At 43.0% G+C, this 68,161-nt stretch overlaps 1 protein-coding gene and 1 long non-coding RNA gene across 4 annotated transcripts in view; both read left to right on the top strand.

Annotated features, from left to right (window-relative positions):
• Positions 1–544, top strand: part of LOC142772295 (uncharacterized) — an 11,243-nt gene extending 10,699 nt beyond the window's left edge. Inside the window, exon 4 of the mRNA XM_075874493.1 lies at positions 1–544. This exon is cut by the window's left edge and continues 1,420 nt beyond it. The gene's annotated coding sequence lies outside the window, so the exon portion shown is untranslated.
• Positions 545–30,359: 29,815 nt separating this feature from the next.
• Positions 30,360–60,072, top strand: LOC142771877 (uncharacterized). Of its 3 annotated transcripts, none has more exons than XR_012886197.1 (3): positions 30,360–36,186; positions 41,120–55,863; positions 59,794–60,072. It is a non-coding gene; the product is annotated as an uncharacterized LOC142771877 (long non-coding RNA). The 3 variants fall into 3 exon arrangements; XR_012886195.1 differs by having other exon boundaries at positions 30,360–32,051; positions 36,130–55,863; XR_012886196.1 differs by having other exon boundaries at positions 30,360–30,820; positions 31,725–55,863.
• The last annotated feature ends 8,089 nt before the right edge of the window (positions 60,073–68,161 follow it).

The raw sequence follows: 68,161 nt of genomic DNA on the forward strand, positions 1-68,161 counted from the left end.
AGTCACAAATGCGCATTAATCATTCATAATGCAGTGTCGCTGCAGTTCGTCACTTAATCATGTTGCTTTCTGTTGCATCTTCCATTAACGATGTTTTCCAGGATGTAGACAACTAGCAGCTTTCTGTATGACGTTGTGTTGTTAATAGAAAAGAATAGAAGAATAACTTGCCAAGTCTGTAGACATAGCAGTATCTGAACGAATCTTATCATCCCCGTACTACTACATAGCAAGCAGATGTTTCATTTACTGCTTCCACAGAATGCCACTGAGTTTATTGAGAGCAGATTAGTTTCTAAGATAATGCAGTATTGTTATTTGTGTACTTATAAAAAATTATGTGCACATGTTTTCATGCTCCCGTAGCTTTTCGAATCGTGAAGGTAAAATAAATGCAGGAGGCAGGCTTTACCAACAATAGACTCCCTGTCGTCATCTACTCCAGGGGTCTCAAACATGTGCATCATTCTGTAGCGGCTTGTGGCTCCCGCATGACTGTCTTCATCTTATATTCTTTTTGCTTAATAAATATGTTCATGAGGTACACTTGCACGGCTGGCTTTTTCTTTCTCTTTTTGGTGCAGAGCACTTTGTAAGGTCCGGCTGTCATATGCTATCGTCATCAATTGGCGTAGTGCAAAGAAACCATATACTATAGCATTGGTGGGGGAAGCACATCAAGCATGCTTGCTCCAACAAGAAGTCTTCTTGTTTACTAGCACCATGATGAGGATATAAAGTGCGGACATTACTACTGGGCCCAGGTTAACACGGCAATACAAACCACGTATAAATATTGAAAGGGGAAGCAAGCAAGAAATGAAATTAGAGAGAAAGAAGAAAAAAAACGGGAAGAAGAGTAGAAATAAAGAGCAAAAAAAACTGGAAAATGTCAAGAAAGACAAAGAAAAGAAGAAAGAGAAAATCGATGAGAAACAAATAAGGCTGCCCAGCTCCTCACTTCCTCCAGATTTGGCACCACCAGGACAAAGCTGCCTTTATTGCTTTGTTGAGGTGCCCTATGCAGACACCAAGTTACAAGATTGCTATGTTTTAGTCCCGATCTTAGCGATTGTGCGGGAGCAAACACCCTACCTCACTCGTCAGGCGGGCTTTATGTATAATATATATATATATATATATATATATATCAGCTTTTCGATGGCTGCATTTTCGATGGAGGCGAAAATACTGTAGGCCCGTTGCTCAGAAAAAACACCAGGTGGTCGACATTTCCGGAGCCTCCGACTACGGTGTCTCTCATAATCATATGGTGGTTTTGGGACATTAAACCCGACATATTGTTACGAGTAACTTACAAGTAACTGCGGTGACTATTCTTTATCAATATGAATCAATCAACTCACGACCATTTAGTCAGCATGCGTGTACACTAACCATTACACCACACTACACTACAAAAACGTCTAAACTGAAACAGGCTTGTACGCACCGATCAGTTGCTTGCACACGGCATGAATTCATTCTAACTGTTACCCCGAAAAACGGGTGCTTTACTCCACAAGGAATAAAGTGCCCCTCCTTGGGGTTCCGTGTGCTATCTTTTCCGCACATTTTGTCTTTTGGGGGGAGCAAGTAGCCCTTTTCGTGGTAATTGCGCAGTTACTCTGGCTAACTTTTTAGAGTGTATGTGCGCATGTACATCTCTGTACATCCTTGCTGAGATAGAGAGAACTAACCAGCGCTGCATGTGTGTGCTTCTTATCCGTCAAAGTTGTATTTTGAGCTGTAAAAGACAATTCAAATTGAATGAAAGCTAACTAGTCTGACTCCTAATTAGGCCTGCATCGTGCAAAAAACCACGGTCTTTCACCTTCTCCATAGTCCGGGTGGTCAAGTTGCGGGTGAGCTTAAAATCTCAGCTTACCACTGTACTCGAGTCCACTGCTTTCTTCTTCGCCACTTTGAAAACTGCTTTCATCGCTCCTAGTTACCGTAAGCAAGGCTGATTAGGTTTATTAGTGACTAAAGTACAAACCTTTTTGTGGCGCTTCTAGTACGGCAGAACTAAAGCATTTAAAAATATTCATCAGATTCATTGGATCCCAGCAGCTTCGATAAAGCAGCAATGACGCTATTCATTTTTGATTAAAGAAAACACTTTTCCAGAAGCAGAAAACGCTCTGACTGGTCTATAAAACGATTGCTTGTTCCCATCCATACAAAGCAAGTACAAGACGCTTTCGCACCTTGTACTGTAGCCCGCTTTGCAATGCTACAGTATACAAGGCGCGAAAGAGTTGCATATAGGTGGCCCCCACTGCAAGGAACATTCAAGGACAATCGTCCCAGCACAAATTTAGGAAAAACTTTACTTAATAAAACATTCCCTGCTAACCTTTTCATTTCCTCGCAACAATATAATATAGTGATTACTGTGACGAAAGAAAATTACGCCTTAATTGTTGGTTTCCCAAGTGTGCAGTTGACAGTAACCACTTTCAAAAGTGGGGGGGGGGGGCTCCTACCCCCTTGCCCCCCACCTGATACGCCTATTACTACAAGTTATGTTCAGAAATGACCCCTACAATATAAAACAGCAAAAAGGCCGTTTTCAATTATGTAAGTTGACGTGCCGTACAAACTACAGCTGCCCTCCCCATCTCGCTATTCCCGCTTCTGAGGCACTCTATCCTGGGACAGCCACCCTCTAGCTGAAGTGAGTTTGAGACCCTTGACTTGCAACTTCTTGACAGTAACATCTTTTGTGAGAGTTGCTTCAACTTTTTTATATGCGGAGCATGTTATACTAGGGGCTAGTCATGCGCCGTCGTCGTCCGCAGCCTCCCCTCCTCCTCCGCCAGCCAACTGTGCATCCATTCCTCCTCTCAACACAGCGCTCGCTGCTCTCGCTTCTCCCCTCCGCGCGACTTTTAGTTTTACTTGCGCCAGCTGTATGCTAACGCGTAGCGAGTGTCGGGGCGCGCCGCCCTTCGTGGGTTGGTTTGTGCGGCCGCTCCACGTCCGATGTCGCTGGTGAAAATGTACGCTAACGAATTCGCAAACACACTTACTGACGTCCCTTCCAACAGCTGGCGGAACCACAAGCAATTCCGAAGACACTTCGTCCGTGGACAAGGCCGCGCTGAGAAGAGCTCGCCATGCGGAACGCAAACGTCGCGTTAAGCGGAAGATCCCCAGCTCCGGAAACGCGAAGCAGCTGCGATACGTCAACGTCGAGCGGAAGATTCCCAGCTTCGAGAACGAGAAGCCGCTGCGAGGCGTAAGCATCGGCAAGAGAATCCGGACGGTGAAGCCGCGTGCAAGCGTCGACGCCGCGAGGCCGATCTCGATGCCGCCCGCGAGCGCGCCGCGATAGCGGCGTGGCGAGCCAAGCAGTACGCCACGCCCAACGCTCGCTTCAAGCGCGACTTCCTCGACCGGAGCTTCGGCCACAGCTGCAAGGTGTGTGATCCACTTTGGTTCGACAACAACTTGACACGGATCGGCAACATTCAGAATGAACTGCATCGTTCCAAAGCGTTGTCGGTCCTTTGCGATGCGTTTGGAAGCGACGCCGACGAATTTGCCGACTACGTCGCGTGTGCCACGCGTAAGCAGTCGTCCATTGCCGGTAGAATTCCATCGCTTAGCGGCTACCGCTACCCGCCCGCGTGTTTGACAACCGTATGCTGGAGAACGCGCGCGAGAGAGGAGACGCCCATGTCGTGGTGGTGGTAGTGGTTAGCAGATGAGAAAAGGCACCTAATTGCTGCAACCCGGTCGGGAGCACGGCGCAGTGCCTCATGTCGTCTGCTACGGCGCTCATTGGCAGTGGCAATCACAAACGTCATTTCCGCGTTCAGTTAAATTTTTTTTTAATGTTTTTTGCGGTCGCCGCGCCAACGGGCTCGGCTGTGGTAGCGGTGTTCCTTGGTAGCGCTGGTACTGAGAGCAGCTGTGTGTTTTGTGAATCGGATTGCTTTTGGGTTGTTTCCAAACTACTGAAACCTTAAGTAAACAGCATCGGGCAAACTGCGTAGGGGGTGTACTGAGAGCAGCTGTGTGGTGTGTTTTGTGAATCAGATTGCTTTTGGGTCGTTTCCGAACTACTAATACCGTACGTAAACAGTCTCGGGCAAATTGCGTGGACAGACTGCCCACAAGACGTATTTGTTTGCCGCAGCGTCGCTAGCACCAGGGCTCGCTTTTTCCCGTAGATCCCGCAGCATCTTCGTCACGGCCCTTAAACGCATGTCAAGTTTTCATCCGGTCGGCTTATTACGCTGTTGCAGGTACGGCCGTACGTCACTGTTCATGTTTTGACCAATTGCGAGTCTACCGATGGTATTGCCTACACGATCGATGCATATCGTTAGTAATTGCGAGTTTAAACTATCATGCGCTCATAATACGCCCCAGTCGGTTTTTACCTGCAGCGAGAGCGGCACAAAAACGTAAAACAGTTGTTCAATAACTGAGTATGTCCTGTTTTAAAATAAACTGCCTAGCTACTTGGCATTGCAGTGTCGGTTCGTGATGCCTGCCGTACATTTGCGGACTTTGAGCAGCAGTCATTCTCCAAAATAATGCTCGTGTATAACTTGCAGGAGACCGTGGGTAATATTTGAAGCAAAATCAGAGGTATGAGGTAGTTGCAGTGCAAAACAAAAATCGGATTTGACAACACGTGCGTGGCTCCCAACTGTATATCACTGTGATGGTACTGAGCAGCTTAATACTATGGCAAAAAAAAATATACATCGAAGGCAGGTGGAGCAAAAGGAAACTGAATGACGGTTAAGGGTGGTTTTAGTTTTCAATACATTTCTGCAACAGTATGTTCGTTTATGCCAGATGTTCTATTTGTATTACTTCCAAGGCACGAGGGCGCCGCAGGAGGGAGTAAAAATTCAATCCACACAAATAAAGTAAGCATTAGTAGTTTCTAACTTTACAGTGTTACCTATATGGTTGCGTGCGTCAGGGAGGATCAGATGTTTTATTATAAGTAAGCAAGAACTAATGGACAGAGAAAGTGAAAATTCCGTGAATAGTGTCACCAGGTTCCTTCTGTCTCAGCAATTCTTTTTATTTTTCATGGCACCTAACTAATTTATTATTTCTACGCTTCCACATTTAGCCTTCACTGCGAGTCACTCTTGCTGCCTTCATGTGGATGGCTTCATACAGGCAACATTCATATTCACAATAGGCTCCCAGCAGTTCTTCTGAACTCTGGGACCTGCTAATGTGATATTTTTGCAGTATAGCTCTTCCAAAACTGTGCTAATAAACTTGACTTATATTGACTTGAACACGCTGCGCTCAAGTGTAAACAGTGTTTTCTGAAGCAGAATGAAAAAAGTTCACCTACATTAGTGAACTGAACTTTTCCGGTTGGTTTGTACACTATAAAATGCGGTATTTAGACAAGTCGTACCGATCTGTTTAAAACTCGCAAGTAAAAGAAAGCACTGGAGACTGCTCAAAACATGAACGGCAGCGTACGGCCGTTAGAATGGGGATTCAAACTACAACTCTGGGTGGTTAAAACTTAGGCATGAGCTAAACACGCGTGGCGAAAAACTAGCTCCCCACGCTATGGAACCCCGCGGCCACGGCCGTACGTCTCTCTCCAACGCGTACATCTTGTCCGTCTACTACTCGTCGTAATGCCACGAGTGTGCAGATGCCGCCCGTCCATGCAGTCAGCCCCGATATTGTTCACTTATGGCTTCAGTAGTTCGGAAACAACCCCAAAGTCAGTCGGATCACTGGCGTGTTGGCAGAACACAGCACCGCGGTACCCGCCCCGACCGGAGCATCTACCCGAGTTGAACGCTGTCGAAAAACAGCTCATCGCTCCTCGACTCCCGTTTATGAGTATACGACGCTTGACTCACGCATGTCACAAATTACAAGCCACATTTATCGCAGTTCAACATATATGCTCCGCATGCTAACCTGTGTTCCCACTCGGGGAAACTGCGGTCATTTTTTTAGTGTACATTTACGATGAGGTGTCAAGGATGTTCTTGGGATGTATGCTAACGTGATGTAGGAAAGTTTAAAAGTCTACTGGTGTTATGCCAGGGTGCAGCTGCAGGTTTAATGTATTTTTGTATGCTATATTTTTTGTTTTCACTTTGAGCATGATTTTAAAGACAAGGTAGCAATCTTCTATAAAGGTTTTTCAGTAGTGACCTGCCATACGGTGGTGCTTCACCTAGAAAATTAATTAATTTTCTGTGTGGATCAGTAAAAACCTCTGAAGATAAGTAAAAATCTTAAGTTATGAAAATGATGGTCAAGTGGTAGGGTCTCCATCTCCATTCTGAGAGGTGCTCTATTTATGTACTCTGCAACTTGTGCTTCTTCCTGCTGCTAAACTCCCTTACCAGTCTGACATTGGAAACAAGTTCACAATTTCTTTATTGCATGGAGAGTAATATATTGTTTTAGAGCAATACATTGACATCTAAAGGAGGAACATCTGAACAAAACAAGCAAGGCCGTTTTCCTCAGTTACATCACACTCTTCGATTGATGGGCCGAGCGAACTACAGTCACGAAATCTCTCTGTTTGATTTCTTTGAAGGCAGATGTGCTTAGGTATGTTTGAAAGGCACAGTTCTTTGAGTAGTGCGAAAAACCCTGCATGAACAAAGAACTGGGAGGAACAGTGCAATTGATAATGTTCTGTGTTTATTAAATGTAAGATGTGTCTAATTTACAATAACTTCAATTCATGACATGTCTAACTTGTGTGGGCAGTGCACATTAAACGAACACAACATTATGCCCGCAGTGCTTCGGTACCTCGAGATAGCGTGGCACCATGCTGTGCATGGCACTGCACACACATACGCATAGCCCCACCAAAAACTAATGCTAAAACTATTCCAGTTAAACTTGGGCCCAAGTGTACTAAATTGGATCAAAGCATTTCTAACTAACCGTTCTCAGTTTGTGCATGTCAATAACAAATCTGCTTACCTCAAAGTAACATCAGGTGTACCTCAAGGTTCAGTTCTTGCCCCCCCCCCCCCTGTTTCTGATATATAGTATTAACGACTTACCCCTCAGCGTATCCTGCAAAATCCACATGTTTGCAGATGACTGTGTAATCTATCGAACAGTAACTAACACTCACGACCAAAATCTCCTCCAGAACGATCTTAACCACATCCAAGAATGGTGCGATAATTGGCTTCTGTCTCTTAACCTTAACAAATGCAAACTTGTTACGTTTTCCCGCCATAAGAATCCTTTCACTTTTTCATATCATATCGCCAACGTCCCTGTACAATCACAACCATCCTACAAGTATCTAGGTGTCACATTGTATCGCGATCTCACTTGTAATGCGCATATTACTAACGTCATTTCATCGGCAAATAAAACTCTGGGCTTCTTGAAGCGTCACCTACGTCATGCACCAAAACATGTGAAGTTGCTGGCATATCAGTCCCTCATCAGATCGAAACTCGAATATGCCTCCCCCATATGCAACCCGCCCCAAACATACCTCATTAACAACCTCGAATCTGTCCAAAATCGCGCCGTTCGATTCATTCACTCCCAGTACTCATACGACATCAGCATTTCATCCTTGAAAGCACAATCCGGTTTATCACCTTTCTCTGTTCGCCGCCGTATCGCCATCGCTTTCCTTCTTTCATAAATTTTTGCATTCTTCCCTCAATGCAGCTCCTTACATTCTCCCCCCGACATACATTTCACACCGCACAAGCCATCCACTTCAAGCATCCCGTTATCGCAACAGAACTGCCACTTTTTCCACTTCTTTCTTTCCCCGCGCCGTCAAGGGTTGGAACGACCTTCTCTGCTCCATTGTTTCAACCACCTGCTTATCATCCTTCGCGACAAATGTTACAAATCACCTGTGCTGCCAAAATTAATGTGTTCAAATGTACTCTTTTCTTGTGTATCCATCCCTTATGTAATACCCCCCAGTGGGGTCCTTAAAAAAATAAAAATGAAATGAAATTTGTAACAGAAAGAAAAGGTTGGCTACTCGGGTCAGCCCAGTGCGAGTTAGGCTCTTTATATCTGCTCGTTGTATTTATTTATTTCAGCATACTGTTGGCCCTTAGGCCATTAAAGTGGTGGGTTACAGTTGTTGATTATAGTTTCTATATTTAGTTGACTTTTTTACAGAAGGAAAAAGAATTTTAGGGTGGTCAGTTTTCGATGATCTGCTAGAGTGGAAATTTCTATATCTACCATTTCTGTTACTGATTCTATTACACAGTATTTTGAAATGAATCTAGAGGCTCTTTTTTGCAATCTTTTCAACATTTTTATTCACCCAACTGTGGTGGGGTCCTGCATGGTATTCACATATTCCAGAGTATTTGGCTTGCTATAACGGATAATTCACTCTATTAGAGTACGTCATTACGAGGTTCAACTGCACTAGCACCTAAACTTAGGCGGCTAGATAGAAGATAGTTGCAGGCAGTCAAGTTGCCTGCAGCTCGCTATGAAATGTATCGCGAAATGAAGTCCAACAGATGCTATGCCTTGCTGGAGCTTAGTGAGACGATAGCCTCACTTGGCAGCACTGCACAAATTCATCGAGTTTTCCATGAACATGGTGAAGAGGTGTGTAGGCATTCTGCGAGTCTTTAAACTGTAATGGTTGCACTATGCTCATAGCCTTCTAGATTTATAACTAAAAGAGGAAACGAAAAATTCCCCCCATCTCCTCGAAGGGAATTGTGAGGGAATGTGAATGCGTTGCGTAACGTCCATAATGGCGTTTCGCACGTGAAAACCCTGTGTTAGAAGAAGAAGAATGGTTTTTTTTTTTAGTGCACCATGCAGCCAATAGCGTTGTTCAGGGCACGTGGTGTTTTTCTGTCGAAGGGAACGTAGTATGAATTTGCAGCTCTAATAGCTAGCGTGCACGTTAAAAAATACCATGAAGTGAACAAAACAAACAGCTTCTTGGCGTTGGCGTTTCACATAGGCGTCTCGAGCACACATTTCCGGATGTTCTTAAGAGGCACCCAGTCAGCGAACGGTCGAGAGAGGCGCGAGTAAACGGGAAAGTGGGGCGCAAGGTGGAGAGAGAGCGAACGGCGAGAGAAGGAGCGGCGAAGCACTGCACCTACCCTCTCCTACACTTTCTTGCACCACATGCTCCGTTTGCTAGGGGCGAGGATAAGCGCACGCGCCGCAGCTGTTGCTATGGGAGAGGGCAGTGGATGGATCCCGATGGACGCCTGACATAGTCCGAATAAGAAATGCCTTCGCATTTAATTGGTGCCGCTACACGGTGGTAGTGCGAAGACTGAGGTACCATCGAGCTATCGGTCTTTCTTTCCTCCTCTTTCTCACTTCTCTTTCCTACCTCTTGTTATACCCTACAATGCACGGGTATGCTCTACCCTTTCCACCCTCACGCACAATCTTCCTCTCCCACCCCTTGCTATATCCTGTGATGATTTTCCGTATTCCTTCTTTTCTTGCCATACTATACTATTTAGGGCTCTGTTATGCATTACTCTCTCACCTCGCCCTTACTTTTGCCCACTTCTTACTATATATGCATGGTTATGCTTTCTCCTCCTTTAATCGATCATCACCTTCACATCACTGCTCTTCACACTAACTATAATCATACCCGTCCTTTTCAAAAGTGGCTATGCATCACCAGAATTACCCTCTGTCCTCGCTCTCGCTTTTTGTCCTCTCTCTCCTCAACCTCACTTCTTTTGCACATCCCCTTTCTCTGCTATACATGGTTAGGCTTTGCTTTACAATTTCTTTCTCCTCGTTTTACTCTCACTTTCCTTTGTGCTAGATATGCTTCCACACTCGCTGAGCTACAGTGCACTAGCTGAGCTTAGAGCAGAGAAGGTTAGAGCGGGTGCCGCGGCCTCAGAGCTGCGCAGTTAAAACTATCAATTTTGTGTTCTTGTGTTAACAAAAAAACACGAAGTACTTCGTGTGAGTTGTGGCAGCGTTGCGGAGTATGGACAGTGTTTAGAAGTTTAGCCGTTTTGTGTCATAAATTAGTGAATAGTGAAATTGAGGGGTTCAAATATTGCACACTTTTGGGCTGAGAGCCACCTCGCAGAACACTTACCTGACCACCTGTATTGCACCTCCACCAGCTCCATCATTATCAGCAGCAACAATGATAAGTTGGGCAGGCATGGAGGGAAACGAGTAGCAGTTTGAAAAATGGGTGCATTCTATTCGTCTGAAGAATTACCTGGCATTGCAGTGCAGTCTTTGCTAACGGTTATCACGTGCGAGTGTTTATTTCACGTGCATACAGTCGGCGGGACAGCCTTCAATTGTTTTTGCTATCTGGCCAAGCTTCACGAGGGTGAAAAGAAGTGATAACTTGAAGACTGTGACCGAACTTTTGCTACGCAGTCGTGTGCTCAGCTTTCTTTCATGAAGGAAACGAAAACAACTCCTCGAATGGTTGATGGCATGCTGAATAAGCTTGTGCTGATTGCCTGCAGCTTTGGAGTTGTCCTGTGTGTTGTGACCTGACAGAGCGCTTACTGTATTGTGTGCTGTCGTTTCCATTTGCATGTTGATTCTGATTTAGTGCATCGCATTTAGTTGCACTGCGTAAGAACTGTCCATTCTCGCGACTGCTGCGTTTCACAATAGTTCATGTTTGGTTCCGTTTTGCGAAGCGACTCTACCGCTGTCGTCGGGTGTGCGTGCAGACTGCTATCTGAGAAGATGCTGTGCGCGCGTTGGTTGTGCCAGTGTCAGACGGGGGATTTCAATCGTGATTTGACTCTCAGAGCGCGATTTAGACTAAGCATCGGCCATTGTTGATCGCGATGATCCAATAATAGTTGGGGCAGAGGCGGTGCCAAGATTTCTTCAGAAGGCAGGGTGAGAGTTCGTCGTTGTGGCCACGAGTTTGGGAACGGGTGCGTTGTGCTTTGACAATGGCTGCACTTAGGGGAGCTAAATGAGAAAATTTAGAATGGGCTAGAATCCCCCTCAACATGAAGAACTGAGGACGGAGAGGTAAAACGAGGCCTGATCTCACAACTAAGTTCTAAGAAAAAGGTACTCCATTGTAAGACTGATCAATAGATACACTGTGCTGAGATAGTTTTGGCAGCTGCATTTGATTTAGGCCCCACAAATTCTGCCTGCTTCATCGTTCCTGTGATTTGTATGTGTTGAAAGGATGAAGATATTTCTTACTAAGCAAGTTTCTGTAATTCTTCCCACAATCGAGGCAGGGAAACTCTGCATTCACCATCTTTTTTTGTTTATTCACAAAGACATTGCATGTCAGCATGTGACTAATGTGATTAGTACATCTCCAGTAAGCAAAGGCAGTAGATAAAGCTAAAAATCTGGGATTCCCTTCACATGTACGTGATTCGCAAGCATCTTTCAGTTTTCATCCTGTGGGATAGATGGCCAGACATGAACTCTAGATCTTGTGATAAGCAGTCATTGCAGGTTTATCAGTTTGAAGAGAGCTTTAATGATGTGCTTTACATTTTATTGCATAAAGAATGATTTATAATGCGTGTTCTCCACTTTTCCATTGAAGTTTTATTCAGCTGAAATATTTATACCGCACCCTCTCTCATTAATGACAGATGCCTCGGCCATTCTGCTGGCCAGTTCATGGAAGAAAGCATCAAGGGAGCAGAGTCAACAAATGCTGAAAACATTAGATCCTGATATGTTACTGAACAAGTCTACTAACATTGCTAAACTGCAGTTCCTCCCGCAGCCTCGTTACACATTTTTACTTAGATGCTGTTATGCACGTTGAGCTAGTTTGGGAATTGTAGGCGTCGTGTTGGAGACAAATATGTTCACGAGTATAGATGCCTCACAGAGAACATCAACACAGAAAATTGCCGTATTGCAGCTCTCTACAAAAACTTTAATAGTTTCCCACTTTTATGGTGCTGATTTGGAAAAAGGCCTCTAACATAGAAATCGTACAGTTCAGCTGGAATGCCATGCACACCTACTTTTGCAATTTATGAAATACAGATGGCAGTAAAGTTTTGTCAGTTTGTAAATCATGGCATGCTTTTGTAACACCTTATGTTATATGTACCCATTCCTTGAATGTGGACATTTAGATATGCTGCTACGGCGTGGCTTACATTACATACAGAATGTGTTTGATAACAAGCATGAGGGGCAACATGCAATGTTCTAGCACAATGATGCAGTTAGGCAAGTACTGGGTTGTACAGGATCTGTCTCTGCCTATTTAACTGTATCATGCTGTACAAATAGTAGTATTAACCTTGCCGGGCAACTAATGTGGTTTTTGTTTCTCATTTTTTCAGGCAATTGTTTTATTCAAAGACCAAACATGTCAGAACACACCATTAGACGTTTGAACGAGCAATTGTTTAGTCACTGCTTCTAATTATGAGTTGCCTGTTTGAACATTGTGCAGCATGACTTGTGCTATTTCTTTACTGTTAATTTGCAGTGTGGTGGTCTAAATGTCTCTGAATACCAGGCCACAGTGGCAGCAGGACTTAATTTCTAGTCCAAATCTCTTGCATGACACAAATTTCTCTTGGTTTCTACAGTCTGAAGTGGACTTGTGTAACAGATCCTTTCTGAGAATGCCATGTATGATGAGTGCTGAATTGATAAGTGAAACCCTTGTGTAATAGAAAGGGAGGGGGTAGTTTCTTAATAGTCTGCCACATCACGAACAGGCAAAATCATGGAATGGATATTTCAGGCTTTGTTTTATCATGCCATTAGTTTTTTTTTTTTTTATGGCCCTCTTGTGACCGTTCTTTTTTCGTGTTTGTGAGGATCTGGATTACACTGAGCTTTATTTGATGTAACACTGTCGACAAAATAATAACCTGTGAATTGTGCATGAGGAAAAGTTGGCAACTTTTCTACAAGATGTCTTGTTTTAAGTCGATATCTCATTCTCTTTGCGCTCACCAACAAGTGTTGTATTTCATTTACTCCATCAGAAAAATTCTCGTGAGTTCTTTGTAAGCACTCTAGCAGGACTTGAACTTGTATAGCGCATTACGGGGAAGAAGAAATGGCCGAGCAGACCGACACAAGAGGACAGAGCGCTAACTTCCAACTGAGATACCAGTTCAAGTACGACGAACCAACTCGCCCAATCTTCAACACTCTAGCAGGCAAGATGAAGCGGTATTGTATGCAGAGTACGCCTCTAGACTAGCGTGTGGATGCTCATGTTTTTGGTGCATACCAGCACTTTTGTGGCAAACGTACAGCCGAATGCCTTGCAGTATCATTCCAGGAATGTTAATCATACCAAATGTTTTATAATTGAGCCCACCAGAAGACTCCATGTGAGGCATTTATACAATGTTTTGAATGCCCACCTTCTGTTCGTACATTGCCATCATAGGTTTCATGTGTGCTTTTCGTTAAAAGTCTTAGTTTGATGTCAAGTTATTGTCTCTCTTGTTCAATTTTGTTGCTCTAGACTTTTCTGCATATTATCATTTTTCACTGTGGCCACATGCTCAACCCAGTGCTCAGTAATCGTACTTCCTAGCTCACCTACTTTGTCCGCCAAAATTAACTCTGTCATTTTGTTTAAAATGCATTGTTCTGATATTTGCAGACTTGGTGCGCCGTCGCTTGGTCAAGCCAGCTCGTATGCGCCCTCAGAGGGTATAACGCTTGTGGAAGTGTCACGAGTGTGTCTGTACTACAAGTTGCCACCCTCATATTTCAACTCACCAAATGATACATGCAAATGATACATAGAAAACCAAAACCCTTACAATAAAAGAAGCCACAACTGCATTCAAAGCCTTTAAGAACGAAGACTAGGCAAATCCATGTACTACCCATCATTCCCATGGTCGCTGAACGAATGCAGCACCAGAGTCCCCTGTATTCATTTTAAGACTAAGTCAACTTGGACTGCTGCTTTTGTTATTTCCTGCTATAACGTTAAGATTATCATGTGCTTATGCATTGATAAAATTATATTTCTGAGGCTTCTTAACGTACCCTCATAGCATACATTTTAATGTGAAGAACAAAATTGCTCCTAAGTTTATCGGAAAAGGTTATGCAATGAAGTCAGTGCACCTATTTTATTATGACACTGTGCTTGCTTTCTGTTTTCATCGCGTGTCTTATGCATGTCTTCTGATGTGCGTTCTTCATCATTCATCATTACAAGTCTGCTCCTAGCCCCGTTTGTCTACTTGAAGAGGAACGCACATAGGGCATTCACCTAATTTCAGCTAGTTGGCAAGAAGTGTGGGAGTAATACATCATCACAAAAGTGACCACAACGAGTCAGGTGTCGAAGTGGAGGTTGGTATAACAAATTATCCCTGAGTGCTACCTTCTTGACCTTTCAGAAAACCCCTTGCTCCACTACCTCAAATAACTGGAAAAATTCTATGAGGTATACAAGCTTATTATTTTGCTTTGTTTAATGGGCTGTGATATTTTACAACTCATCAGAACTTGGCTTCACGAACTGTACAGATATTAAGAATGTATCAATTGTCAAATTAACATTGTTACAAACAATGTTCAGGAGTCATTCAGTGGTTTTCACTACTCTTTTTTGCCATGGCAATGTCTTTTTCTAGTGGTCTACTCGAAACCTTTAACAAACTGTTCACGATGTATGGAAATGACATTTTTTTGTTTAATATATTAGCAAATATGACAGGAAGATACACAGACAAATATTAGTAAGGCTTTTTTTCTGTGTATTGACATGCTCTATCACTTGTTTCTCAGTGTTGTTTAAGTTAGAAAATGCTGAATGGACAGCCGGTGACAAGACACGGTGGTGTGACATGGGACGAAACAAAAGACATGGGTTTACCTTCGTATTATTTTTGTGTTGTGTGAGAGTCATTGTGCTTTATATTTCTTTGCAATTGGTTCACTTGACAGTGCATCTCAAGTGCTCACATTTTTCTGTCATTGTTGGATGAATATGCCATTCCCCTGCTGCACCTTAAACACTTCACAATGTGAGCTGCAGTACTAGTAAACAGACTTTCGCTAAAAAGCTACATTATAGCATTTTCTAGCTTTAAGATCGCAAACAAAGAAAAGGGTTCTTATGCTGATGCCTGTGCAGCCTGAAGATTATTCACAAGGGATCCCTCACATTGTTCAGTCAACACTGCCTGCATTTTAATTGTGTATTTTTTTACTGCCCTAAAGGTCACAGAGTAGGCACGTATAAGCAGCAGATAAGAGCCTCATGCCATACCTATAAAAATCTGGAAGGGGAAGACGGAAGCTTGCAATGAAAAAAATCCGTAAGCAGGGTTTGTGTGCAAAAGCCAATGTTTGAATCAGTGGACTTGTAGAAACCTTGGCTTGATCACACAACTGCTCTTAACAGATTTTTTTTATCATCACATAACTGCAGCTTAATACCTTGGGTTGTCGTGCCAACTCTCATTTGCTGATATGATCTCTTTCTGAGTGGTTATTGAGAAGCATGAAATAAAGGTGAGACCTGGTCTACACACTGTATAGCTGCCAAAACAGTAGCATGCCAAGACAAAATGTTAATTGTAATGAATACTTTCAAATTGACTCCATCAATGAAATGATTTTGGTGCACTTGTTAAAACGCACGTAACTAAGGAAATTTGGGTGCACCCCCAGTGTTTTTTCTCAAGTGTAGACGGCAACACAGCTAATGAGAGTTGTGTTTTTTCAAGCAGTTATGTTAATTTTCTTGTCATAATTCTATATTTTCTCACTTTTTGCTGTCACTATCTTTTAACCCCAGTGCAGAGTAGTTGTTCTAGCTAGCCTTCCTTCAGTAACGGGTTTGTCCTTTGCTAAATATTCACTGTTTTTCATCACGCAGACGTGGCTGCTGTACGCCGTCGCCCTGGCTGGCCACCTCGTGTGGGATCTCCCACAGAAGAGCGTGCGTTGAAGTGTCAAGTGTGCGGCTATACTACAAGGAACAGGCGTGATGTACAGAGGCACCAAATTATTCATACAGGCGAGCGTCCGTTCAGATGCGACTACTGTGGCAAGACCTTCAATCAGAAGTGCAACCTGGTCAGGCACACATGCTTACACACTGGCGAGAGGCCTTACCAGTGCCACCTCTGTCCCTGGAATTTCGCCAAAAGGGTAGCGCTTACACGCCACCTGAAAACTCACAAGAGGAGACAAGTGCCTGGGGGTGCTCGTATCTGAGCCACGAATCAAGAGGCTGAAGACTAATGTGGTGTGTACGTCTTGTTCTGTAACTTCAAGCGCTTTGCTAAAGTCAAGACCACTTTGGTCATGCCCCAGGGAAATTTACAACTGTGCTATTTCAATGCCCTACGGAACACACATAACTCCAAGACAAGTACAAGCAGTACAAAATATTATTAGATGCTATAATTGTTGAAAGCTTGCTTCTGAAAGCAGACATTCGAATGAGTGTGTGGCATGTGCAAATGATTATGTACCCTCATCTGTGTGTGGTGGGTGTTGAGCTAGGGTCCAAACTGTAGCCAGGGGGCTGAATCGATTGACAGGCAGACCAACATTTTTGGGTCGAAGTGTTCCAAGAAAAGACTAATGGTCCTTGAAAGAAAAAGAGGGGTGATGAGACACAGAATTGCAATATGGGACTACGTAGCAGGCATCATATTGCCTGTGTTTGTATTGCGTTGTGTTTGAATCATTGTGCTTCATGCTTCTTTGCAAATTGAGTTTCCACTGCGTCTGAAGTACTCAGATCTCTCCCTTTTGTTAGATAAGTGCCATATAATGGGATTTGCTTGATGCCCCTGCTTCACCTTGACCTCTTCACATCACCTCCAGCATTAGCAAAAAAAAAAAAAGACTGTAAAAAGAACGCTACATTATTTTGAAAGGAGGCATTCTAAAGACTTGTTTGTTTGAAACAATCATAATGCACTGCAAATCAAGAAGCCACTGTAGGCCTAGGATACACTAATTGTACTATTCTTAGTGTATCGTAGTATTGTATATTGGTGTGAAAGAGGTTAAGCGGGCAAAAAGACAACTTGGCGGCAGCAGTGATTAAACCTGCAACCTTCAAACATGCAACATTCAAATCTGAAGGTTTCAGGTATGGTCCCTGCTAGAAATGATTATGGTACGCTTGGGCAGGCATGTAGAAGTAAATCTAGGTGCACCGCCATTTTCCTTTCTCAAATGTAGACTGCAACACAGGTTATAAGAGTTGTTTCTTCAAGCATTTATGTGAATGTTTTGGTCAATTCTTCCTTTTCTTGCTTTTCACTCGCACTGAAATTTAACCCCAGTATTCAGCGATTGTAGAGCTAGGCACCCTATCTTGTCCTTATAAAACAACCTAGTTGTTTGCTGAAGAATGATCGTTTTGCACTGTGCAGGCTTGGCTGCTGTGCGTTGTCAACATGGCTGGCCCCATCGTCTAGAATCTCCAACAAAAAAGCCGGTGTTGAAGTGTCAAGTGTGTGGCTATACTGCAAGAAGAAAATTTAATAGGCAGAGACACCAAATGACATGCACAGGCGAGCAGCCATTCAAATGCAAATAATGCAACAAAGCGTTCAATCGTAAAAGCTACTTGGCCTTGCACATGCGGGTCCACATCGGCGAGAGATCCTACCAGTGCCACCTCTGTTCCTGGAATTCCACCTGGAAGTTACTGCTTACTTGCCACTTGAAAATTCACAAGGGCAACTGGAAACATTAGCGTCACGGGGCACTCACGTGAACCGTAAAGGAAAAGCCTGAGGATGCACATGGTGCATGCGTCTCGTTTTGTGGCTTCAAGTGGCTCACCATTAGCATCAAGGGCAAGACCACTTCATTCGTGCCGCAGTGACATTTGCAACTGCACTGCATAAATGGAATCGGCTCCGGGACATTTGCAAAGAAAGCACAAAACCTATTGGATGTTATGATGAATGTTGCAGATTTGGTCATGTAAATGTGCATTTAACTCTGTGTGGAACATGCAAGTTATGTGCTCTCATATGTGTGCTTATGCATGCGTCAAAGTTGTATTGCAGTAAGTAATCTCTGAAGTACTGGTTTTTTAATGTTTAGGATTGAGTCATTAGTGTAGCTTTATAGTAAGCCATTTTGAATTTTTTTGTAAAAGCCTATGTATATCATTTTTTGATGATATGTTTTGTATGATTATCCAGCCTTAACATTTTGTTTGAGACAGAAAGCCTCTGTATTTCTGCCGTTTCTGACTTGCAGCAGTGAGATTTCGTATGACGTCCTTAACGAGCAGACATGTGCCGCTATTGACTTTCTTCTGCTTAGCTGAGTGGCTTCCAGGATTGTTTTTGGGATGATTTCGGAATTGTGGGCGTGATGCCAGGCTGCTCTCTAATTCTCGGACCTACCATTGCCCCTACTACTGGCAACTTTCAACACACCTTCTGTTAAATAGAGCCAAGGAGGATGTATTCCATCATGTTTTAATGTTTGTGCACCAGCTGCTATGTTGAATGTCAAACCTGTGCTGTATTCTGTTGGTTTTGAAACACCTCCTGGTTTTGTGTTAAAAGGAAGAAGTTTGGGCATTTTTCACAAGCCTTGCCATGTTCCACTTTATGTAGGCCGAGCTAGCTTTGAGTCTTCATTTTTCAGAAGTCATTAGTATTTAAACTCTGTAATGCCCATTGTATCATATGTAACTCGTTGAATTTGATTTTAAAGGGATTAACAAGATTAATACACTGACTTTACACAAATAATGAATGTAATTAATTTTTAATTAAAGCTAATACTGCCTCTATTAAAGTTAAAGTGAACTCTACGAAAAGGGTTAGAATGATGAGGCATCTCTTTCTAAATTTTCACAAGGCATTACTGCTAGGTGGCATTGCAATGTTAATGTGTGCCTGCATCAGCAAAATTTTTCCCTCGATGTTTCCTGAGGTATCTTGATACCATTTAAAGTGAAGAACAGAGGTGTTCTCGAGTTGATGATAGAATACCCTCTACAGAACCAGTGGGACTCATATAATTTTGTGCTGCCTTTCTGTTTTCCTGCCATTCTCTTATGTGTGCTTTCCTATTCACCGTTGCTATTCTGCTCCATTTTTCTGTTCAAAGAGAAGTGCACGTTCCTACACACCTGTGACTGGTTGACAAGAAGTGTCAGTTCAACAGACCATTGCAAAAGCAAACATAGTGTGCCAAGTGCCAAATTGTGGGTGGATACAGAAAATGACACCCAGCGCTAACTTCTCCTTGACGTTTCAGAGTGTCCCTCTTCGGAGAACTTTTGGTAATGCAGCAGAATCTATGCTGTAGAGAATGTTTTTGTTTTGCTTTGTTTGATTTGCTCTTCAATTCTGAATTAATGATTGGCACAAACAGCGTTAGAGAGTGGTTTTCATTACTTGTTCGTGCCATGGCAATGTCTTCTTACAGTATTCTGTTCAGAAGATCTAACAAGCTATTCCCAACCGACTGATGTGCCGTTTTTTATTACTTAACACGCTAACTAGCCAACTAACCTGGCTGAGAAATAAACAAATGAAAAGTGCGAGGCTTGTTTTCTCAGTTATGGCAAGCTGTTTGACTGATTGATTAAACCACTAATAGATGCAGATTGTGTTTTATCAATTTCCTCTAAGGCAAGTGTCTTGACTACATTTGTGAGGCTTAATTCGTTGTGTTGGGTGGGAAAACCTGGATGAAAAACCAATGGCAACAAGACACGGTGTTGTGAGATAGGACGGAGCGACAGACATGAGCTTCCCTCCGTCTCTGTTGTGCAGTGTCGGAGTCGTGCTTCACGTTTCGCTGCAAGTTGTCCACTTTTTACTGCATCAGAAGTGCTTGCATTTTTCTGTAATTCTGCTGGATGAATTTGCCCTAACGAGTTCTGTTTGGTTCGCCCTGCTGTACCTTAACCAAGTTACATGAGCTGCTGTGTTGGTGAAACTAATTTTTATCGTTAGCCGTATTATAGTATCTTTTTTTGCTCGAAAACCAGAAACAATGAAAATGGTATTTGTGTTCACTGCATGTGCAGCCTTACACTCAATTATTCACAAAGGAGGCACCAGCTTCGATATCTCTCACACTGTTTGAGAAACACTGCCTTCATTTCAATTGTGTATTTAGCTGCTCTAGATCTGGTAAAACAGGCACTTATTAGTAGCAGATGAGCGCATCATCCCATAACTTTAGCTTAACATCTTGGGTTGTCCTTTTTACTCACATTTGCTGGTACGACCTCTTTCTGAGTGACTTTTGAGACACCTGGCATAAAGGTGCAACTTGTTCAACATACTGTATGACTGCCCGTGAACTGTGTGCAGAGATGCAATGGTTATCGTACTGAATTCTCTTTAATTGGCTCCATCAATGGAAATGGTTATGATACACTTGTTTAGGCATATTAAGCAAATTGGGGTGTTCCCACAGTGTTCTTTCTGTCTTGTGGACTGGAACACAGGTTATAAGAGTTTTTGTTCCAAACATTTATGTAAATGTCATAATTCTCTTTTTCCTCGGGTTTCACTATCCCTACTGTTTAATCCTAGTGTGCAGTAGTTGTACAAATTAGTCTCTCCTCAATAACAGCTCTGTAGTTTTCTGAAGATTCACCATTCTGCATCACGCTGGCTTGGCTGCTCTACGTCACCGCTTCGGCTGGCCACCTCACCTCGGATCTCCCACAAAAGAGCGTGTGTTCAGGTGTCAAGTGTGTGGCTATACGGCAAGACACAAATCTGTTGTGCAGAGACATCAAAGGATGCATACAAACGAGCGCCTATTCAAATGCGATGCCTGCGGCAAGGCCTTCAACCAGAAGTGGCACTTGGTCTCGCACATTCGCGTTCACACTGCCGAGAGATACCAGTGCCACCGCTGTCCCTAAAATTCTTCACAGAGGAATCAGCTGATGTACCACCTCCAGACTCACGAGCACAGTCAACATTCGCTTGAGGGTGCACACTTGTGAACCGTAAAGGAAAAATCTGAGGCGGCATGTGGTGCGTGCGTCTTGTTTTGTGGCTTCGAGTGCTGCCCGGGAACTGCTAAAGCGGAATGCTATAGTGCAGTGGCTCTCAGCTATGGATGTGTCGGAGACCCCTTGTGGACTGCTGGAAATGATGGAGGACCCCTTGCAGCGCGGGGGAGGGAGGGGGCATACGTAGGTAAATTAACACAACTGGAGCATGATACAGGTGCCTTTTATTGCTACCCAAACTCCAAACAAACGGGCCAAATCAATTCATTTCGAACAGCTCATTAATACGTGGCACAGTCAGGCTTAAAGAAAAATGTGGGTGAGGGTTTCGTGGATCCACGGACTCCGATTTGAGAAGCACTACTGTAGTGAAATCTGCAACTGCGCTGCTTCAGTAGCATAAAAAAACAAGCATCACCACTCCAGGACATGTACAAGCAGTACACCAAACTTGTTGGCTGTTATGATGAATCTTGAAAACTTGCTCCTGCCGGCATGCATTGGACTGAGTGTGTGGCACGTGCGAGTGATTATGTGCTTTCACATTTGTGCTTATGCATACTGCCAGCTTGTATTGGATTAAGCAGTTTTAGAAGGGCTGTTTTTTCATTTTTTTTCTCGCTCAAGCAAATGGCTAATATTTTTCACTGATGTGTTCTGTGTGATCGTCTGTCCTTGAAATTCATTTTAAGACACAAACCCTCTGTATATATAGGATTCCTTAGTTGTAGCAGTGAGATTTCATAACATGTTCCTAAAGAATAGACACATACTGTGATTGACCTTTTCCTACATAGTTGTGTGGCTTCCAGGATGTTTTGATGTCTGGTGGCAGTTGCTCTCTATTTTTCAACAGGAATTTCTCCTTGGGCCTACTGGTACTGCAGATGATTATTAACAAACCTTTTGTTAAATAGAGCCCAGGAGGACGTATTTCGTGATGTTTTAATTTTTCTGCACCAGTTATTATTTCAGGTCACAAACATGCTGTCCTTTTGTTGGGTTTGAGGTGCCACCTGATGTTGCCTTGAGATTTTTCGCTTGCTTTGGCAAGTTTCAATTATAAAAGGCTAAGATAACATGGACTGTTATAGTTGTTATTTCTTACGATATCATTAAGATTACTATGTGCTTATGCGTTAATGTAGTTATAAACTTGAGGTTTGTTAAAGCATCGTGATAGCATACACTTTAATGTGAAGAACAGAGGTGCTCCCCAGATCATCTGAAAAAGTGATGCACAGTAACGAGTGCACCTGTTTTGTTATGACACTGCTCTCTGTCTGTTTTCATCACATGTCTTACGCATGTCCTCTGACGTGTGTTCCTTCTCCTTCGTCATTGCAAGTCTCCTGCCCGTTTGTCTGCTTGGAGAGAATGACGCATATTCACTTCCAGCCAGTTTACAAGATGTGTAAGGGTAATAGATCATCACAAAAGTGACCATAATGAGTAAAGTGTCAGAGCAGAGGTGGATATAACGAATTATTCCTGAGTGCTGCCATCTTCTTGACATTTCAGAGTACTCTTCGTTGCAGAATTTCCAGTAACGGAAAAAATTCTGTGCTCTGTTCGAATGTCTATCATTTTGCTTTGGTTCATCAGATGTTGGCTTCAGGTACTGTTCAGATTTTCAGAGTGTAGCAAGTGTGGAATTAAAACAGGTATAGACACTGTCGGGGAGTAAGTCATTAGATTTCATCACTCTTTGTTGGTGTGGCAATGTCTTTTTATGGTGCTCTACTTCTCTCTACAGAACCTGTGACAACCTATTCTTAACAGATGGAAATGCCATTTTTTATTCCCTAACACACTGGCAAATCAGGCAGGAAAGTACTCAAACAAAAAATTGAGAGGCTTTTTCTCTGTTATGTCTCACTCTTTAACTGATTGGCTGAACCATTGCTAGATGAGGTCTGAATTCTTTTAACTTTCTGTTTGGTGGGAGGCTTGAACGCATTTGTAAGGCTTAATTAATTGTCGATTGCATTGTGAATAATTATGAATGGAAATGAAAAACAGTGGCAATGAGACACGTGGTTGTGCTATGGGATTAAGTGGGAAACATGGCTATGTTTTCTATTGTGTTGGGCTTGAATCGTTGTGCTTCATCATTCATTGCAAATTGTTTGGTTACGCCTTCATGAGAAATGCTCCGATCTCTCTCTAGTTAGATAAGTGTCTTATAGCAGGTTTTCCTTGATGCCCCTGCTGCACTTGCTCGCTCCATATCAGCTCCGCTGGCAAAAGAAGCAGTGTTTAAAAAGCACTCTGGAGTATTTTGAATGAAAGGGCATTTGAGAACTCATTTGTTTATTTGAAACAACCTTATAGGGACAAAAGGCAAATATTACGTCGTTGGTCGCTGAAATAGCAATTCAGGAACTTCGTACTGCTACTTTCGTGCTAAAAAAATGCTTATTTTGAAACAGAATCACGTTCTAGTGGTTCGCAGAACCTAGGTGCACTTCCACTGTCCTTTCCGACACGTAGGCTGTTTCACAGATTATAAGAGATATGTTCTTTCAAGTTATCTTGTCATAATTCTCTCGTTCTTCTTTTTTTCACTGTCACCATCTTTTAACCACAGCATAGAGTAGTTGCAGTACTAGCTAAACTCCCTTTAATAACAAGTCTGTTATTTGCTAACGATCAATCAAATTGCATTGCACAGACTTGGTCATCGCCATGGTCGGCCACCTCGTCTGGGATCTCCCACAAGAGAGCATGCGTTTAAGTGTCAAGTGTGTAGCTATACTGAAAGTAAGAAATCTGATGTAAAAAGATACCTAAGGATTCATACAGGCGAGCACCCACACAGATGCGACGACGACTGCGGCAGAAGCTTCAATCAGAAGTGGAACTTGATTACGCACATTCGCACCCACACTGGTAAGAGGCCTCACCAGTGCCACCTCTGTCCCTGGAATTTTTCAAGGAGGAGTAAGCTAAAGGAACACTTGGAAGATCACAAGCGGATGCAACATTTGTCTGAGGGTGTACGTATGGACATGGGCTGGGCATGTAGCGTGTAGAAAGGATAACCGCTGGTCGTTAATGGTAACTAACTGGATTCCCAGAGAAGGCAAGCGGGTTAGGGGGAGACAGAAGGTTAGGTGGGCAGATGAGATTAAGAAGTTTGCGGGTATAAATTGGCAGCAGCAAGCACAGGACCGAGTTAACTGACGGAACATGGGAGAGGCCTTAGTCCTTCAGTGGACGCAGTGAGGCTGATGATGATGATGATGTACGTATGTGAATCATAGAAATTTGGAAAGGCTGAAAAGACATAAGGTGCGTGCATCTCATTCTGTGGCTTTGAATGCTGTGTCAGAAGTTCTAAGTTTGGGGCTGTTACGTCCATGTCCTGGTGAAATGTACAACTGTACTGCTTCAGCTGCTCCCGTGTGCTCACGTTAGTCAGATGAGATATTGGGCTTGAAATGTATTGGCAGTTCAGAGATTGACTTTACTTATTTAGTGTGTCTGCTTGTGCTGCCTTGTTGTAGGTGTTCAATTGTTAAATATTTCATACCACGCTTTAATATAGTTCAGAATGTTTTAATTGAATAAAAAAAATTTATATGTACAGAAACAGAACTAGATAAAGCATACCTTGTAAGATATAGGCGCACAACTTTTAGAAATCCTACCATACCAGGTGATAATTAATGCTCAGTGTAGTGTGTCAAATATTGTTCTTTGCATGTATTTAGTTTTGATTTGTGATCACCTGGCCTCCCTGAAGGCGCTATCTGGATTCGTATTGATTCATACATCTGTTCCGATCGCATTTAGCCACCCGTGATTTGCATTTGGCATGCTGAGGGATTTGTTACTTCAGAGGCCAAGGAAAGGTCACTCAGTAATGTGAATTGATCGTTCAGACTTCAGTGTTACTATAGTTCTTTGTTTCTTCATGTTATTTTCTATTGCGCCTCCTGTTCATGATGCTTTCCAGGATTTGGGCAACCAATAGCATTTTGTCTGATGTTGCGTTGTCAATAGAAGATAATTTTAGCGTTAAAATGATTATGAGAGGATGTGCAACTTTTTGTGAGATTTGGTGTTCTTTGTCAACTATAAAGACACAGGTCGCGGGATCAAATCCCGGCTGTGGCGGCTGCATTTCCGATGGAGGCGGAAATGTTGTAGGCCCATGTACTCAGATTTGGGTGCACGTTAAAGAACCCCAGGTGGTCGAAAATTCCTGAGCCCTCCACTGCGGCGTCTCTCATAATCAAATAGTGCAAATAGTGGTTTCGGGACGTTAAACCCCACAAATCAATCAATCATTCAATCAACTATAAAGACATAGCATCATCTGAACGAATCTTGTCATTCGAAAATGCCACTTAGTTTTTTTAGATGAGGTTACTTTTTAAGGTAATATGATATTACCATTTCCGTAGCTTTAAACTTGATGAGTGTATGTCGTGCCTGAGTGGAATTCGTGCTCTAGTATCTTTCAGAATCTTAAGACTGAAATCAATGAAGGAGGCCCGCTTGATCGACAACAGACTCCGTGCCTTGTCCTTTTGTTCTTCCAGCGCACTGATGAGGATGTAATGTGCAAACATTACTGCTGTGGCCAAGGAAACACGACAACACAAACCATATGTAAAAACTGAATGAGCAAGCAAGCAAGAAATTAGAGGACAGAGAAATAAAGAAAAGAAAGAGTAAAGATAGCAAAAAATTAAAAAAAGAACAACAAAGAGAAAGGAGAAAAGAAAGAGAAAAGCAAATAGAAATGAAAGGATGCCCGGCTGCTCACTTCTTTCAGATTAGGCCCCAATTAATAGCTTTCGTGAGGTGCCCTGTGCGGCCGCCAGATTTTGAGATGTAACCGCGAAACAAGATTGCTGCGTTTTAGAATCGGCGTCCCGACTTTAGTGATTCTGCAGATCGGTATCGATGTGTTTGAATCCTGATGACAAGTTTTCTCCAGAAAGGATTCATACATGAAAAATAGGAAAGCCTGTGTTTCAAGTGATGTAAGCTGACATTTTGCACAAACTACAACCCACCTCCCATGCTTATTTTTACTATTTACACCCTTGTGGCACGAAATTCTGGTACCACGACCCACTAGCTCAAGTGAGTTTGAGACGCTTGATTTACAGCTTCTTGATTTACAACATCTGTAGAAAGCACGAGCAATAGCTGTTTCTATTTTTTTTTACTGTATATTTACGATGAGGTGTAAAGGATATTTTTGGCATGTATACTGACATGATATAGGAAAGTTTAAAAGCCTGCTGGTGTTATATCTCATGGCAGCTACAAGTTTATTAAATTGCAATAAATTTATTCATCTGGCATTGAGCGCACTTATAAGACAAAGTATCAATCTTGTATAAAAATTTTTCAGTAGTCTTATGCCACACGGTGGTTCTTCATTCAGATTTTTCATTACCTTCTTGGATCAGTAAAAAAGCTTAAGTTATAGAACAGGTGGTAGGGTCACCATCGCCATTGTGAGTAGTGCTGAGTTCAATTCCATGAGCCACCATGCTCCAACTATTTTCCTAATGGAATAGGGGCCCTGACTTGGTGCTCATTCATTCGTGTACTTATAGTCTTGGGCCTCTAATTGGTCCATGCACCTGTGAAATTTTTTCACTGAGCCTCTTTCAACAAAAGCAAAGACAGGCGTGATACTTGCATGGCTGCGGGCAAGTCACAAGGTATCTTGATGTTTCTAACGAAACCTAGCAATAGGCTGTGTGTGTGTTAAGTACAGAGTAATTTTTTACATTATTGTGTTTATGTATATGCCAAAGCTGTATTGAACAAAAGCTTTTGTGAAACGCTGTTTCACTGATGTCTAGCATTGTACTTCACATGAGAACTGGTTGCTTCGTGTCTTTTTTTTTTTTTCTAAAAGCCAATAGTGTCGACTTCTCAATAAGTTTTTCAAGTGCCATGCGGAAAAAATTTTCACTCTGCATCTGCTTGGGCCTCCGGCATGGAAATACAGCGGATTCTGTGCCGTAGGTTGTTCCAGGTAGTCACTGGTGCCGTATTTGTAGTTACATGAAACTTATCGCTTCAGCATGTCTGCATATGTTAAAAAAATGTGGCAATTATCAATTAAAAAGTGGCATAAACAAAGTTGTATCAAGTGAGTGTTTTTTATTACCTCATTTTTTTTTGCATGGTGATGTCCAGAACATAAACAGTGGTTGATTGACAACCTGTCTTAGAATCACCATTCATGTACTCTGCAACTTGTGCTTTTTCCTGCTCCTCAACATCCGGACAACCATGGAATGGAAACAAGTTCACAATTTTTTTTATTGCATGAAGGGTAATAGATTGTTTATTTTGTAAAGGGGAAACATCTGGACAAAATAAGCAAGGCAGGTTTCCTCAGTTACATGACATGCTTTGATATGTGGGTTGAACAAACTGGAATTATGAAATAACATTTCCATTTCTTTGAAGGTAGATGTGCTTAAGTATGTTTGGAAGGCACAGTTCTTGTTGTAGTGTGAAAAAACAAATGGTGCATGAGGAATCACACGAGGAATCACACTGTTTGTACTTCATGAGGGACTGTAAATAACAGTGCATATTCTAAACATTCTGTATTCATTATATGTAAGATGTATTTAATGGACAACTTTTATTCATGAGCTGTATAACTTATGTGGGCAACCCATATTAGATGAACATAACATGTGCCTGCAGTGCATCAGCACCTCGAGATTCTATAGCTAAACATTCTGTATTTATTATGTGTAAGATGTATTTAATTGACAACTTCTATTCATGAGCTGTATAACTTAAGTGGGCAACCCATATTAGATGAACATAACATTGTGCCTGCAGTGCTTCAGCACCTCGAAATTCTATAGCACCATGCTACCTACACATGGCACAGCACACTCATAGGCATAGCCTCAGATTTGTAACGAAAAGAAAAAAAAGTAGGCTGCTCGGGTCAACCTAAGCATGAGTTTAGACCTCTCATATCTGTTCGTATTTGTTTATTTCGGTATACTCTTGGCCCTGAGGTCGGTACAGCGGTAGGTTATAGTTGTTATACCTTACAAAACCATACCATACTAAACAGCATTTCCAGAACAGCAAATGACATGTCGAAATGCAATATTCAAGAAATACAATCTACTCAAATACAGCACATGCCTATACTATATTTTATAATACAGCTGTGCAGTTATTTGCTAACTTCTTCATGATATTAACTTGGCAGTTAAGAGTTGGAACATTCTTCGAAGTTTTAGGTACTTCGGAACACTGGTGAAGGTAGTGAATTCTATTGTCGCATTGTATTTGGAGAGAGTGAATTCGCATATCTATTTAGGTAATGCTGAGGTACCTGATGTGTATACTCATTAATTATTACCAGAATTCTTACCCTATGTGGCATTAAGTAGTGATCTATATTTTTATTGAATTTCCTCTTTGACAGTAGGAAAAGTAACTTTAGCCTGGCCTGTTTTCGATCATCTGCTAGACTGGGAAGTCGCACAAGACGCACTACTTCTTTTACTGATTCTTCCGAATAGTGTCTTCAAAGGATGAACCTAGTGGCTCTCCCGTGCACTCTTTGAGGCATACTTATTAGCCCAACTTCTGTGGGGTCCCGTATGTTATTCACATATTCCAGAGTATTTAGTTTGCCTTAACCGATAACTTACTATATTAGTGTATGTCAAACTGAGGTTAGGCTGCGCAATGTGAAGGATGCAACCGCAAGAGCATCAAGACTTGGGTGGCTACATAAAACGATAGTCAGAGGCAGTCAAGTGTCTCTGGCTCAGAATGAAATGCTTCACATTTAAAATAGTGGAGTGCTAACTAATGACAATGAAACCAAACAGTGGCGGGCCTTGCTGGAGCCTGGCGATATGACAGCCTCACTTGATTGCGCTACACAAATTCATTGAGTTTTCCATGACCACGATGAAAAGGTATGTGATCCGTTCTGCGAGTTTTTTAACTGTAAAGGTTGCACTATGCTCATTTTCTTTAAAATTCCTTACTAAAACACAAAACCAAAAAATCGATGCAGCTACACACTAGTTGGGTGAAGATGTTGTTAGGTCCGTTCGATTCGCTTGCACCACGTGAACCAGTTCACGAGGTGCTGCACCTTACCATTCGTTTCAGCGGTGCAGCAATGACGACCGCTGAACCCTGCCATTCGTTTCGAAAGGTGCAGAAGAGGTGCAGCACTGGTTCACGATTTTCCTGCACCTCTTTCGCTGACGGTGCCGGCTTGGTGCAGGCGCGCGTGCAGCTGAGCAGACGACGCAGCACTTAGACGTAGGTGGCGTAGGCGCCGTACCCGCCTCTACTAACGCGGTGTGTTTTGCCAAGATGTTTGCGCCTCATGAACTGTCCACATGTGCGGTTCGCCATCGTTCAGTGTTCACTGAACAGTGTAAATTAAGCGAACAGAAATAAGGCCTGCACCTTGTTGGCACATCTTCATTCGTTTCAGGGGTCGCGCTGTGCCTGCACCACTGAACTCGCGCTGCACAATTTCTGAACTTCGCGTGCACAGCCGTGAACCGGTTCCGACTGGTGCAGGTGAATCGAACGGACCTGCAGTGAGGAGACAGTGTAGTTCGTGGTCTTACCTTCCTCCTCTCTCTCACTTCAAGCTCCCACCTCTTGCTACACTCTACGATGCGCGGGTATGCCTTGCCCTGTCTCCTCCTCGGACAACCTTCCTTTCCCGCTGCTGGCTATACTTTACTATGAATGTGCATGTGATAATTTTCACTATCCCCTATTTCTTTGTCATAGATTGTACTATACAACTTTTAAAAAACGGCTCCCTGGGCACCGCCCCTTCTGGGCTGCGTAAATTGGCGTCACCCCCCGAAAATAAACAGCCGAAGCTGAAACTGCAGCCTTTGTACTCCCACGTGCAGCCCCACATGTGGGTGTTTTTTCTCCTCTTGTGAAAAGGTGTATATAGGGTTATGTTATGCATTACCCTAGCTGTACCTTCACCTTCACTTGTTTTGCCCCCCCCTCCCTTATTAAAATATACAAAGCTACGCCATGCTTTCCCCTCTCCCCTTCTTTCCTTATAACCTTCACATCCCCGATGGAGGCGGAAATGCTGTAGGCCCATGTACTCAGATTTGGGTGCACGTTAAAGAACCCCAGGTGGTCAAAAATCCGGAGCCCTCCACTACGGCGTCTCTCATAATCAAATAGTGGTTTTGGGACGTTAAACCCCACAAATCAATCAACCTTCACATCCCACAACTTCACACTAACTTCTCTCTCCTGCCTTTTTATTTACAAGGCTATGCTATGCTATTACCCTCTGTCCCCTTCGCCCTCACTTATCTTCCCCCCCCCCCCCCCTTACTATATGCATGGTTGCGTTATACGCCTCCTCCATATTTACATCCATTTTACCCCACTTTCCTTTATGTTACGCTTACACCGTGGTTTATACACACGCGCCGAGTTTTAAGCGGTACGTCGCCTGCCATGGTCACTGAAGCCTGAAAAGCTGTGCTGTTAAAAATCTAAAATAGGTGTCCGCTTCCCCACTGTGCATGCGCTAACTCTCCCCCTCTCTTCTTCCTGCCAGGTGGCTTAGGTGGCATTGCGTGAGCGCTGCCACCGCTTTATTTCCCCTCTCCCGTTTCTCTCTATCCGCCACATCTGCGCGCTCGTTGCCGTTGTACTTTCCTACGCAACGGCACTTGCAGCGGCGTCGGTAACGTTAGCTGTGTCAGCAACGCAAGCTGTGAAAGCATTTGCGCAAGTAGCGCAGCACCACTGAGCAGAAGAGGGCTCGATCGGGAGGCAGAACGTAAGCAGCAACGGCGGCAAGCAGCACGTACGTTTTGTAAGACGCAACTGCACCCATGCGAAGCAGCGCATGGATTTCACCACGGTGTAAGAATAGTTTGGTTTTCACTTAGCGGTGCGATGAATGCACACGGAAACACCACTGGTAATACGCGCAATCGAGGGGGGAGGTGTCAAACTCTAGGCACAAATGAAACATGCGTTGAAACATACAAATGAAAGACCAATTCAAACACAAGTGAACACCCTAGTTCTAACGGAAGATGGTGCTTTTTTTTTTTAACCATAGGCTGACCAAGATTGACTAACATCAGAAGCGCTATGTGTGAGTTACTGGGTATAGGGCGTGCTCAGAAGTTTAGTCGTCATAAAATTGAGAAAAGTGAACGAATTGAAATATCCCCCAAGCCACCTATATCGGACCTCGGTTAGTTCCATCGTTATCAGCAGCAACAAGGATAAGTTAGTCAAGCATGGAGAGAAACAAACAATAGTTTGAAAGACGACACATTCTACTCGGTCTGCGCAGTCCTTGTTGTTGTTAACGTATTTGCGAGTGTTGGTTTCGTGTGCCTACAGTCGGCAAGGCAGCCTTCGATCTTTTTTGCTATCTGGCCAAGCTTCACGGGGGTGAGGAGTGATGACTCGAAGGCAGCGCGCTAACTACGCTACGCGCTCGCGTGTGCAGCATTCTTTCGAGTTTTCAAAAGGATGACGAAAACGAATGACCGAGTTCGAAATTTATAAAATGTTGAGTGAACTTGCACCAACTTACTGCTGCTTTGAAGTTGTATAGGTGTTCTGTGGTTACCCTGGCTATTGTAGTCTTGATATAGCGATAGCGTTTGTGTCTTGTGCTGTCGTCGCCTCTTGCTTGTTAATTCCCGTTCAGTGCATCGCACCTATGTGCGCTGTGTAGGAACTCGCATTTCTCCCGGCTTCTGTTTTTCACAAATTGGTGTTTGGTTTCGTTTTGTCTACTCAAACGCAGGCGTCAAGTGTGCGCGCGGACTGCGATCTGCAAAGATGCTGTGCTCGCGTTCGATATGCCGGTGTCAGACGGGCCATTTTGATCGCGACTTGGCTCCCAGGGGGCGATTTGGATTTAAGCAGCGACCATTGTTAATAGCAATGATTAGTGCCGCTTCAGCAATAGCTGGGGCAGAGGCGGCGCCAGAACTTCTTTGGAAGTAGGGGGGTTACCTGTTTCTCGAATTTAGCAGGAGCCCAAATCCTGCCCCGAAGCTGCATCTGGCAAATGTGACGGCACCCACTGAAGTGGCGGCTCTCGGCCACTACTGGAGTGACGAAGAATTGAGTGAGTGTCCAAAGCGGCGCAGACCCTATTCTGGAACTCTTCGCTCCTGCTTGACCCCTATCGCGCATACACAAAGGGCTTTGGGGCTCCTATTTGAAAACTTCCTAATAGTTAAGGAATTTGCGGAAGAGACTTTGTTTACAGCATGATTTTTTATTACAGTGATATTGAATGTAAGTGTACGACAAATGACAAGCTTTAAGAGTTCGACATTATTTTGGAAAGAGCCATAACATATTACTGAGATTCAACTTGACTAGTATGCCACTGGGTTATTAGGGGCAGTAGATTAACTTTAAAAATGTGGGATTCCCCTTACATGTACATAAGTTTAAATGCTCAAGCATCTTAAATTTGAATTTCAGTTAGATATGAAAAGCCATGAACTCCAGATCTTATTCTGAGCTGCAGACAACCGCAGCTGCCATTACAGAAGTGTGGCAGTTCGGGCTAGTTGGTATGACATGATGATAGTTATAGCGCAAGAACAGAACGACACGCTCATGTCCTTCTTGTTTCTTTGTCGTTGTTCTGTTCTCGTGCTATAACTATCGTCATGCGATTACAAATTTAGAAGTTCGTAAAGAGGATCAGATGCAAGCTTTAATGATATGGTTGACGTGTTAGCTCATAAAGCATGCTTTATTTGCATCATCCATGTTCACGTTTCCATTGTAGTTTTATATATCTGAAATCTTTATGCCATGCCCTCTCTCATCCATTCTTGGCAATTGTGCTAGCCAGTGCATGGAGGAGAGCATCGAAGGAGCAGAGCCAACAAATGCTGAAAACAACTTTAGATCTTGACATCTTACTGAACAAGTCTACTGACGCTGCAGTTCCTCCCTCGGTGTCACGTGTTTTTCCCCAAGATGCTAAAATTTGTGCACGTTGGTACAGTCTCAAATCTGGGTGTCTTGATGGGAACGAATATGTTTAAATGTATGCTTAACCTTACAGACATCAACACAGAAGATTGCCATATTTCAGCCCTATAGAAACCTTTGTGCAGTTGCACGCTTTATGGCCCGGATTTCCAGAAAGGGTGTTGACATAAAAATAGTACAGTTCAACTGAAATTACAGGAACAACTACTTTTGCAATTAAAGAAATATTAATAGCAGTAAAATTCTGTTGGCCTGTTATCACGGCACAATTTCGCCAGACCTTGTGTTCTATTCATCAGTGTCCTTTCTTGGAATGCACATGTGGCGACACACTGTGCACAAACCGGCACAGCCAGCGTGACTCAACCGCATGCTGCAACGCGCATCCGATAACGTACAGCGCCACCGCTCTTTCATCGGTGGCTGACGTCACCACTGCTGGCTATATAACCCAAGCTACCATGCTTGGTTGAAATATTGTTTCTCTAACTGTTCGAGTGCAGCATCGGCACGCTTGCCCTGCTGTTGCTACCATGTTAATAAACATCGTTACATTTTATGTTGGGATCAGTCCTTCAACGACACCGCATCCCACACCCACATTAAGATATGTTTCGGACAATATGGGTTACCTTACAGTTTGTAATGTTTTAGATGAAGGGCAAGATGGCAACATGCAGTGTTAGGGCTCAGAGATGCAGATAGACATGCAGTGAGGAGATGTATATGTTCTTTCTTGAACTATTCAACTAGTGTGTTCTATGATGTACAGATAGTTATCTTTGCGGGGAATCTAAAGTTGTCACTGGTTTTTAACCAAGTGGGACTGTATATACAAAGACAAAACATGTCAAAGTACACCGCATTTGAACTTGCATTTGCTTAGAGCCTCTGTTTCTGGTAATGAGTGTGCAGTTTAGCATTGTGTTGTGTGCCCTGTCCAGTGTTTTTGCTGTTGATTTACACTGTGGTTATCTGAATGTTTCTAAACACCTGGCCTCGTTGCAATAGTACTTGGTTGCTTGTTGTCACGTTCTTTGCAATGAAACAGGTTTCTTTTGGTTTCAATAGTTTGACATGGACATGTGCTACAGATTCTTATAGAGAATTCTATATATGATGAGTGCTGAATAGATGAGTGCTAATTTCTTATGTACAGGGCATTTTGTTTATGCTCTCCCACTTCATGAAGATGCCAAATAGTAGAGTGGATGTTTGGTTCACTGTTCTGTAGGGAAAGCTGTTACGAGACCACAAGGGTGCTGTAGTTGTACGGCACTGCCGCCAGCATCCGTGACCGCTATCGCAAGAATTGAGACAAAATATCCAGGACGAATTGGGGTCCGAACCTAGGTCCTCTCTGTGGCAGCCCAGTATTCTACCATAGAGGCATGCCGGTGCTCAAAGCTCCGGTGGCCAAAAATCCCTTACAAGCGCTATGTCGGGAAGGAACTGCAAGATGGCGTGGTACAAGAGTGAAATCGCAACCAGGTGTCACAGAATGCGAATTGTATTACCGGACATCACGAAATAAGAATTACCTAATGAGTGGGTCATTGAATGCTTTCAACCCATTACAAAAGGCTCCGCCATTTATCTTCATTGTCCTCAGCCACCATTTTTTTTTTTACTTTGCAAGTGTACTTGTATTGGTAGTCCCAGGACAATTTGCAGCTAATTCTAGAAATGGCAGTCTTCTAGCTTTCGCTGTCACTGTACTGAGATTGCTTGGCAGGCATCACTTTTTTTTATGTGCAGGTATTTTCTGTTACTGCCATTTTGCATGTTGGGATTCCCCCCTTTTTTTTTTGTAATCACATTTTTGAGGGTCTGTACCATATCAAGCTTTCTTTGATGTTACACTTTCATCAGAAAATTTTAACCTGTAAACAGAGTTTGAGGAAGGGTTGATAATTTTTGTAAAATATTTCTGGCTTCATGTTCATTTGTGTATGTAGAGTAACATCTGAAAAAAAATATTTCTCTCATGCTAGCCAACAAGCATGAAAAAAATTTCATTTATTTCTTGCAAAAAATTCTCACGAGTCATTTGCGGGCTATAATGTTGCTGAGGTGAGGTGATATTGTACGCTCTATGTCTCCGGAGGTGCATTTTCGTGCTTGTGTTTTTGGGGCATGCCGGCACAGGCACTTTCGTTCTGAGTGCCTTGTGGTGTCATATAGGCAATGTTGCTAGTACTAAACGTTTTAGAATTTGCCGCCTCAAGGGACCCCACATGCAGACATTTAGAATTTTGAATGAATCCATATTGTTCTTTCTCGCACATGCTTTGCATCATAGGTTATAAGTAGGCTTGTGTGAATAGTAAATTTTAGGTTCGAAATGAATAGCAATTTCAGTCGAATAATTTCAGATCGAATTCAAACGGTATATATAACGTACTATAAGAAAAAAAATGGGCATATTTCTGATTATACATTTAACCTGCATGATATTTAAAAAATTAAATAAAGACACTGCAATGCCTTTTTGTTTTCCAGAGGAAGCGGGAACAACTTTGAATAAAGGAAAAATTTTAAATTCGGTAGAATGCAAGTGATTTCCTGTAAAATGTTCTACCTCTTAAAATTTACTATACTACTAGCTTATAGGCTGGTATAACAAGCTTTTAAACTCAAATGAATCAATGTGAGAGTAATATCTTCATTCAACCATGAGGTAGAGCATCCAAGCAGTGCAAATTTCTCCTGATTACATGGTTTCTTGGCTTAGCACAACTTCACTGCTGTGAAACCACCTTTGCAAAGTTACGTGAAGATTAATATACACCTGAGCCGGCGCTTTCGCGGCTTAGCATGATCGACTGCATTGAAACTACCTTTACAGATGGTTACATGTGGATTAATATGTATCTATTTGTTCGTTTCAAATACCTTGAAATTTGGAACAATTTAAGTTTGAATCAAAGCAAATTTGAATACTGCAATATTTGTTCGAATGTACGAAGCATTCAATTTTTGCACGAGCCTAGTTTTAAAGGCTGTGCTTTTAATTTTATATTCAGTTCCATGTTTAGCACTTGTCATCCTCCTTGTGTCGTTTATTTCTCGCTGCGGTCACACTCTCGCCGTACGGTGCAGTGGTTGTACTTCCTAGCTTATCTATACTGCCCTCCAAGATAAATTCTTTCTTCCTTTTGCATAAAATGTGTTGTTTTTTACTTTTGCAGAATTTGTGGGCCGCCGAATGGGTCAGCCAGCTCATCTGGGCCCTTGGAGGGTTAAACGTGGGTAACCGTGTCTCGAGTGTTGCTATACTACAAGCAAGCACTCTTGTACGTCCAAACACCAACTGATCCATACAGGCGAGCACCCACACAAATGCGACTACTGTGGCAAAGCCTTCAATCAGAAATGCTACTTGGCCACGTGCATATGCATCCATGCTGGCGAAAGATAATACCAGTGCCACGTGTGTCCCTAGAATTCCGCGCAGAAGTCGGCACTTACATGCCTCTTGATAACTCACAAGAGCGGGCAGAATTCACATCAGAGTGCTCACATGAAAGCCGCAACAGAAACGGCAGAGGAGCCATGTTGTATGTGCGTCTCCTTCTAGGGTTTCAAGTGCTGTGCTAGACGTGCTAAGGTTGGAGCTACTTTGTGCATGCCTCGAGAGAAATCTGCAGCTGTGCTGCTTGAATGGCGTAAAGAACACTCGGTAACTCCAGGACCCGTGCAAACAGTACTCAAGCTTAGTGTGTGTTGTGATAAATGTTAAAGACTGGCTTCTGTAGGCACACCTTGAACTGTGTGTGTTGCGCGTGCTAGTTATTATGGGCTCTCATCATTTGTGTGTTTATGCATATTGCAAAGTTGTAATGCATCAGGTATTGCGTGAAGTACTGGTTTATTAATGTTTAGAATTGAGTCATTACCGTGCTTTGAGAACACACCACTTAGTGTTTTTTTGCAAAACGAATGCCTGTTGTCTTTTTTTCTAACTGATGTGTCCTCAGTGTGATGGTGTAGTCACAACATTTATTTCAAAACAGGAGTCCTCTGTATTTCTGTTGTTCTTGACTTTTAGCAGTGAGATTTCTTATGATGTCTTTAACGAGTGGATGTGTGTTTTCGACGTTATTCTGCTCGATGTAGTGGCTTCCAGGTTGTCTTTGCGTGTGATGCCAGCTCCTCTCTATTTTTCGACGAGAATTCTCCTTGAGCCTACTATTACTACAGGCGACTTTTGGCACTCCTTTCGTTAAACGGAGCCAAAAAGAATGTATTTCGTGATGTGTTAATCTTTGCGCACTAGTTGCTTCTCCCAGTTCGCACACATGCTGGCTCTGTGCTGCGTTTGAAGAACCACCTGCTTTTGGTTCAGCAAAAAAATTGCTTTTGACATTTTTGAAAGTATCTTGATAACATTCATTTTAATGCAGAGAACAGAGGTATTCCCTAGTTCTTCATAGAATACTCTGTGATGAAAGCCAGTGGCACCTTTTTTTATTATGACACTTTGCTGCCTTTCTGCTTTCATGCTGTCACTTCACATGTGCACATTCTCATTTATTGTTGCACATCTGATCTATTTTCTGCTTAAGCAAAAGCGCTCATTCCCACATACTTCTGACCAGTTGGCAAGAAGTTGTAGTGTGATAGCCCATCACAAAAGCATGCACAATGCATAAAGCGCCAGAGTGGGAGTAAATATATGGAATTACCCCTGAACCACCCCGCGGTGGTCTAGTGGCTAAGGCACTCGGCTGCTGACCCGCAGGTCACGGGATCAAATCTCAGCTGCGACGGCTGCATTGTCGATGAAGGCGGAAATGCTGTAGGCCCATGTGCTCAGACTTGGGTGCAGCTAAAGAACCCCGGGTGGTCTGAATTTCCAAAGCCCTCCACAATGGCATTTCTCATAATCATGTGGTGGTTTTGGGATGTTAAACCGGACATATTGTTGTAATTATTAGAATTACCCCTGGGGTTCTATATTCTTGTTGATGTATCAGAATATTTTCTACCATAGAACTTTTTGAAATGCAGCAAGTTTTATGCCATAGGCAAGGTTTTTCATTTTGTTTTGTCTGATTGGTTTTTTCGTTTCACTAGTAATCAGAAATTTACTTGAGAAACTGTATAAATTCTTGGGGTGTGGCAATCTTGTATAAAATATTTGCACAAGCAATGTTAGGGTGTGAGTCAGTAGTTTTCATCACTCAGTTCTGGCATATCTCTGTATTTTTATGGTGGTCTTCTCAGAAGCTGCGGCGAGCTATTCCCAGCAAATCGTAATGCCTTTTTTATTGCCTAAGACGCTAGCAAACCAGGCAGGCAAATACACATACACTAAAGCAGGGTGTGTAGAGGCCCTTGAAAACCCTTGAATTTGAAAAATGAATTTTTTAAACCCTTGAATGTTCTGGAATTTTTTCCCATCCTTAAAAATCCTTGATGCTGAACACTCCCAATCGACATTGCGGCCTCCTTTATGTGGTTGATGGGCATACCTGCCAAGTCTCCCGGATATCGGCCTGTTATTACATTTGTACGATTGTCAGGAAAATCTCCCGGAAATTGAATTTTCTGTGGGTGATCTGGCTGCACTGATAAAAATGTAGCTCAATCCAACCCAGGCTGTTTGTGAACCCATCGCGTTTTATTGTGAACAAATTTAAGAGGCGTTAATCTAAACATACAGTAGAATCTCAATGATGCAAAACCGTCAGATATAAGAATTCAAGAAATTTCTCAGCCACGCTCCACTATGTCTATTGGACCAAAATTCGAATGTCCTGAGCTCTTTTCCTCATCGCAATGGGTCGTATGAACTTTAGTGCCGGAACCATAGAACGAAGGCTCAAAGCAGCACGCTGAAAGCTTCGGAAAGGCACACGCAGCTAGCGCACGCACCGTCAGAACTGCAGTTATCATTTGCCACAACTGCTGTGGACTAAACCCTGGTCGCTCTTGGCACGATTATGTGTGGCGAAGACGTTATAGAACTATGAAAGTGCATGCGCCTTCAACGCTCGACCAAATAAAGTGATGTTGCATTCCACAAATGCTGTGGACGAAATCGCGGCAGATGTGATTATAGATGGCAAAAACGACATGATCTTAAAGGTACATGCACTGGCTGCACATAAAGATGGAAAACGAAACTATCGGTTTCCGCAACCGCCGCGTGCGCAACTGCTGTTGCAGACACGGCTAACACAGCGGTAGAGGGGATAAAGATGTAAAAAGTGCTAAAAGCGTTTTAGTGTTCCTTTCCAAAGAATAAGTAACCTTGTTCCTGTCAATCTGGGTACTATGACTATACTTAGACGTTAAGCTTTCAGTCAGCCTTAAGTGAAGCTTCAGCCCGCGCTTTCCCGGCAACCGACCGCACCATCCCGTCCATTCGCATGTGTCCCAGGAAGATGTACGCGAGTTCTTTTGACAAAAATAGATCTTGCTAGTTGTTTTGATGTTGAAAATTTTGAGAGATACAAGTGTATATGTTCGCTCCCTTTTGAGACTCGGACTTTTTACTGTAGTTGGTAAACCCTACGCTCGGGTGTTCAGCCACTACAAGTTGGTACGAGACAGCGCAACACCGATGTTTATGTAAAAACAATAAGGAGAACCAAGAGTGAACCCAGGAAATCAGGAGGCCCAAGCCAGTTAATGCCAGCCCAGACGGTGATATGCAAGAAAGTGGAGCTAAGGACATGGGAGGAAGAGGCAAGGAACATGCAGGGTTCAGCATGGAAGATTGAAACCAAGACAAAGTAAAAGAAAACGAGCAAAAGAAATTGTATTTTTTGTAAGTCAGGTGTTTGTAAATCAAGACTGAGTCTGAATATTTATCTGTGTACTGTGTTGTATGGTTTTGTACAATATGTCACTTAGTTCCTCGCTCGTTCCCTTGGAGGTGGTTGACAAGTGGTGGTGCTCTCTGCATTGCTTTTTTTTCCCTCTTCTTCAAAATTACTATTTGACAGTTAGTTGCTGTATTCATTTTTTTTTGTTCAATTTAGTAGCCTGCTGGTTCAGTGCAGCAGCCAGGTCATTGTTTGTTGTTTTATTTTTATTATTTTAATACTAAATTTTGCCCACACACATCTTCCATTCTGTCAACATCTGTGGCCGCCATAACTATAGTGTACAAAAAATGCAATGTTAATCGTATAGTAATAATTGGTAGGGTTTAACTCATATATGCCCAAACTTAGGGAAATTAGCTAAACTAATTTATTTCCCCAAAATGATTGCTTTTACGACTCAGTAAACAGAATAAGGGTCTTATTAAAGAAAAAAAAACTCTTACGAACAATGGTTTTGGAGCCATCCTATACGTAGAACACCAATGTTCGAGACACCGCAAACAAAAAATACATTATTAGCACCTATCACCGTCACACAAAAATTACTGCACACCCAGTAACTAACGAACGATCGACAAAAATATCAGCACCATGGAGAACAGCTTGAGTCTATATTAATTATATATATATATATTTTTTTCGGTATGGCACTCAGCTACACACACGTGAAATAGCCATTTTGTGACTGCAAGCACATGGCTGTTTGTAGCCCAGCGATCACCTAGACTTGCATGTGATGAGGACAGGGCATCATAAACACACCTTAGGTGGCACTAGCTTTTTTACACAAAAAAAACATTCAATTTACTCTGAAAAGTATCAGCGTCCTACATGTAGGGCATCGTGCATATACAGGTTAATGTGCCAAAACCACCATATGATTATGATATCTGCTATAGTGGAAAGCTCTCAAAATTTCGTCCACCTGGGGTTCTTTAATGTGCACCTAAATGTAAGCACACACTTTTCCATCTCAATTTTTCATCTTAATCGAAAATGCCGGCGCTGCAGCCGGGATTCGACACAATGTTAATCGTACTGAATACTTCAGAATTTACTTCATCAAGGCAAATGTTTGTGATACATTTGTGTAGGCATATATAAGAAAACTCCGGTGCATCTCCACTTTTCTTGATCACACACAGGCTTAAATACAGATTATATAGTTGCATTTTTTTTCAGAAATTTATGTGAACATTTTTGTCATAGTTCTGTCTTTCCTCTCTTGGTATTGTTTTTACCCTTTAATCCTAGTATAGTGTAATTGTACTTGCTAGCTTCATATCTTGCCCTTCAATAACTCTTGTCATTTGCTACAGATTCACGATTTTTTGTCACACAGGCTTGGCTGCTGTACGCCATCGCCCCGGCCGGCCACCTTGTCTGGGATCTCCCACAAGAGAGCATTTGTTCGAGTGTCAAATGTGTGGCTATACTGCTAGACACAAATCTGATGCACACAGACACCGAATTATTCATACAGGCGAGCGTCCGTTTAAATGTGACTCATGCGGAAAGACCTTCAACCGGAAGTGCAACATGGTCGCGCACATTCGCATCCACACCGGCGAGAAACCTTACCAGTGCCACATCTGTCCCTGGAATTCTGCATGGAAGAACAGGCTTAAATTCCACTTGAAAACTCACAAGAGTGTGCAACATTTGCCTCATGGTGCACATGTGAACCCTAAGACAGAAGGCTGACAAGACACGTGATGCATGCATTTTGTTTTGTGGCTTCAAATGCTGTACCAGAAATACTAAAGTCAAACCTACCTTGTTCATGCTCTAGCGAAATTCGTAACTATGTTGCTTGAATGGCATAAAGAACATGCATGACTCCATCACATGTACAAGGACTGTATCAAGCTGATTGGATGATATGGTGATTGTTGAAGGCTTGTTCCTGTATATGCACATTTGACTCACTGTGTGGAGTGTGCTAATGATCATGTGCTTCCATGTGTTTGGGCACATGTGCATCCATGTGTTTGGGCACACTGCAATGTTGTAATGCACCAAGCGATTTTTGAAGTACTGGTTTGTTGAGGTTTAGGATTGAGTCAGTATTGTGGTTTGAGAATAAGCTGCTTCGTGTCTTTCCCAAAAGCCAATGCCTATAATTTGTGTGTGTGTGTTTAGAAAGAGCAAAAGCCTATAGTTTTTAACTGATGTGTACTCTGTGTGATAAGGATTTATGTGCTCGTGCGTTAGTAAAATTATGATTCCTTAAAATTTATTTCAAGACAGAAACACTGTATAATTCTACAATTCTTTACTTGTTAGCAGTGAGGTTTTAAATGTCTTTAAAGGGACACCAAAGGCAAATAATAAATTGACGTTCATTGTTGAAATAGCGGTTTGAGAACCTCGCAGTGCTGCTTTTGTGCCGTGGAAGTGCTTATTTTGAAATAAAATGCTTTAGTCATCGCGTTTGCGCACTTAAAACATTATCCGCCTGAAAGCAATCTTTCTGACATCCCTGTTGCCATGCCTAACGTTGTCCGCTTTACCGCACGGCCACCGAAACTAGCAGCAGCAGAGGGAAAGTAGTGCGAGCCACAGCAGCAGCAATGGTTATTGAAAAATTTCCTGCTTGCTTGGTTCAACTGGGCTCCGCAAGATGGCAACACCTATCCAGCTTAACCAGGCGAAAATAGGACTTTTGAACCACTCACACCATTCCCCATAGTAACGCCAGGCGGTTCTTTTTTCTCCGAATCAAATCGATACGGACAAACAGCATTTTATTACATGTTGTAATGCACGGAAAGATTTTTTTTTTTACCGCAGCTGATTTGATAATCAGTGATTAATTGTAGGAAGACGCTCTCACGACATTGGGATCGCTTTGAAAATGTCCCACTTGCGGCGTATGTGGTGTCGTACATCTACGCTAATTTCTCGATTAGTAGAGCCCTGTTGTTTATAGTATTGACGTGTTAGACATTCGCAAACATTGATCTTTCACTCTGATGTAAATTGTTATTTTCCTTTAGTGTCTTTTTTTAATGAGTGGATGCATGCTGTTACTATCTTTCTTGACGCCAATTTTCTGTATCGAGCATTACTGCAGTCGACTGTCAACACACCTTCTGTTAAACGCTATTGGAAAACGCAGAATTTAACTGGTGTTAAATGGAGCCAAATAGGACGTATTTTATCATGTGTCAATTGTTTAGTATGAATTGCTATATTTTATGCCACACGCATGCCGTCTCTTTGCTGGGTAACAAGCATCTCCTGGTTTTGAGTTGTGATGAAGTGTGGGAATTTTTCACGAGCCTTGCCATGTTTCACTCATTACACGCTAAGCCAACTTTGAGCGTTCTTGTTTCTTGAGAGGTCATTAGGATTTAAAGTGCTCATGCAATAACAAACATTTTCCCTCGACACTTCTTAAACAATTTGTTATTATTCGTATTTGTGTGTTGAACAGAGTTTCTCCATAGTTCATCATAGAATGCTCTATGCAGAATTCAGTAGAACCCGTTTTGTTATGACACTTGGCTCTCTTTTTCTTTTCTTGCTGTTCTCTTATATGCATACTTTCTGATTCATAGTTACACTTCTGATCCACTGTCCTGCTTGGAAAGATGCACATATTCGTGTATACATTCGACTGGCTGGCAAGAAGTGTCAGCGTAATAGCCCATCTTAGAAGCAAACATAACTGGTGAAGTGCCAAAGTGTGGATGGATATAGAGAATTACACCCACTGCTACCTTCTTGATGTTTCAGAATGTTGCTCGTTACAGAACCTTTGGTAATGCTGCAAACGCAAGGCTGTAAACATTTCTGTTTTCTTTCGTTAATGTTCTCTTCAAGTCTGAATTAATGATTGGCACAAAGTTAGACAGTGAGAGGGTGGTTTTAATTACCTGTTTGGGGCATGGCAATGCCTTCTTACATTCGTCTACGCTCCAGCTGTAACAAGCTATTCACAGCTGATGTAAATGCCATTTTTATTGCTTAAAACACTAATAAAACCAGACAATATAGAAAGCATAAAAAATGCAAGGATTTATAATAAGTTATTTCACTTTCTTTGACTGATTGGTCGAACTTTTAATAGATGCAGACAATGCTCTTTTAGTTTTCTCTTAGACAATAGTCTTGAATGCATTTGTAAGGCTTAACTGGTTCTGTAGTGTGGGAAACGCTGAATTGTAAACCAGTAGCAATGATACACAGTATTGTGACACTGGACGAAGTGGCAGACATCAAGCCGTCTTTGTTTCTATTGTGTTGTGTTTGAATCGCAGTAAGGTAGAGAGGTGGGAGGGTTAGAAACGATGCATGTTGCAAAAAAAAATCAACATGAGCAAGACAGAGCACAAGATGAGAAGGGCACAGTATGAACTCTGCCAAGCAAATGAACTTTCACAGCGAAAGCTATTATGAGATCACAACGCGGGTTTCGCGCAGCCCCGTAGTTGTCTTCCGTCCCCGCTGCCGGTGTCTGTAACCACATAACGCGAAATTACAAAAGAAACCTAGTACCAATGCCACAGTGGGGCTCGAACCCGAGTCCGCTCGGTGCCAGCCCAGTATTCTACCACTGAGCCACGCCAGTGCTTGGGACTTGGCAAACTTGCCTTAGCAGGCTTGATGTCAGGAAATCAATTGCATTAATAAAACTTATAAAGCATTTTAAAACAGCAAAAAAACCAGTTGTCGCACAATGCGAATAGCATAATTAGTGGGTCATCCAATACTCCAATCCATTACAAAATCTTGTTTTTATTCACCTATTGATTGTGGCAGATAACCACTTCAGGCATAATTCCTCATCATTGTCAGCCACTGCATGGATAATTGGCACAAAATTCCTCACAATAGTTTAGTGGATAGCACACTTCTCAGAAAAATGATGAAAAATAGCATGGCGAATGTCGGCCTACTACCATAAAATTTTTATTATTAATGCCGTAGTGGGCATCTAGCAAATATGCTTGCAGCAGTTACCCAATGAGTGTTTTAGAAACGCTCTGAAAGGCTGCTCTTCTAGCTTTCGCTGTGACTGTGCTGCGCCTTTTGCGCACGCCTGGCGTTTTTTTTATTGAAACAAACTTTCCTTTTTTTGTTGAGTTAAATTTTTGTTTCAACCCACTTCAACTGTTTGGCAGCACGTGTACTGTGTCTTTCTCTCCATGTGCTTTGTCTTGTGTGTGTTGATATTTTTACATGTGTTGAAATTATTGCGTCTCATGCTTCCCTGCAAATAGTTCACTTTCCACTACGTCCAAAGTGCTTAGATATTTCAGTTGTTGCTGGATGAATGCGCAGTAACGAGTTGTGTCTGATTTCTCTGCTGTACCTTAACTACTTCATTACAGTATTAGGAAGAAGAATTTTTATCAGAAACCACATTATGGTATTATTTATTTTAAAGATATCAAACAAAAGGATACTTCTGTTGGGGCATTCGCAACATTACAAGGGAGGTGCTAGCTTAAAAATCTCCCATATTACTCAAGAAATACCACTTGCATTTTCATTGTGTATTTCGCTACCATAATGGTCGCAAAGCAAGCACATAGGGTGAGCGTCTTATCCCATACCTGTATCTCAATCCCTCGAGTTGTCGTGCCGATTCTCATCTGCTGGCATGAGCTCTCTCTGAGTGGCTATTGAGAAAGCTGCTGTAAAGGTGACATACAGTATAGTTGCCCGTACATTGCTTGCGCAGATGCAGTATTAATCATGCTGAATACTTCAGAATTGACTCCACCAATGAAAGTGATTATAATACACTTGTTTCGGCATGTACTGTAAAACCTCGTTGATTCGTACTCGCGGGGAACTAGAGAATTCCTAGCATTAAGCGGACTTCGAATTAGTGGGCAGGTGCTAACCAGAAGAACCAGAAAAAGCCTCCTCTGGACTCGTCGCGAACCAGGTGCTACTACACGTTTGGGGCTGGCGATTTCGCTAAGTTCGTGGAGCCTTGAACAGCAAACGGAATTAGTTCATCAGCCATCGATATGCCAGAAACAAACACCGGCATGCATTTATGTGAGCAGTGAGGTCAAAATATATGGTGCTAGTGCTCCAAAACATATTTATTTACATATTAGAGTTAACACAATCAAAAAAAGTAATTGGGGCCTTCTCTACATGTTCTCCGTACTAAAATGAGGTTAATTTGACAACAATCCAAAGTTTGCATTTGCTGCATTTCTTCTTGTGCGACCCCGTGAGCATTGTTTCTGGCTTGCCCTAAAGCTTCAGTACAGCGTGTGAAACATAATTTGCTAAGAAATGCTGCTGTTCATTGTTGTGGATCTATAGTAGACTTATTTTGGTTTGGTTTCGCAACATATTGTGATCTTCTGGGTCGACTTCTGCCTGAAGTGACGAAAACCGGGGGCTCCCTGTTTGCGTTAATTGTTGTGGATACTGAACTGTTCTAATTATCGAGACCTTTTCCCCATAGAAATACAAAGGGCTCTGCCGGGACCACGGAGCAATTTGCATTACCAGAGTTCAGACTAACGAACTTCTACTCGAAATTCACAAAAAAATTTAGGTGTACTCCAGTGTTCTTTCTTACGTGTAGACTGTAACAAGGGGTATATGAGTTGTGTTTCTTCAAGCAGCTATAAAATGTTATTGTCACAATTTTATCGTTCCTCACTTTTCACTGTCACTACCCTTTAGCCCCAGTGTAGAGTAGTTGTAATAGCTGGCCTCCTTTCAATAACAAGTCTGTCGTTTGCTTAAAAATGTACCATTTTGCATTGTGCAGACTCTGCTGCTGTACGCCATCAACCAGGACAGCTGCCTCATTCGTTCGCTGCCACAGAAAAGCGTGCACGCAAGTGTGTTGTGTGTGGCTACACCACACGTTACAAGTCTACCATGTTGAGACACCACATGATACACACAGGCGAGCGCCCGTACAAGTGCACCTTCTGCACCAAAGACTTCATTCTCAAGTCCAACTTGGTCAAGCACCTCCGCGTCCACACCGGCGAAAGACCTTACCAGTGCCACGTCTGTCCTTGGAATACTGCATGGAAAAACGAGCTTGTTCGCCACTTGAAAACTCACAAAAACAGGGAACATTCGCATCGCGATGCATGCATGTGAACCGTAATCGAAAAGCCCGAGGAGGCAAATAGTGCGTGTGTATCGTTCTGCGGCTTCAAGTGTTGTGCCAGAAGTGGAAAGGTCGACGCGACATTACTTATGCCCCCATTGACGTCTGTAACTGCACTGATTTACTTATTGGATGTTATAATGAAGTTTTAAGACTAGCTCCTGCAGGCATGCATTGGACTAAGTGTGTTGCACATTGAAGTGATCAGGCACCCTCATATGTGGGTTTATGCGTGCTGCAAAGTTGTATTGCATCAAGTAAGCATCGTTTTGTTCATGTTTAGGATTGAGTCATTGCTGTGGTTCGAGAATAAGTTACTTTGTGTTTCTTTCTCCAAAAGCAAATGGCTGTTGTTTTACACTGATATATGAAGAGTGGCAACTAAATATGAAGGATTGAAGGGATTTCCTTGGTGTAACGCAAGCTCGGAAAAACTACTGTGTTTGGGCATGTACATCGCTGTGGAGGAATTAATCAAAGGGCATCTAACAGCCAAAGAACCAAGGCTTTCACGTACGGAGGCAGTCTCGTGTGACACACTAGTTGTGCACCGAACGACAGAGTTATCTCACCAGCAGCTACTAATGCTGGTCTTAAGCCCTCGCTTAAAAATATGCTGGCAGCAGTGCACGACAAAAGAAGAAAGCAAGGGCAGAAAAACTCGCACATAGTTTTCAGGATTACACAAACGTACTGAATGTTGATGCCGCTCGACACGTGAGACACCATTACACCATATGACCAGCGACTAGCCACGGGCAACCTATTACTGCAGCCACCGTAAAAGCGGCCTCAGCCTTAGAGGCAGAAGAAGCCGCCATCGCACTGGCCACCTCAGTTCAAGCCATAGGTCGGCAAAAACTTTGAGCTCGCTCGGGCTCGCTCATGAAACGCACCTCGCCCTTAGGGCTTACTCGGACTCATACTCGCCAATGTCTTTCTCAAGTGGACTCAACAATCACTAAAGCTTGCCTCGATTGAATTTGCTGACTCAAATTCGGTAAAATATTGGTTACTTGGGCTCACGGCTCTGTCTTATTCTGAGTGAGTCCGTTAGTGTACTATTAGCTGTTTCGTCCAAGGTGTCCATGCTTTTTAATACTGATATCACTTAATCGGTGCTCTACGTGGGGCTTTTGATCTCTTATCTTTAAATAGGAGTAATGAGTGGTCGCAATACTAAGAACCTTTTTATTGAATGAGATGACTCGCACAAAATGTTTTTAAACAGAACTTTGCTCTCAAAAAGATTGAGGGAGGTTGGAGCCACCTCTGCCCCTCCATAGCTCGTGCATTTGTTCAACTAATATTAAGTTAACGGATGAACGTAACTGCGTTGATGTGTGAGTAGACATAATAAGCATAAATGTGAGCCGATATAAAGCTGTTAGTTCAGCCGAAGCTGAGTAAAAAGGAAGAGAGGTCAGCAAAACAATTTAGAGCTCACTCAGACTGGCCTGGGTAATATATGTCCCCTTGAGTTTCAAAAAGTATGAATTGCTGGCAAGTCCGTGACTCATATTAGCATGGTGGCACACAAAAGAACAGTAATACTCAGAAGGGAACACGAAACACAGCACAAGCTATCAACTTAGAGTTTATTAAGACAACATACATGAAAATCAGCGGTTAGATGAACATGTTTAAAAAATAAAGAGAACATGAACATACAAAGATTGCCTCAATAATGCACTTCCAGAAAGGAATCGACTGCGAGCAACGTGAGCGAAACCTTCGCTCGCGTTTCTTGCTACCGAGTTTGACTTGCTGGAAGTGCGTCATTAAGACAATCTTCGTCTCTCCATTTTTAAACAAATTCTGAGTTGATAGTTTTCACAGTGTTTCATGTTACTTTTTATGTTCTATCATTTTTTTTGTGCGCCACTGTGCTAATAAAACTGAAAGACTCACTCGGACTCGTACTCATCAAAGTTTTCCTCAACCAGACTTAACTCGGATTCAGACAAATTTTTTCTCCATCTGACTCGCTTGAACTCAAACTCGCCAGAATATTACTCACCTAAACTCACTCAGATTCATAGTCACAGCTCGATCTCAGTCTTAGCGAGTAGATTCATGAGTGAGTTTGCCAAACTGTGGTTCAGGCAACTAACTGCATCTTGAGTGGCTCAAAAAAGACCCTCACGAACTTCACGATGGACTGTGTTGGGTCTCTCGCGGCTAACACCCCAAAATTAACAAACCAAGTAGTAAGGTAAAACTTGCACGTGTGCCCGCTCACACAGCAAATCTGGGTTTGAGAAGGCCCACCCTGTAGCCACAGGATTAATCAATCGGAATAGAGATCCCTCTCCACCCTGAATCTCACATGAAGGGATCACCATGTGTAACAAAATTACCGCTTATCACAGAGAGAACCGCAAAACATACACGGCCCCACATACAGACCTCGCAATGGAACAGGCTACGATCTGGAGGCAAATCCAAACAGATTCTTTTCTGAGGCCTCGTCGGCTGCGTAAAATTTACCTGGAAGACATTTGACCAATCTGCCGACATTGCAGCTGCATGAAGGCTACCCAAAATCACATTCTTCGGGAATGCGAGGGCAACCCACAACCAAAGTACAATGCTGCCAGCTTCCTCCCTGCGGTGGTCGGGTTCTAGCCACCACCCATCGAACCATTGGCAGGCTAAATTCTACGACCTCGTTGTGCCGCTACTAAAGTTGTTTCCATCTATCTTCTGTTCTGTGTGATGGCCTGGTCTTAACATTTGCACTAAAGTCTCGTACATGAAAATAAGCTCGTTATATCCAAAAATTCGTTATAAAGGTATATTCCTAACACTTTACCTGTTATTTACTTTGTTGTAACCGATATTTTGTTACATCTTTGTTCGTTATATCGAGGTTTGAGTGTACTTCAAGCAAAAAATTCTTTGTATGTATACCTACGATTCCTTACTTGCAGCAGCGAGATTGCTTGACGACGTCCCTAACGAGTGGGATGCACACTGTTATTAACCTTGTTTTGCTCTACTGAGTGGATTCCAAGATGTTTTCACGTGTGATGCCAGGCTTTTCACTATTTTACGGGTCTACCACTTCTATAACTGACCATCAACACACCCATTGTTCAACTCAAAATAAAAAGACATATTTCATGATGTGCTAATTTTTGTGTACCATTTGCTACATTCCATGTCACATTCCTGCTATCTCTATGCTGAGTTTAAAGTACCACCCGATTTTGTGCTAAAGTGAACAAGTGCAAGCACTTCTCATGAGCCTTGCTAAGTTTCGCTTATTGCAGGCTCAAGTGAGCCATGAGTGTTGTGGCCGTTGTTTCTTGTGCTATCACTATCATCATTATAAGATCCTACAATAATGAAGTTCTACCTTTGAGGCTTTTCATTTGTCTTGATACTATTTTTATTACTGTGGATAACAGAGGTATTCTTATAGAATGATCTCTGTAGAAGTTGGCGGCACCTATTTGATTACGACACTTTGCTCCTTTTCTGTTTTCTTGCCATTCTATTATATGTGTACACTCAAACCTCAGTATAACGAACCTGCATATAACGAATTATCAGTTATAGAAAAGTAAACGAAGAGAAGCTTTGTCATAGATATAGTGCTGAAAATATGTGTTTATAACAAATTTTTGGATATATGAGACTATTTTCATGGCTGGTGCGACTATTATATAAGGAGGTTTGAGTGTACTTTCTCATGCATGGTTGCACGTCTGATACATTTTTCTGCTTTAGAGAAAGTGCACATTCGCACGTCCTTGGGACTAGTTAGCAAGAAGTGTCGATGCAATAGCCCATCTCTAAAAGGAGAAATAATGCGTCAAGTGCAAAAGCAGCGTGGTTGGATATAGTGAATTACCCCCGTGTGGTACCCTCTTGTTAATGTTTCAGAATACCCCTAGGGGCATTGAAGAAACTTTGGTAGGGCAGCAAACGCTATGCTGCAGACGAGATTTCTCTTTTTGCTTTGGTTATTAATTGGCTCTTTCACTACACTGGGCCTCACAAATTGACTTCAAGAACTGTACAAATCAAAATTAGTATGGTAATTCTGAATTAAAGATTGCCGCAAACAATGTTAGAGAGTGAATCTGTAACCTGTGGCTTTCACTGCTCATTTGTGGCGTGCAATGTCTTCTAAGTGCAGAGCACTTTGAGAGGTGTGACTGTCGTATGCAATCATATGTTGTGCTCATGTGCTGTCGTCGCTTGGCGTAATGCGGGCGAAACCACAGATAGCATAGCCAGCTCTAACCTACTGATTGTGTGTTCGTGCCAAGGAGAAGTCTTCTTTCTCATGTCCTTTGAGTGCCTTGATGTCGATATTAAGTATGGAGATTTTCAGGGGCTCGGGCTGTCATATGCTATAGTATGTTGTCAGGTGAAGCCACGCATAAAAATTGAAAAAGAGGAAGCAAGTGAGAAATAGAAAGAGAGCGAGGCTGTCCATTTTCACACTTCCGTCGCGCTTGGTGTGAGAAGCTACATTAATTTTAATATATGGTAGTCTTCTCAGAATCTGTGCTAAGGTATGCACAGAAGATGGGAACGCCTTTTTTTTTTTTATTGCCTAACACACTAGCAAACACGGCAGTGAAATAGACAAAGAACAAATGCTAGGCTGGTTTCCTCGTAGGTATCATGCACTTCTAGGTATTGGTTAAGCTATCAACAGATGCAGATTATGTTTTTTTTTTCTTCTTAGGGAAGGGAAGAGTCTGAAATGCACTTGTAAGCATGATTTGTTGTGGATCGCAGACAACGCTGAATGCGAAACCTGCGGTAACAAGGGGCAGTGTTGTGACGTGGGACGTAGCAGCCAACTTCAAGCTGTCTATTTTTTCTATCGTATTGGGTTTCACTTGTGATGCTTCATGTCCAAGTGCAAATTGCTCACTTCATATTGCGTCTGAAAAGCTGAGATTCCTCTGTCTTTGTTGAATGAATGTGTCATAACGAGTTCCTTTGGATTCCCCTGCTTAACCTTAATTTCACGTGAGCTCCAGCATACATTAAAATAATTTTTATAAATGCCCACATTATGAAATTTTTTTGCTTCAGAATAATAAGCAAGAAAAAAAGGTGCTTGTGCTGGTGCATGTGCAACCTTAAAATTATCTTTCAGGGAGGCGCTTGTTTTGAGATCTCCCACAATGCTCAATTAACACCGATTACATTTCCATTGTGTATTTGACTACCCTCAAAGAGCAGGCACAAATCAGTGCAAGATGAGTGTCTTATACTATACAGCTGGATGTCTTGGTGTACAACGCTAACTTACTCGCTGGCATGAGCTCTGTGCGAGCGACTATCGAGAAACCTGGTGTAAATGAGAAAGTCTATCAACATCCTGTGTGGCTATTTTGACAGTAATGTACAAAAAGGCAAGGTTCATCGTACTGAATACTTTGGAATAGACTCTATCAATGTAAATCAATGTGACACCCTTGTGTAAGCAAACTTAGGCAAATTAGTGTGTACCTCTAGTGTTCCTTCTGACGTGCAGACCGATTATGAGAGTGGTGTATTTTTAAGCAGTCATAAAACATTTTTGTCATGATGCTATCGTTCAATTTTCACAGTCGCTACCTTTTACCTCCGGTGTAGAGTAATTTGTACTAGCTAGCCTTTCTTCAATAATGAGTCTGTCATTTGCTAAAATTTCACCATTTTGCATCACGTAGACTTGACTGCTGTGCGTCATCGTCCTGGCCAGCCAGTTCATCTGGGATTTCCCACGAAAGAGTGCACGTTCAAGTGTCGTGTGTGTGGTTTTATTGCAAGATACAAATCTATTGCGCTGAGACATCAGATGACACATACTGGCGAGCGCCCACACAAATGCGACTCGTGCGGGAAAACCTTCAATCGTAGGAGCAACTTGAACACGCACACTCGCGTCCACACCGGCGAGAGACCGTACCAGTGCCACCTCTGTCCCTGGAATTCTGCATGGAGGAGTCAGCTAAGGCGCCACTTGGAAAATCACAAACGCATAGAACGTTTACGTAAAGGTGCACATATGTGATCCGTAAGCTTTCGAAAGGCTGTGCTCGAAAGATAAGATTTCGAAAGACATGTGCTCTTATCTGTCTGTTTATGCGTGCTGCAATACTGTAATGCGTAGAGTAATTTGTGAACTACTTTTTTTGTTGATGCTTAGGATATAGTCATCACTGTGGTTTGAAAATGAGCCACTTTGTGTTTGTTTTGCTCAAGCGAATTTTTGTTTTTCACTCATGTGTGTGTTGTGTGACGGTCTAGCCTTAATGTTTATTTCAGGACAGAGACCCTCTGTACTTCCAGGACTCTTACTTGTAGTAATGAGATTAATTATGATGTCCTTAATGAGTGGGCACGTGCTGTTATCAACTTTCTTTTGCTCAAATGAGTGGCTTGCAGGATGTTTTTAACATCATGGTTTCACGTGTGATGTTAGCTCCTCCCTGTTTTCCAACAAGTATACTCCTTGGCTCTGCTATTATCGTAGGCAACTGTAAACACACCTTTTGGAGAACAGAGCCAAAGAGTATCATGCATTAATTTTTGTGCACGAGTTGCTATATTCGATGTTACATGCATTCTGTCTCTATGCTGGGTTATAAAGACCATTTACTTTGGTTTCAAGATGAGGAAGTGTGGGAATATATCACGAGCCTTGATATGTACCGTTTATTGCTGGCTAAGTAGCCCTGATTGTTGTAGCCGTTGCTTCTTGGGATATTATTAAGATTGCGATGTGCTCCTACATTGACGAAATTTTGCCTTTGAGACTTCTAACATGTCTTCATACGATTTTTTTTAATGGGGAGATGTGAAGTGCTCTGTAGCTCATCATAGAATGCTCTGTACAGTAGTGAACCTGTTTTGTTCTGACACTGTGCTGTATTTCTGTTTTCCTGTCGATCTGTTGCATGTGTTTGTTGGCACTGATTGTTGCACTTGTGCTCCATTTTTCTGGAAGAAAAGCGCACATTTGCAAACACACCTGTTGCACACACTTAGTTGCACACACCTAGTTGCACAATGCACACCTAGTTGGTTGAAAGTGTCAGTGTACAAGCCCATTGTGAAAGCATACATAATGAGTCAAGTGCCAAGGCAGGGGTGGATACAGAGAATTACACCTCTAGGGCTACCTCTTTGTTGACATTTCAGAACACTCGTGTTTGCATAGCGTGTGCATAACAACAAATTTTAAGCCTTAGATAAAGTTTTTCATTTTGCTAGTCTTCAAGAATGGTGTTCCATAACTGCACAAATTATTGTGGCATGCCATTTTCTGAGTTAGAAATTGGCACAAACAACATTAGAGAGCAAGTAACTGGTCTTTGTTGCTCGTTTTTGGCATGGCAAATTTTTTTTTATGGTGGTCCAAACAGAAGCTGTGACAAGGTGTTCATAGTAGATGGAAATGTTAATTTTTATACCCTAACTTGCAAACAGACAAGTAAATAAAAAAAATACTTGGCTGGTTTTTTCGTATGTGTCGTGCTCTTTGGCTGATTGCTTGAACCATTAATAGATGCGGGCTGCTTTCTTTTTATTACTTCTAAGGCAATAGACCTAAAGGCGTTTGTAAGGAAGAGTTCATTTCGCGATATCGAAAACGCTCATTGAAAAACCAGTGGCAACGAGGCACAGTGTTGTAACATAAGACAAAGTGGCGAACACAAGCTTGCCTCTATTTCTATTGTGCTGTGAAAAATCATTGTGCTTCATATTTAACTGCACTTTCTTTTTCGACTGAATCTGAAGTCCTCAGTTCATTATATCATCGTTGGATGAACTCGCTATAAATAGTTTTGCTTCATTTGCCTTGCTGCACCCTAACATCTTCACGATGTGAGCTTCAGTGTTAGTAAAAGGACTTTTTATAAAAACCACATTATGATGTTTTTTTCTGCTTTAAAATTGTAAACAAAGAAAAGGGTGCTTGCGCAGGTGCATGTGCAGCCTTACAGTTATCCACGATGCTGGTAATAGCCTGCAGATCTGCTGCAATTCTTCAATGAACACCAACTGCATCTCCTTCGCGAATATTTCACTATCCTTAAGGAGCAGCCATGTATCCGTAGCAGCTAATTGCCTTATCCCACACAGCTGGATGCCTTGGACATCAAGCTAACTCTCATTTGCTGGCATAATCTTTGGCTATTGAGAAACCCGGTGTCAATGAGACATTCTGTCAAAATCTAGCATGGCCGCCTTAACGATTGTGTGCAAAGATTCAACATTAATCATACTGAGAACTTCAGAATCGACTCCACCAATGAAAATCGTCGTTATACGCTTGTGTAGGCATAAAAAAAATTTGGGGTGTACGCCCAGTGTTCTTTCTCACATGTGGACTGCAACACAGGTTATAAGAATCGCGCTTTTTCAAGTGGTTACATGAATGTTCTTGTCATAATTCTGTCATTCCTCACTTTTCACTGTCACCACCTTTCAACTCCAGTGTAGAGCAGTTGTAATAGCTAGCCTCCTTCCTTTGACCTTCAATAACAGTTTTGTTATTGCTAACCGGTTTAAACCTGGTTAACCTCTCTGCCTTTGCTTTCTTTTTTCCCTCTGTAGTTGCGTGCTAATTATTCACCATTTTGCATCACGCAGACTTGGCTGCTGTATTTCATCGCCCTGGCTACCAACCTCATCTGGGATCCACCGCAGAAAAGCACGTGTTCCAGTGTGTCATATGCGGTTACACTGCTAGCAAGAAATACGATGCACTGAGACACCAAATGATACACACGGGCGAACGACCGTACAAATGCGGCTATTGCGGCAAAGGCTTCTATCATAACGGCCACTTGACCGCGCACGTTCGCACCCACACTGGCGAGAAGCCCTACAAGTGCCACCTCTGTCCCTGGAATTCCACGTGGAAAAAGCAGCTCGTGCGGCACTTGGAAACTCACCAAGGCAGCCAACGTCCGCCTGAGGTCGTATATGTGGGAGCCGTAAGAGAAAAGGCTGAGGAGGCACGTGGTGTATCAGTCTCGTTCTGTGTGTCCGAGTGTGGTACTAGAAGTGACAAGGAATAGACTCGAGCGCAACACACAAGAGAACACGACTGCACGACCTCTCTTCTCGTGTGTTGTCCACTTGCACTCAAATCTATTCTAGACTTGACCAACGCGCCCAGCAAAGCGTTTCAGAAGTGATAAGGTAGGGGCTACTTTATTGACGCCCAGTGCAACGCGGTTGCAGATGCCCAGTGGCATCTGCAACTGCGTTGCTTCAATGGCATGCATGACCCCACGACAGGTGTAAGCAGTGCAGAAAACATTGTGGATGTCATAATAAAAGTTAAAGACTTGCTCCTGTAGGTGGGCATTGGAATGATCACGTGGCACAAGCAAGTAATTATGGGCTTATATCTGTGTGATTGTGCATGCTGCAAAGTTTTAATGCATCAACCAATTTTTTAAGTACTGCATGGTTTGTTGATGTTGTGGTTTGAGAATAAGTCACTTTGTTTTTTTTTTTCCTCTTCAAAAGCAAATGCCTATTGTTTTTCACCGATATGTCTTCGGTGAGATGATCTAGCCTTTACGTTTATTTCAAGACAGAAACCCTCTGTAGTTCTGCGATTTCATTCAGACTTGTTGCAGCGGGATTGCTTATTATGATGCTCTTAGCGAGTAGACGGGTGCTGTTATTGACTTTCTTTTGCTCGGCTGAGTGGATTCCAGGATGTTTTCATGCATGGTGACAGGCTTCTCCCCATTTTTGGGGCCTACCAAAGCTATTGGTGACCGTCAAAACAGCTGTTATATTCGTTATAAAAAGACATATTTGATCATGTGTTCAGTTCAGTTCAATTTAATTTCCTTAAGGGCCCTCCATTCAGGGATTGTTACATCAAGGCTAGATTACTATTCAAAAGTTTAACAGCCATGATTCAATTAACATTGCAGATGATCAGCGATGCGTTCTTGAAGAGTAGATGATGAGGCAATGTTGATGACGTCACAAGGCAGGCCGTTCCAGTCTGAAGCTGCTCTGAGTAACAGTGAAGCAGAAAATGCTGTGGTATGCAGTGGCGGGCAGGCAACTTGAAGTGGATGTTTGATGTGGTGGGAAATGCGTGATGCGACTGTGATATAGGGCGCTTGATTGAGAGAAGAATAAAAGAACTTAGGATAAAGGGTAAGGCTAGTAATGCGATGACGATAAAAAAGAAGTGATAAACCGGATTCAGCTTTCAAGGGTGAAGTGCTGATGTCATATGAATACGAAGAATGGATGAATCGAGTGGCCCTCTTTTGAACGGCTTCCAATGCAGTGATTAGATATGCTTGATGCAGGCTCCAGATGGCAAATGCATATTCTAGCTTTGGTCTTGTAACTGATTTATATGCGAGTAACTTAACACGAGGTTAATTTTTGTTTACCAGTTGCTATATTCTGTGTCGCTCATCTGGCTTTGTATTAAGATGAAAAAGTAAGCAAAGTTTTGCAATCCTTGCGAAGTTCTACGTATTGCAGCCTAAGCTAGCTTGCAGTATTGTAGCTGTGAAGAAGAAGATGTGCCTGCAGCAAGCAGCATCGCCAACGCCCAGCTCTCTCGGCTTTATCCCACTTATTGTTGAACTGGGGCGAAGGCGTCGATGTAGTGGCGTTGTCAGTCATGACAGGCGGTAGTGTGCGGCTTCGCAGCTCCAGGATGTAGCAACGGGGATTAACAGCGCCTCCACCTAATGTGAGGAGGTTTATTAGCCGTTAAAGACAGCGATGAGACAGCGTGAAGAACCGTCCAGCGATCGGCACAGCAACGAACCGAAGCACGAGCCGAGAGAGCCAGGCGTTGGCGATGCTGCAGGCACATCTTTTTCTTCACATAGCCATTGTTTTTTTGGTATATCATTACGATTACTGTGGATTACCAGTTTTGTCTAGCTCTTTGAGTGATTGAATAAAACTTTAATAGATGCCAACTGCAATCATTTCATTTCCTCTAATGCCAGAGGCCTAAATGCGTTTGTAAGGCATAATTCATTGGGCATCGTGAGAAACGCTGAATGGAAAACCAGTAGCTTTAAGACCCAGTGCTGTGGTATGGGACGAAATAGTAGAGTTGAGGTTGTCTCTTTTTGTACTCTGTTGTGAGTGAATCAATGCACCTATTAACTGCAAATTGCTAAGATTTTTCAGTCGCTGTTGCATGAATGCGTATATTGAAATTTGCTTGATTCCTCTGTTTCCCTTTAAAGAAGTCACATTAGTGCCTGTATTAGAAAAAAGCTTTGCATCAAAAGCCGCGTTATAGTTTTTTTTTTTTTTTTTCGTTCTAGAACCAGAGAGAAAGAAAAGGGTATTTTTTTGGTGCATTTGCAGCCTGGCAATAATTCACAAGGAATATTTTAGCTTCCTGATCATCTGTAATTTTTGTTAGTTAACATCAAGTAATTTTTCATTGTGTATTTGACTTCTCTGAATATTGCAGAACGGGTACTTAGTTGCAGCACATGAGTGCCTCATCCCTACATATAGCTGAATGCATAGGGGGTGTAGATGACTTTGCAAAATTTACCAAGGCAGCTTCCCTGCACAACAAACACCCCTGCACAATGGTCGCGCCTTCCTTCCTCACTACAACAGTTACTTGCAATGCAGTGTCCCTCGTGTTTGGCCATGGTTGGACCTCTCACTGTGCATTAATGCACAATGGCTGTGCCTCCCGTCCTCGCCACAGTGCACGTAACAATTCTAGCGAGGAGGGCAGGCACTGTCATAGTGAATAAACTTTCATTCTTCAAGTTGTCTCGCAGTTTTTGCAACCTATCTATTTTGCCATCTCTCATTTGCTTGCGTGAGCTCTGCATGAGTGGACGTTGAGAAAGCTGGCGTGAATGAGACGATTGGGGAAGATCGTGTGTGGCTGTCCTAACAATAGCGTGCGAAGGTGCAATTCTAATCGTGCTGATTACTTCAGAATCGACTCTGCCAACAGGAATGATTATGGTACGGTTGTGCAGCCATACGCCGGGTGTTACAAGAAATGTGCCCAATATCCGCAAAATTCAGGGAAATGCGACAATGCGGCTCACTGCCTTCTGAATTGCATTTTTTTTGTAGTGGCAGGCATATTAAGATGGATAACAACATCATTTCGAGCAGTAATTAAAAATGTTATATTATTCAACTTTATATTTAGTTGAGTTTGACAGTTAGGTCAAATGGGAGAATTGAAGTTTTTCATGCAAATAAGCTATCCCAGCTTTCAGATATAGAAAAAGTGGTGTCAAGTAATAATTGTGACAATGAAATTGAACCGAATTCAATGGCACGTCTATATCTCAAAGCTGTGATCAGTTGTTTGCATGAAAAACTTCGATTAAGAGGTACGTAATTACATTTCTAATCACTGTCCCAAATGATGTCTTAGCATGCGGCTACAGCAGAAGTAATTGTGAAGGTATCGAACAAATGTCGGCTTTGCCTCAGTTTTGAAGACTTTCGACACATTTCTTAAAGCATTTTATTTAAGAAAGCTTTGGTGGATTCCCTCTGGTCTTTCTTACTTGTAGAGGTCAACACAGGTTACAATATTTGCATTTTTTAAAGCATTTGTATTTTTTATTTATTTATTTATTTATTTACAAATACTGCAGGCCCTACTTGAGCCCAAGCAGGAGTGAGAATATCATTAAAAAATGCCAACAATAAAACTTACAACTATCGATAACTCAAGTCGTAGAGTAAACGTAAATCACAATCAACAAGCAAAAGAAAATAAATAAATAGATATGCATTTATCTCATTGACCATTTCATAATTCTATCTTTTCTCACTTTTCACTACCTTTTAAGCCTAGTGCGGTGTAGTTGTACTAGCTAGCCTCTGTATTTTGCCTTTCTATAACAATTCTGTCGTTTGCTCAAAACTTGCCACTTTTCACTGTGCAGACTTGGTTGCCTTAAGTCATCGCCCCAGCCAGCCAGTTCCTCAGGAATGTCCCACAAAAAAGCGAGTGTTCAAGTGTCCTGCGTGTGACTATACTGCAAAGAAAAAATTTACCTTGCGGAGACACCAAATAATACATACAGGCGCACGTCCATTTAAATGCGAATACTGCAGCAAGGCCTTCAATCGTAAAAGCAACTTGGCCACGCACATGCGCATCCACACCGGCGAGAGACCTTACCAGTGCTACCTCTGTCCCTGGAATTCCGCATGGAGGGGAGAGCTTACGCGCCACCTTCAAACTCACAAGGGCATGCAACATTTGCCTGGCGGTGCTCGTGTGTAAGCTCTGACCGACAAGGCCGAGAAGCTATGTGACGCGTGCCTCTCGTTTGACGGCGTCAAGTGCTGGGTCAGAAGTACTGAGGCCGGAGCTAGTTTTTCCCATGCCTCCGTGAAATCTGCTACTCAGCCACTTCGACGGAAAGAACATAGGTAACACCAGTACAAGGACAAGCAGGACACCAAACTTATTGGATGTTTTAATGAATGTTGAAGGCAGTGCTTAAGGAGGTATGCATTGGAGTATGTGTGTTACGTGCAAGTGATTATGCGCTCCAATGCTTTTGTTTACTCATACTGCAAAATTGTATTGCATGAAGTGATTTGTCAAGTTGTTCACTAGAGTTGCATTAGTACTGCACTTTCAGAGCGTGTGTGTGTGTGTGTGTTTTTTTGTAAAAGCCAGTGCACATCATTCTTCAAGTACAAGTTCCCAGTGTAATAGAGTTACCTCAACATTTGCTTTGAGTGTTATACCCTCTGTTGGTCTATAATTATTTCCGTCTAGTACCAATTTTAATTATGATGTCTTCAAAGTGTGGGCATATCCTGTTGTTAACTTCCTTCTGTGCTTTGTAGTGGCTCAAGTCAAGGATGCTGTGATGTGCGATGCAATGCTTTCCATTTGCGATAAGCATATATGTTCTTTGGTACTACATTTTCTAGGTAACTGTCAACACACGTGTCATTATGTGGAACAAAGATGTATTGCATGATGCGTTCGTTTCATGCACCAGTTCCCATCTCTCACACATCATATCTCTACGCTGCAATTGAAGCAATGTTTTCTCCTCCTCTTTACATTTTCCACTCCGCATGTTTCCACTGGTCACTCATAAATGTGAAATGGTCACCTGTGGCTCCATCTTATGTTGTTTTCTTTTTCTACCATTTTGCTTGCTGTGTCGGTTTTTTTTGTTCTTGCTGGGTTTGTGGACTGCACCGTGCTTTTTGTGATGTAACACTGTTCACAGGAAATAATGGCTGAATAAATAACACTTGAAGAAGAGTTGGGGACTATTTTATTACTTTTCTGGCTCATTGCCAGCTTGCATGGGCACAGAAACGATTGAGCGAATCTTTTCACTCTGCACGCTACCCAATAAATATGCATTTAATTTGCTGTTTTCGAAAAATTTCATTGACATGTTTTAGATGAAAGTGCCAAATAAGATGAAGTAAGTGGTACATATAGTACATGAATAACACATCTCAAGATAGTTGATTGTTCATTATCTCAAGGCACTATGCGAACTTCATAAAGAGAGACTGGGAACGCGAGACACGAGCGTTGTGTTCTTCATATCAAGATGCAGCACCTATGACCCATGGCCTATGAGTCAGTTGTGATGTATTTGCCGTGTGATACTGTACGTTTTATAGGTGCAAACTTGTGTACATGCACACATGTTTATGTGGCATTCGTGCACCATCATCTGCAATCTATTCACAGAACTACACTCGGAACTCCCTATAACAGACACTGGTGTAAGAGACAAATGTATATTAGAGACACCAGTGTGCCTAACACTGAAATATGGGTCGATAAGAAAATGCATATGTGGTACATTGCTTATTATTGACACCCTATATAAAGGACGAAAATTGCTTCCTGGTGCAAGTCTCCTATAAAGGGATTTAACTGTACGTGTGTCGGGCACCATGTTGAAACTGCTATCTTTTAACATGGGTTTTGCCACCACACTTTTCAAGTGCTGTGATTTTTTTATGTGTTCATGAGCACATTTGATTTATAGTTCCATCGTTTTTTATTTTTCCTTGTCAGCGTCCTTTCACACCAGTGCGGAGCAGTCTTACACACCGCCCTCCTCGTCGTGCCCCGCGGTATTGACTGTGTCCATAGCTGAGAATGCATATTTCTCACTTTTGCAGGCTTGGTTGCTGTACGCCGTCAACCAGGACAACCGCCTCATTCGTCCTCATCCACAGAGAAGCAGGCGCGCAAGTGTCTTGTGTGTGGCTACACCGCATATTACAGGTCTACCATGTTGAGACACCAGATGATACACACAGGCGAGCGCCCGTACAAGTGCACCTTGTGCACCAAAGACTTCAATCTCAAGTCCAACTTGGTCAAGCACCTCCGCGTTCACACAGGGGAAAGACCTTACGAGTGCCACCTTTGTCCCTGGAAGTCTGCACGGAATAATAAGCTTGTTCACCATTTGAAAACTCACCACGGCACGGGAAGATTTTCTGATGGTGCTTGTATGTGAGGTCTGACTGAAAAGGCTGAGAAGGCACGTGATGTATGTGTCTCATTCTGTGACTTGACCGAATCGTTAAACTGGAGGAAGTAAAGTACGAACTGGTTTGTCCACACCCCAGTGAAATTCGCCATTGAGCTCCTTCAGCGACTCAAAGAACACACTTGACATTAGGACAAGTGGAAATAGGACATATTGAACGTTATGATGAATGTTTGAGGCTGTGCTCTTGTAGGTGTGCATTTGGCAAAGTGTGTGGTACAACTCCGTAATCGTGTACCTACTCTGATCCATGTGTTTAAGTACACCCAAAAGTTCTGATGAATGAAGTTAGTTTATGATGTACTGGCTCACGTACATTTAGGATTGCATCAGTACTGTGCTTTGATTACGAGTCACGCATGTTTTTTGGTTATTTTTTTGCATAAGCAAGTGCATACTCTTCTTCACTGGTACATGCTCTGTAGAATACACTCTCTTTGCCACTTATTGTGAGAAATAAACCATAAGTTTCACTAGGATCCCTTCCCTGTAGCAGTGGGTTCAGTTGTGGTGCCCATGAAGAGTGGACACATGCCATAATTCACTTTCTTCTGTGCTATCGGTTGACTTCCAGGAGGTTTTTGTGTGTGATGCCAGGCTTCCTTTCATTCCTCATAAGGGTGTTCCTTAGTCCTTGTGATGTGTGGTGCGCGTTCAAAGTGCGCGCCTTCGAAAAGTGCGCGTCACGGGAAAAAAAAAAAAAAAAACAAAAGGAGAAATACCAGAGTGCACGTGCGGGGCTGCTTAAACAAGAATGACGACGTTAAAGAGCGTCGAGCACGAGGATGCGTGGCAGGACGTGAAGTAAACAAAAGGTAAAACATCCAATGGGCAGCGAACACGGAGATTTCAAGGCCCAATGGCTTGACACCACGAGACAGCAGTATCTCCAATGAGAACGAGACAAGTGGGCCAGAGCTGAAGCAGGAGCCTGAGCAGACCAGAGCAAGGGGAGTTCGAAGAAGACGGGGCAAGCGGAAGGTCGTCACCGGACCGGGCGCTGAAGATGGGCCGTCGGGCGTAGGACCCGAGCCTGCAGGTCTTCAACCGGCCGGGGCCTCCTGCCGTCGTGTTCCCGCTCCAAAGGACCGTGGCCATCCGGTCCTGAACTCCTTTCCAGGGCCTGCGGACTTTGGTTCCGGCAGGCGAGCTACAGCCGTCGGGCTCCGGGCCCGAGCTGTGCGCCCAGCTGCTTGACTAGGTCGACCCTGGTTCTCTGACGCGTCACCACCAGCCTGCGTTCTCTCGTCACAGACGGGTCCACACTCCTAAAGCCAGAGCCACCACGTTCCGGCCTGGTTTCTCGACGTGTCGTCAGCGGCCAGCGTTCCTTCATCCCCGTCCTGCCCGCGTCCTGAAGCCGGAATCACCGCGTTCCGGTTTGCTCATCGTCGGCGGAATTCAGCGTGTGGGTGAGACCGAACAGATATCTTGCGCTACTCCCATCACTCAGCCCCTTTCGAACGTTAGGTTTAGTTACTGACTTTGAACGTTTTTGTTGGGTGTTTACAGATGTGTTTCGTCATGTCCAGTTAACTGTTTATTAAGTGTTTTGTTTTGTGAGGAATCTTTGTCTTTTTACTTTTCAATTAAACTTTTTGTGTGTTTCTTGGAAACCGAACGGCTTTGTCCTTATTAACAAAACTCTCTGAGGCTCAGCCCGGGAGAAAAACAAATCAGCAACAAAGAACCCTGCATCACAAACTGGCGTCCGCAGCGACAGGACAAAGTCGTTTGTTTTTCCAGTAGATTTTTTGACGCGGTTAACACGATGACGAACACGTGGGAGTTAATTGAGTTGGCGGATAAAATGGGACTGACGGGAGCGGAGTTTAGAGTATGGTACGAGGAGCGGATGGAGAGGGAGCGTGAGGAACGGGCTGCGATATGTGACGCTAAAAAGCAGCAGATTGCATTGCAAACACACGCTAAGAGAGAGGAGTTCGAGCGAGAAACACGGGCTAGGAGAGAGAAGCTCGAGCGAGAGACACGCGCTAAGAAGGAGCAGCTTGAGCTAGAAATGCGTGAAAAGAAAAGGCTGCTCGAGATAGAGATGCGCGAAAAGAAGAGACTGTTGGAACTAGAATATGAGGATTTGCAGCAGTGGCTTGAGAGGGAAAACGCTGAATATACGTGGTCTGAGAGCCAGAGTAGTCAACCAGTGGATGAGGTGTGCTCTGAAAGCAGTTACATCGGGAGCGATTTGAATTTACGTGAGACTGACCCTGTACCTCGTCATGACCTTTCGCTAGAGAAAGAAACTCTGAAAGAGTATGACAGGGAGGTAAACAGTCAAAAGACTAGGAGACTCGATAAGCTTATTGAAGCGCAGGAATGCTTCGTGAGCATGGAACAAGAACGTTCCATTCAGAGTAAAGGGTATTTTGAAACCTGTGAGAGGTCAAGCGCACTTTATTCAGAGGTAGGATTGCCTCTGAATAGCTCCGCTGAAGGAGCAATAAAAGGTCTCCTAGGTAATGCCGGCGAATGCCATAATGAAAGCTCTGATGTAGCAGCTACCTATTGTTTTGGGCCACTGGAGATAGCAACAGACGCTACGGACATGGTTTTTCACCATGATTATAACTTGCCCATACAGAGAGATGGCTTGTGTTCTCGGGAAATTGTAGATGATGCTTTTAGAAGAATATTGGAGCAAAATGCAAAAGCACTTGTTGAAGAACAGAGAGTAGAGTTGCGATGTAGGTCAGCTATATGTGACAATGAGGGTAATCACGATGACCCAGGCAGAAGGGTTGAAAGTATTGATGAACAAGCAATACAGAAAGCTGAAGGGATGGAAAGTGAACCAGAAGGCAGTAATGGTCCAGCAGGTTATTGTACGAGGAAGGACGCCGACTGGTGCTCTTTGGCATCTTCGGTTGAAGAGGTCGCTTCTGTTAAGATGTCTCAACGATTAGCGGCTTACGAGCTCAAGCAAGGCGTTCGTGGGAAGGATGAAATGATTCAGGCGTGGTTGTACTGGTGCGCCTGGAGGCAACGCCTCCGACTGGCATACAGACATTCCAGCGTGTATGCTTGTGATTTCGAGGTTGGGAACCTGGTGATACACAGCTTTAGGTTCATACGAGCTTACGGTCGAGAATTCTTCCACTGGCTTCCGATTCCTTACTCTTGTCAAATGGTTAGAGCAGTTAAACGTCTTGTACGGGACGCTATAACTTAAGCGTCAAATTCGATTTCCCGCTGGTTTCTTTTGGATCTTGCTTGCGGACCATGGAAGGGTGTTGCTTGTAAATATTTGAAGAAGTTACATGCAATGTAACATTAACATGATGTATAGTTTTTGAGATGATAGGGTATATATGATAAAAAAAAAAAAAAGGGGTGGTGTAATACTAATTTGGGGATTTTCACAATCCGCTAGATGTGTCCATACTTTTTCTCACTTCTTGCGTATTTTGAGGTTAGTGAATGTGGACCTTTGGGCAATGCAGTGAACTGTGTGGCGGACATATGTGGGTAAATTGTGGTGCAGTGCGAAACGTGCACTCAACGGCAGTTTTTTTTTCTTCTCGAAAAAAAAAAAAAACTTTTCTTATTGTTGTTGGTTGAATGTTACGTTCTGTGGACTCGGTGTTTCGACGTGAGACATGTCAACGAAGAAGCAGTGTGGTGCCATCGGTGTGATGTGTTGAACTGCGTGGTGCAAATATGTGGTGTAATTGTGACGTAGTGCAGAACGCGCACTCATCGGCAGTTTTTTTTTCTTCTCGAAAAAAAAAAAAACTTTTCTTATTGTTGTTGGTTGAATGTTACGTTCTGTGGACTCGGTGTTTCGACGTGAGACATGTCAACGAAGAAGCAGTGTGGTGCCATCGGTGTGATGTGTTGAACTGCGTGGTGCAAATATGTGGTTTAATTGTGACGTAGTGCAGAACGCGCACTCATCGGCAGTTTTTTTTTTCTAAAAAAAAAAAAAAACTTGAATAAAAGGGGGGCGTATGTGATGTGTGGTGCGCGTTCAAAGTGCGCGCCTTCGAAAAGTGCGCGTCACGGGAAAAAAAAAAAAAAAAAAACAAAAGGAGAAATACCAGAGTGCACGTGCGGGGCTGCTTAAACAAGAATGACGACGTTAAAGAGCGTCGAGCACGAGGATGCGTGGCAGGACGTGAAGTAAACAAAAGGTAAAACATCCAATGGGCAGCGAACACGGAGATTTCAAGGCCCAATGGCTTGACACCACGAGACAGCAGTATCTCCAATGAGAACGAGACAAGTGGGCCAGAGCTGAAGCAGGAGCCTGAGCAGACCAGAGCAAGGGGAGTTCGAAGAAGACGGGGCAAGCGGAAGGTCGTCACCGGACCGGGCGCTGAAGATGGGCCGTCGGGCGTAGGACCCGAGCCTGCAGGTCTTCAACCGGCCGGGGCCTCCTGCCGTCGTGTTCCCGCTCCAAAGGACCGTGGCCATCCGGTCCTGAACTCCTTTCCAGGGCCTGCGGACTTTGGTTCCGGCAGGCGAGCTACAGCCGTCGGGCTCCGGGCCCGAGCTGTGCGCCCAGCTGCTTGACTAGGTCGACCCTGGTTCTCTGACGCGTCACCACCAGCCTGCGTTCTCTCGTCACAGACGGGTCCACACTCCTAAAGCCAGAGCCACCACGTTCCGGCCTGGTTTCTCGACGTGTCGTCAGCGGCCAGCGTTCCTTCATCCCCGTCCTGCCCGCGTCCTGAAGCCGGAATCACCGCGTTCCGGTTTGCTCATCGTCGGCGGAATTCAGCGTGTGGGTGAGACCGAACAGATATCTTGCGCTACTCCCATCACTCAGCCCCTTTCGAACGTTAGGTTTAGTTACTGACTTTGAACGTTTTTGTTGGGTGTTTACAGATGTGTTTCGTCATGTCCAGTTAACTGTTTATTAAGTGTTTTGTTTTGTGAGGAATCTTTGTCTTTTTACTTTTCAATTAAACTTTTTGTGTGTTTCTTGGAAACCGAACGGCTTTGTCCTTATTAACAAAACTCTCTGAGGCTCAGCCCGGGAGAAAAACAAATCAGCAACAAAGAACCCTGCATCACAGTCCTATCTTTACTACGGGACTCTCAGCGCAAGTGTTATGTCAAGCGACAGTGGACTTGATGCATCTTGTGTAAATTCGAGACAGCATTTGCTATGTTCCACTTACGGTGCTCGGCTGCTGACTGAAAAGGCACGGGTTCAATCCTGGCCACAGCAGTCGCATTTAGATGGAAGCAAAATGCTGAAGTATTCTCTTACAATTCATTTTACTTACATAAGCAGCGACCGTAAACCGTCCACTCATATTGTAACAAACAATTTAGGTAGCCCAGAGTAAACTAATTATTGTGCGTTAACTTGTCAAACATAAGTCGAAACAAGGAGCATTGTATTCCTTGCTCGAGTGGCTCGTCAACTAATTGTTCGGGTTTAACGTCCCAAAACCACCATATGATTACGAGAGATGCTGCAGTGGAGGGCTCCGGAAATTTCGACAACCTGGGGTTCTTTAACCTGCAATTGAATCTAAGCACACAGGCCTCAAGCGTTTCTGCCTCTATTGAAAATGCGGCCACCACAGCCAGAATTCGATCCCGCGTCCTGCGGGTTAGTAGCTGAGTGCCTTACCACTAGACTACCGTGGTTGGTCCCGTGCGGTGAAGGCATATCTCGTCATGGCCGATTCTTGTCACTACAGCGCGTCGTCTGCTAGAAGAGCCCGCATATTTTGAACACTGTTTTTGGTGACATTTCTGGGCCTTTCAGAAAACATGGTTCTTGGAT

Source organism: Rhipicephalus microplus, chromosome 9 (genome assembly GCF_043290135.1).
Source record: "Rhipicephalus microplus isolate Deutch F79 chromosome 9, USDA_Rmic, whole genome shotgun sequence".
Classification (NCBI taxonomy): Eukaryota; Metazoa; Arthropoda; class Arachnida; order Ixodida; family Ixodidae; genus Rhipicephalus; species Rhipicephalus microplus.